The 58,738-nt window shown below is 38.6% G+C and overlaps 1 protein-coding gene and 2 long non-coding RNA genes across 3 annotated transcripts; 1 reads left to right on the top strand and 2 right to left on the bottom strand.

The window, feature by feature from the left end:
• Nucleotides 1-7,325: 7,325 nt before the first annotated feature.
• Nucleotides 7,326-35,764, top strand: LOC117813368. The gene is made up of 3 exons (XR_004631404.1): nt 7,326-7,455; nt 12,364-12,523; nt 34,613-35,764. It is a non-coding gene; the product is annotated as an uncharacterized LOC117813368 (long non-coding RNA).
• Nucleotides 11,602-16,244, bottom strand: LOC117813366 (LIM/homeobox protein Lhx1-like). Its single transcript, XM_034684545.1, has 5 exons — nt 15,576-16,244; nt 14,626-14,846; nt 13,963-14,237; nt 13,074-13,230; nt 11,602-12,754 (listed from the first exon to the last, which is right to left on the bottom strand). The coding sequence occupies exons 1-5, from the start codon at nt 15,743-15,745 to the stop codon at nt 12,366-12,368; spliced, it is 1,212 nt and encodes a 403-aa protein (XP_034540436.1). The 5' UTR covers nt 15,746-16,244; the 3' UTR covers nt 11,602-12,365.
• Nucleotides 29,309-34,557, bottom strand: LOC117813369. The gene is made up of 3 exons (XR_004631405.1): nt 34,093-34,557; nt 33,704-33,794; nt 29,309-30,950 (listed from the first exon to the last, which is right to left on the bottom strand). It is a non-coding gene; the product is annotated as an uncharacterized LOC117813369 (long non-coding RNA).
• Nucleotides 35,765-58,738: the final 22,974 nt, after the last annotated feature.

Below are 58,738 nucleotides of genomic sequence, written 5' to 3'. Positions count from 1 at the left end.
ACCTGCTGACAGAATAGACGGAGGAATAAAAATTACCGTTTTTCAGATGATAAACAGATCCACATGCAGACTCACTCATGGAATATCTGTGTTTCATCTTCATGAAGAAATCAATATCATACTGTTCCTGAGTAAATAAAAACTAGGTTGCTATTTGTCTTTATACAGCTGCTAATGACTTATACTCAGTATGAAGAATAATATGCAAAAAGCTGCTTATAGTTGTGCATTGCAGCCCGGTGTGGAAGCTGCTCCCTGTACCATGCAATCACCCCTCCTTCGCTCCCTCCCCACATTAACATTCATGGAGCCACTGGAGTGTAGCGAGCCGCATACGTAGAGCCAACGAGGAGATGCAGGGATGAAGGGGGAGAGGGAGGTTTGAGCCTCCTCTGATAAGCGCTGGTGGAAGAAGAGGGGTGGGGGGCGGGGTGTGGTGGTGAAGGTTGCCCTGTATGGGATTGTGGGAAAGGTCAGCAAGCAAGGTGCTGCGACTTTGTCCATATATCACAGTTATGACTGTAGGTCATTGACTGGTATGGAAATGATAGGGGTAGTGACAGGTCCACATGGCATGCTGGAAGAGTGAGCAAGGCCGGGCCACAAGTCACTCTTGACTCTTGCTGTATCTCTAATATTGTAGGAGATTTATAATGTCTACTTTTTGCAGTTTGAGTGCAACTTGAATAGTAAGAATACGTTGAGCTATCGTCTGCAGTGAAAATGAAAACAGTCTAGCAAATTCTAGCACTCAGATTTCAAAGGGGTACAAAAATCAGAAGGCTAGAGGATGTCTCTTTGGTGACTTTAAAATACTGACCCAGAGCATTTATGTAAACTGAACCTCATCCAAAATAAAGAAAGGAACTCTTTCAAATTCTTTCAGAGTTTCGTATACACGTATTCACACCATTAAAAAAAATGGGGCAGGTCCAGAGTGTTTAACTTGGGCACTGACTTTTGCAGGGGCGGCATGATGCTTTCACAAACACATAAACTAATAGCATTAATTTACCCTTCCTGTCTAGTCACTTCGACTACAAACATTTCACTATCTAAAATATATCATATTCCTTATTATAATGTTTAACTTTGGCAATAAATGCTAGAGTGACAACATTTAAATCTCATTAAAAGCTTGTGCAAACATCTTCATAAGTCCCAGACGATGTAAGTACCACCAATAAAAGGGCTTTATTGAAAGACTAAGAAAGAATCATGCAGCCTGTTGAAAGACAGACCAAAAAGTTGATTTTGACATCAGACGGACCGCTGACGAGTCAAAAAGTCAATCTGAAGCTGTTTTCGAAATGACCTGCTACATACTACCTACTAATGTAGTAGGCAGTAGGTATTGCCAACTACATACTGCGTTTGAATTTAGTATGTAGTATGAGTGTTCTGCTGGATCTGTGTTGTAGAACGCTGAGCCAGACATCACTGAATTTCCGGTTTTGTTATGCAGAAGTAAACAGCGGCCAAGCTGATTGCAAAACTGCTTATTTTGCATCAATTTATGATTTGAAAAGTTAGGAAGTGGTTTATATGTAATTTAATAATTTTCACAGCAAATAAAAACTGAGTGCTCCCCCCAAAAAAGAAGAGGGAAGAAAAAGAGGAAAGAAAAAGCATTGTGGGAAACATTACGCGAGGCAGACTGGTCCAATGCATGCTGTGAAATGTTCCCGAATCAGTAGACATCCAGGGAGTGTTGGCATACTGCAGATTTTGTACTTTTTCACATACTACTTACTACATACTGAATTTTGGCCAAATCAGTACGTACTGCTTGTATAGTAGGAGGCTTCAAAAACAGCCATAGTTTAGGATTCTGAGGTGGCTAATCAGATTTCAAGGAGGGACACGGCCACCACTGAATCCACCCCTGGGCAAATGTGACCCAATCAGATTTTTTACTGAAATGTTGAGCCACCTTCATACTTGGTCCTTAACCCAATATTGGCCAGATCTGTTTTTCAGTGTGACCCTGAATAGCCAGGTCAGAATGTGTCTCTCTTGAGCGACACTCAACAGTCTGCTGCGGGGCAGGCAGAAGTAAGAATCACCAGCCACTAGTAAAAAACAATCATTGACACCCTAAACATTTGGAGGGAGTCTCTGTGAAACTGGTGAAATCCTGATCCCATCACTGCAACTCTCTTTTTTCTCAGAGACTTGTTGCCGTCCACTCATTCTCACATAACATTCTTAACTACACCTTCTTTGTTGGCTGCCACCAGTGTCATGCTACCACAGTTGTACCTTTGAGGTATACCACAACATAGACGAGCGTTTGTACCCCTAAAGGTACAAAAGCAGTCTTTCTTCTCTGAGAGTGCAATGAATAATCAGGGAACTCAATCCTACCACTTCGCCGCCATGCGCTCCTCGCCACACTTAGCGCCCAGACTGTGAGCTACTTAACTAGCAAAATGTTGTTGGATGCATCCTAATTCATTGTGTGTCATGGGCTTTATACCAAGCATTTAAAATTATTTAAATAGGGTGAAGTTCAATAAAGGTTGACCCAAAGGTCCGCATTTTTTTTTAAGCAACACTTACCCACAAGCCACATGCATCAGGTCAACTGAGCCACCAGAAAAGCCCAAACATGCAGAAATAGACAGTTACGCTCGTACAGTTTGTAACAAAGATGAACACACAGTGGCGGACTGTAGGTCAATTACATATTTGGTTTGGGCAGCTGTAAGATAACAGTTGATTTGGAATGTAGGGTATAGGCACACCTTCTTCAAAGCACTGCTGTGCCAAAGGGCCGCTTTGCAAAATCACAACCATGGCCATATTGAAATCAGTCTTGTTTAATTGAACATTCTAGATTTAGCATTTTGTTATGTGCAGTTTTTTATTTGGTAGAGTGAATTATTTACATTATTCGAAGTATATTGATGCCTAGTCTTTGCTATCTTCCATTGTAATTTACAATTATTTAAGCTAAAGGGCATTTTGTTGCGGTTTTCTTGATAAAGTTCATTCCCAAGGTCCACAGAAGAAGGAATGTAGTACGAGTCCACTTCAAGATACAAACAGCACATGCCCTGTTAAGGAAGCAGTGGATACTTGTGGTACTTTGTAGTTTAATATCCTTCCACTGTCAGAATATCAAGACTGACTGATGGCTTCAGAAGAGGTCTACATAGTGGTATTGTATTCCCATACTAACAGTGACCATAGTTAGAGGCAGTATTCAGTTGAGCTGCATGCAAACACCAGTCCAGCAGTGGCCCATTTTCAGAGGTACACCGCATTAAAATGCATGCATCAGAGGCATATCAGTGAAGCGTGGAGAGCCAACTCCCCATGGAAATGTTGGTTTACTGCTTCTCAAAGGGATTGTGGACGGGTTTATTTGTGACCAGTGTCCTCTGGCTCTGAAGGACAAAGGCAGCCAACCAGGGAAATCATTGAGCTTGACAACATCGCATACAGACATGTCACCTGACACCACTGGTTTCTGACATTTAAATCAGACTGATAAAGATGTTTCAAGAAGCTCTCAAGAAGAAGCTGGTCCAGCTCACAACAGGGGGGAGGATTTACAGTAATAAAGGCTCAGAGGAAAGAAGACTATCTGAGATTTGAGTTGTAATTCAAATGAGAGATGGATAAGAATGATGAGCATCGAAGTGCTGCAATAACTATGTTTTAATGTAACAACCGGCCACAATGCAGAAAAACTAGTCCATGCATTCTTTGATTCTAGACTGAATTATTGCAATTCCAGCTTTTTTATCCTGTTTTTAGGCTGCTCTCAAGTATTTAAAGAATATTCAGGTGATCTCCAAAAAAAAATCTGTTTTCTCCCATATTAACTCCAGTGCACCTCTAAAATCTAGAGTAGGTTTTAAAATCCTCTTTCTCAACTACAAATCCCTTAATGGCCTTAATGGACATCATTAAATCAATTCTACCTTAAAGACCTAATTGTTCTCTATTACCTCCCTTGAATGCTACACTTGTGGGTTGCAGGCTTACTTGTGGTTTTGAAAGTTCTCAAAAGTAGTATGGGAGGTCGAGCCTTCAGTCATCAAGCCACTCTCCTTTGGAATCATAAGGAGGCAGACTCCATCTCTACTTTTAAGAGAGCGTTTGACCATAGACTGTATAAAATATGGACGTAGTATCCGTGACGTCACCCATCTGTTTCTGAAGCGTTGTTTTGAGGCCCATCGGCAGCGGCAGCCATATTGCTACTGTCGAGCGATTGTGACGTAAAGAGGCTGGCTTTGAGCCTCCTAGCCAACAGCTACAGTGTTCCTGCCTGTCAATCAAGTCAGCTGTGCCTCTCATTGGAAGACTCGTAATCTAAATATCTTCGAAATTGCTGCGTTAGAAAAAAATGTAACCCCCTATAGTGTGTGCCGATCGAGAGATGAGCTATCCAGACTACACTTGTCTTTTGTACCAGGCTGTAAACATGTTTATTCCTGCTGTAAAGACCGGCTTTTTTTCAATTGGTGTGTATGTGGTTCCCGGTACCTCCGGAGGCAGCCTCAAGTGGATCCTCAATGAGCTGCAGTTTTTAGCACATCTGCATTTGACTCATATTTTTAGACCGGAGGTTACCGCTTGGGTTTGACACATTCTTTTTTGATAACCTCAACCCTAACTGCTTGTATTTAGTGCACTACTGGCTGGCAAAGAAGGCTCCCTTTCTTTGGGGAATGTGCCTTTAGTGAAGCTCTTGTATGCGTTTGGATTTAATTGAGCTTCTAGAGCAATTCAATTTCCTTTAACTACAATGTTTAAGCTAATTGCTTACACATTTAACAAACTGGACATACTAGGATTCAAGGAAAGACAGCTTCTTACCTCCTGCACTTGAAACACAAAAGTAGCAGTATATATTTGGGTAGGTCAAAGAAAAGGATTGCATGAGTGCAATACAAGCAGGGTAATTGGGAAGTGTAGCTGGTCAGGCCCCGACCACACCTGCTACCACCCTATATCCAGGCCATTACACACACACATGCACAGACATTTTGTAGACCAGGTTTTTTTTTTTTGCACTTGAACATTAAACGCTTGATTGCAAAGAAGAGAAGCAACAACTTTGTGAGTCATAGCTTTGTCTCATGGTTCTAATAAACTATAACACACAAAGTGATAAATCAGAATCTAGAAAATATAAAGCACTGTTTCAAATCAGCTGGAACTAACTTCTAATTTTTCATGCATCAATAAGCACAAACTTTTCCAGATTACAGAATAAAAGAAAATACTTCAACTTTAAATGCATGATAATGTAAACATACTTTCTAAAAATGAACAGCTAGTGATTAAAATATTAACAAGCTTTATCTGCCTCAGCTTTTGTGAGTTAATGACATGTCACAGTCTATAACATCCTGAAATCTTCTCAGCACTCAGCCCTCCAGACTGAGCACTGCAGGAAAAAGAAAGTAGGAGGGGAACACTCACGATTCTGTCCTCTTCAACTTTAATCAAAAGTACACTGACGTGCCGCAGCCCCCTCCCTCTCTTTCATAATAATAGCCCGCTAAAAATTCAGGAGGCAGGCTCGACATCAATCACTCGCCAGATTTGAGTCCAATGCAATAAATATGTAAATGAGGAGAAGCCAATGTCTCGTAGCTTTGAGATCAGCACGAGGAGAAAAAAAAAGGAAAAACTGTATTAATTGCCCATGGCCAGAGGAATCCTATTACTGTGGGCATTGATTATAAAATTGTATGTGTGAATGATTTTCATGCAGAAAGTGGACTGCAGAGCCTGGAGCGAAAAAGTAAAGAAAGAGATGAATTAGGGAATTGGGCCAGATTGTACAAGCAACTTAAAGGAAAAATCAACGACAAAAAGGGCAAATCTAAGTTCAAATAAAATCCAGATTACAAAATGAAAACGATTTCTATCTCAAATAACTATTTAATATTATTCCAATTGTAAATGTATTTCCCTAAACTTGACTTACATTTTTTTCTTTCAATTTCAAGGTGTTCACATTCGCCCAGTGGTAGAGTCGGTCATCTTTAAAATCGAAAGGTGGGGGGTTCAATCCCAGCTGTCCACACACAGTGTCCTTGGGCAAGACACTTCACCCTTAACTGTCCCTGGTGGCTGTGCCAGCAGTGTGTCCAAGAGATTAGTTAATACTGATTGGCGGTTTACATAGCAGCCTCTGCCATTAGTGTATGGATGTGGTGTGAATGGGTGAATGTCACATGAAGATGACTAGAGAACACACTATATAAATACAGTCCATTAATCATTTACCTCATGGTGATCTATTGAGTTAGCACTTTTTATCATTACAGTCCATCAGTGTGTTGTCCTCAGTAACACTCCTCTATGAGATATTACAGATTTACCCTACTTTATAGAAGAGTGATGATTTTACATCCAGATGTTTGTTTTTGTTGTCTTTTTGGTAAATCATCCAAAGAACCATGCTGACTCCACCCCAGAAAAGTGTCTTGCTTTTGTCACGATGGGGACAAATTGTGGAAGGAGGACCCAAGTGCAGATTAAAAATAAAATGTTTTAATAAAGAAAAGAAAAAAATGTACGAACAAAACTTACTTAACCATCCTGTTATGTTGCGGGTCAAATTGACCCTGTTTAAAGTCTATTTTAGGCAAAATATGCCTTCCAAACCAGCTAAATGCAGCATAAAAATCTGGGCAGCATTTGACAGAAAAGGAGTCATGTTAATTTATCAACATCACTTCATAAAAATAAAAAAATACAAATTTTAAATAAAATAAACAAAAATCTATATCATGTTAAACTATTGTATTTATATTTAGGTATTTCCAGTGTACATTAAAGAAAGTTTTAACATGAATTTTAATGAAAAACGAGTGAGTTATCCTCATTGAACCATGATCTGTGAGAATTAAAGAACACCAATGGGCTAAATCTTGATTTAAATGGTTAGTAATGGAGTTTAAAATTAGATTTAAAAAAAATGTGCATTGGGATTTTTTGAGGATCTGACACTTTTGGATAATTGAATATTCCCCGGGTCAAATTGACCCAGGAACATTATTGCTGTTCCAGAGAAACAAACATAACAGGAGGGTTAAAATTTCCAAAAAATAAATCCAACTGGAAACACTGGGAAAACACAATGAAAATGAATCACACAGAGACCACAGAAGACACGTACAATGATTCAACACAGGACAGGAGAAACAGAGTAATCAACACATAGTAATCAACACAGGTGTGGAACACAGGACACAGGTGAAACTAATCAGACTAATCAAAATGGGAGGGAAAAACACAAGAGCAGGAAGTAAAACTAAACTGGAAACACAGGGAAAAAGAACTACAAAATGAAACAGGAGACACAAGAGAAGAATAAGAAAAACAAGAAAATACAACAAGAGACATGGATCACTAAACACACAAAGGACGCAAAGGATAACTAATACAGCATAAACACGGAGAGGAACCAAGGCAAGAAACAAGGTAAAAACTAAACTAAACATCAACTCAAGACAGTTTTGTGACAAGCTGCAGCTGTCGGCAAACTCAGGGGTCAGGCTGCACAACATTTGTAGTCAAAGTATCCATCTATCCACAGGTTGGGGTATGCTGATTTGCACTCAGCTATCACAACCGTGTCCTTTCACTTGAGGATGAACCATATTAGCTTCAAATTTTATCAGCTTTTAGTGTAGCCTATGTAACGTACAAAATGTGACAGAGACAGTTGAATTAGTTCAACAAAATAAAGGTGATTCGCTCCTCAAAGGGACAAATAACCATTAACGTTGTTATTTATTCAACAGTGGCAGTAAAGACTGTCAGCTAGATTTAAATTGATTTGCTGGCCTCATGTTTGACTTGCAAATCTCTCTCTTAATCACTGTGTTTTGTTCAGATAAACAGGGATTAGTTTGATTTACAGCATAACATTATCTCTAAAACATTCAAACACTGAAGGCTTTGGACATTTGGTTTTAATTAACAGATTATGACACAGTTTAAAGCACTGAGTATATATTTTTGTGTTTGTGTAAATCCTTGTTTTTGAATCTCTTTTGAAATAAACTGCAGAGTGAAAAGCTTCACTTGTTTATCCTTTGCATCCATCAATTAGATTATTGTACGATAAATATTGAATTACCATTACACAACTCTGACAGCAGTCCTCCTGCCACACTTGATATTATTTCCTCTTTGTGCACCTTAAATTTAATTATAAGAACAAATGTGTTACAACTGATGTGTTGCCTCAAATACAGAGTGTCACATGGGCCGGTTTACATAAACCATCAGGGCTTGGTTTCTGGTTCATTTAACTTGTTGTTTAGAGTCATCGTGTGTAGTTAAGTTAACTCAGGGATTTTATATGGTTACAGTAAGTTAACATGGAGCACTGAGCCTTGAGTTGTGGCTGTATTTCATATCCTGGTCTAAAGTGGGATTTTAATGCACTGAACAGAAAAGATCTCAAAACATAAATCACCTCTCTGTTGGATCTGGAGATGACTGCTACACATATACTGGATTGTTAAACAGAGTAAAAGACAAGTATTTCACTTTGTCACATTATGGCAATTTATTATGGTAGTTCACTGTTTCCCGCAAATCAGGAAATCAATAACGTTTTTTATTATTTTTCCTTAAGCCGAAAAAAGGACAGATTTTTCAGAAAAGTCATTAAATCAAATAGAGATTGAGTCAATTCTTCTCTGTAATTAATCTCATTCTGTGAAAGTCTGATCCAAACACTAATGTTGGTGTAAGTGTATGTTGCAGGAGGAGAAAGACATATGTGTTACAACCACAGAACAGTGCCTAACAACAGCCATGTAAAATGCTGAAAATGTTCTAGTTAAAGATACACTTACATCAAAATTTGGGTTTGGGTTTGACTGCTGCAGTTGATAACCTAGCTTCCTAACTGGTTCACCGCCCGGTTTCTCAACAATGAGGTCAAGCTGAGCAGCATGTCCTGTGGGTAAAACACTTATTATTGACAAATACCTCATACAACCCCTCTTAAAAAAAAAAGAGAACTATCTCTCCAAATAGGGGTGATTTGGCTTTGGGTTGAAAGCCAAAGACAACTTAGGGAAATTTGACCCTAATTTGACCAAATGTAGAGATGAATTAACTCAGTGATTTATGTCTTATAATGTGTTTAATAATGTCAGAATCTGAGAAAATCAACACCTTTGCCTGTTTATTTGAAATCTTTTGATGTTTATGAATTCTGTGAACATTATGTGACTAACTTCTGATGGGAAAAAATCCAGTATGCATATTAGAAACATCAGTAAGTCTACAGGATATATGATACTCAGTGATTTTTGATACAGTGTATAGTTCATCAGCCTTGTCTGTCCTGCCCTTCCCTCAAACAGATCCACTGACCTGCTCCCCGAGCCCCCTGCCTCACAGCTCGGAGGCTTGATATTCAGTCCTGCCCTCCTTTTTGCTGCGTTGACCTTTTCCTAACTCCAGGAGATTAACTCTATCATGAGGCTATGCTTCAGTACAAGCAGAGATGCTTTAGAGTGCAAATTAGTATATCAGACAAGCCAGTTATTGTGCATGAGTGTATGTATGCTGCAGCTATTCAGGATATATTACAAATGCTTCAAACTGTGGCAGATACATTCCATCTTTTGATAAAAAACATTCCTGGTACTGTGTGTTCTTTGCTCACAGTGAGCGCACAGCTCACTAGCATGGCAAAGTGATGAGAAAAGGATGCTGACCAACTACTCCTGGGGGTGAAACTGAATCATTCGCTGGCTGGGTGTTTTGTCTGGGTTAGTGACTTGACTTTTGTCGACTGTACCGCAGCAGGCAGATTCTTCTTGACAAGCTGTTTGCAGTGTCAGAGTTTTGGATAAGGGCTATACTCTGCAGCATCCTGTATCAATAAAAATACCAATGGCTACAGAATCTGAGCACCCATTAAAAGTATCATAACTTTGTTTGTGAGTTATGAGCTTAAGATACATTTGCCAGAGAAACCCAACCCAAAAATAACATCCATATATATTTTGAAATGATGGACGGTATGACATCATCTGTCACCTGATACAGCCAATGAAAGTCAACTATGTCCAACTACATCAAGTTGTCATAATGATATGTAGTCGGAGGCCCACCATGCAGTCACAGTATATGTCTCACTGATAGCGACTGTGGCATTCAAAAAGCCATCACTACATAAGTACAGGACGTATTGGCTTGGCAGTACCTGCACCCAAATTGACTTGAAGCACTTTGTTACTCTTACTGATCTTGTTTCCTCTTGTCTAGATCTTTGCTTGTGTTGTTCTTGTTCTCATATGTACGTCGCTTTGGATAAAAGCGTCTGCTAAATGACATTGTAACATTGTAACATTGTAACGTATAGTCATACACGCCTATAAAGACAAAAAAAGTGAAAGTTTAGTAATGTGAGTAAAATATTCCTGAGAGTTATGATATGTGGAAGGTGATTAATCATGCTGGTTTAGAAATACATTGTTGTCCCTTTAACCCTCCTGTTATGTTGTGGGTCAAATTGTGCCCTCCAAACAAACTAAATACAGCATTAAAATATGGGCAGCATGTGTCAAAAGAGGTGTCATGTTAATTTATCAACATCACTTCATAAAAAAAAATTAAAATGTAAAGTAAAATAAACAAAAATCTGTCATGTCAAATTACTGTATTTATATTTAGGGTTTTCCAATGTACATAAAATAAGTTTTAACTTTAATTTTAATGAAAAAAATGTCAGTTATCCTCATTGAACCATGATCTGTGAGAATTAAAGAACACCAATGGATTAAATCTTGATTAAAATGGTTAGAAATGGAGTTAGAAATTAGATTAAAAAAATGTAATGGGATTTTTTTGGGGTTCTGACACTTTTGGATAATTTTATATGCCTGGGTCAAATTGACCCAGGAACATTATTGCTGTTCTAGAGAAACGAACATAACAGGAGGGTTAAAGCTCAAGTGAGGTGATTTTTACTGGTCAAGGAAACGGACTGAAGTTATTACTGATCCCCTATTAAAGACCTGCGGAACCAAACAAGTAAATCAGCGACCAGATCAATCATCTCTAAATGTCATTACAAAGACCTGAAAATGCTGCTGCAGGTGTAGGTGTCACATGAAGTGATCAACAGTACACTGCCAAAACAGATTTTTTGTTTACTCACTTGATGAGTGACAAATTTGAGTCTTAATGGAACGTTTTTGTTATAACAAGAAAACAGTGCACAAGGTGTAAAATACCCCTTTCTACATAGGAGGCGCCTAAATCAACACATCTTAGTTCCTCACAGTAGCTTTAGGGGATCTTTAAATTAAGTATCACTATGTCTTTAATAGAATGTTATGTTATATCATGCAGCATGTTTGAAACCATCGATATAAGACAATTTTATGACATAAACACAGAACCATGGTGTATAAATGACTGTTTCTTCTATGAACATCTTCCAGTTAGATGAAAAGTGAACAGAAGTCAAAGTGCAAAATTCACTGTGCTTTCATTTGGCAACAGTTTATTATTAGTGTTTCGTTGTTTTCAATGAGGACAGTACAAATGAGCACAGTGAGGGACCACATAAATAAAACAGCTACAAAAGTTTGGTTTGTTTGCATTTAAATCAAGAGCTTTTTATACAACACTGATATCCAAACCCCTGAATACTGGAGCTTTAAGTAAACAGTTGACTGTACTGCTTGACTTGTGTCACATTGAAGTCAAATTGTTTGCTGTTACATATAAAATTTCCACATTATAAAGATTTCCTTTTGAAGGCAAACATGTTGAAATAATCACATTATTCAGATAACAATGAATAAATAAACAGGGAACAATGTTTAGACAGTCCTGAGAGAGGTTTTTGGTCAAATGCATTGAACATGACAATTATAATAATCTAACATGAGTGCCTGAATGGTGGATACTGCATGTATCAAATACTGAAGGGGACAAGAAATGCTTCATGCACCTTTTATATCAACATTTTAAAGAAACTAATGTCAAATATTTGTCATAGGTGGTCTCATTAACACATAAAAACACTTTCTGCTGCCTTTAAACACGTTTGTTTATTGCTTAATCACTGAGGCCCAGCATTGTCCACGTATCAATGAGTCAAATTAATGTGTACTGTTTAAAACAATCTATTGATCGACAAGTTATTAAACAATGATACCAGCATACAAATATAGAGATTTATAAATACTTAAATACAGCTTAACAGGAAAGCAAGCAAATAAATAGATACATAAATAAATAGATACATAAATAGATACATGAATAAATAAATCAGGGAGCATAAATAATGCCAACAAAGTGTTGATTTGCCTTCAAAATAAAAGTGTGTCTTGTTATTGGTTTCCTCAGGACTACCACCCGGTGCCTTCGCTCATGTCTGAGGAGGTTTGTGACAGCTGGTTGGTGTATCCATTGTCACTAAGGGACACAGAGGTAAAAGGTGTGCCGGGGCCACACATCTCACTGGAGATGCTATGCATGGAGCCTGGCATATTGGGCTCTGGACTGGGTGAGTCTGCAGGATGGTGGATAGATACTGTGTCAGAGAAACACTGCACCTCTGGAGGACAGTGGTGCCCCGGGTGGTGGTGGTGGTGGTGGTCCATGGCTCCTAATGGGGTGCCGGCAGGGACGGAGGAGGGCACGAAGCCCAGGTCTGCTGGAGTCTGAGCCTGGGATGAGGGAGGGCCCTGATAGTACTCGTAATTCCCTCCTGAGCCGTAGTATTCCCCAGGAAAATCTGTATTCAAAGATACATCAGGATTAGTGTGCAGAATATATAAGGATATCAAGAGTTTAATGAAACAATATAAAGAAGCACATTTCTTAACATTCAATAAAGTCTAAATGATATTTACATTTTTAATTAATAATTATTAAGTGAGGTGCTGCATATGCAAAGATGCAAGTGCTTGTTAAAATCAGATCAGGCACTTAAACATACAATAATGAGTAAAAAATATATATATAAACAGACAAAAGGCAAACAAACAGCCAACACAGTTTAATGTCCAAAAAAACATTCACTTTGGATATCAAGGAATTAACTGATCCCTCACCTCCATAATAAGAAAACTGTCCCAGCTCCTCTGCCTCCAGCCTCTCTCCCAGCGCCCTCATCCTCCTCGGGCCGCGGAAGAACACATGCCTCCTCCCGCCCAGTGTGCTCAGCTGCTTCATGCGTCTCTCTTTGGATCGCCGGTTTTGGAACCAGACCTTCAGGACAAAGCGATGGAGAAATGGCATAAATAACACAATCATGAAGGAAGGATGAGTAAAGACAGTATTTCCAACAGAGCTATTAGAATTCCAACAGTCTTGTTAATGCGTTAAGAGTGAACATTTTAGATTTAAGTTGCATAGGCCTAAATAGGAGAGCCACTCTTTAAGATAGCTGTCAACTTTTGTTTCTCAAATCAAATTTCACAACACAACTTAAAACGTAGATGAAGTCAGAAAGGGACTATGAAGAAGGCCGTGAGTGATTACAGATTATAATGGTGGATAAAATTCCCTTTTAATGTAGTTTGATGTGGATACGATGTGTCAATCCATCAGAATCACCCAAGGAGCTTTCTTTAAGTACCCATGGACATCCGTGCTAAGTGGGTAGAGGCGCTATGGGACTAAAGATTATGGGCAAATAAATAAGAAAATAAGCTAAGTATAAGGGACATATTCCCTAAAGTTGTACTAAAGACGCAGTATATAAAACACACACACACACACACACACACACACACACACACACACACACACACACACACACACATATATATATATATTAATGGCAATGGGAGCAATTCTAGCACATTTTGATTGGATTCTGTGTTGTATAATAATTATTTGGGTGCTGTGTAACCAGAGTGAACCCTGCTATTATCATCAGGGTGACAGATCGTAGATTAAGACGTTTCACAATGAGACTTTTTAGTGCGTAATTTTCACCTGGATGACTCTCATGCTGAGGCCGGTCTCCCTCGACAGCTGTTCCCGGATGTGTCTGGTGGGTTTCGGCGTGGCCGTGAACGCCGCCTTCAGGGTCTCCAGCTGCTTGGCTTTGATGGTGGTCCGAGGCCCGCGTCGTTTTCCGACGCCGGTCTGCTCTTCGTTCTCGTTGTTACACGCGTCTTTGTCTGACAAGTGTCCCGTTTCCGAGTCCTTCCCGTCTTCCTGCGGGTCCTGTGAGTCCGGGGACAGACTTGGGTCGCTGCACGTCGTGACTGTCAGGGGAAAAATATTATGCTGTTACTATATGACAAGGATATTTATAAGTATTGATAATGTAAATCATATACCTTCAATATAAAAGCAGGGTTTGGCTTTAAATGTATGTCAAAATCATACATAGGATTAAAAGACAAAAAACAGCTTTGTCTGGGCAAAATAATAATGATAATAATAATAATGATAATAATAATAATACTACTACTACTACTACTACTACTACTACTACTACTACTACTACTACTACTAATAATAATAATAATAATAATAATAATAACAACACTAAAACGTATTGGAACAGTTTTCCTTTATTGTTTTTAAAAGATAAACTGTATTTTACCATCCCCTAAAAAATAGCCATTGTGCTGATGAACACATCCTCACCTGAGAGTAGTATTGTGTCTTTTCCATTGTTGTTCTGATAGTCCTCTTTACAGACGAACTTGAACTCGTCCAGGATGTAGAGCTCCTCTCCGGTGGACAGCTGTTTGTTACACATCACACAGGTGAAACAGTTCAGGTGGAACACTTTGCTCTTGGCCCTGCGGACCAGATCACTAGGTAAAATGCCCTGATCACAGCCGTCACACTTGGTCCCAAATTTCCTGGAGAGAGGAAAAGAAGAATCAGGGCACAGATCTAAAATGATGATGTGAGATAAATAGCCTTTTTTTCTCCAGTGGAATTATGTTTACATTAGCATCAAGGATGGTTGTCCTAATTCCACAGGCTAAAAAACAAGAAGGCCGTAATCCATAGGCCTAAATAACATTACAATTTTAACCTAACCTTAAATCAAATATAATATAATAGATGCACTGCTGTGATTTATTCTTATTATGAGTGAAAGTCCATCACATGCCATAAGGGCATAGAGAAAAAAAAAAAAACAATCATGGCTTATGATATTTTGTTGACTTTTAAACGAAGTTTCATGTTTTTCTTTTTCTTTTAAATGTTTTATTCTTATAAAATTATAGCATACCCCCAAAACGACGCTATGATAATAAAATAATTAAATAAATAAATAAAAAATAACAACTGCATTTTTCACTCATAAACCAGCTACAACGATGTAAAAAAAAAAGAGAGTTTATTTAATCGTGTGGAGAATGTGGACCACTTCCTTTTATGCCCTGCAACCTTTGCTCATCATCCATTTTTCAACTTTTTCGGAATTTTCTTTGGACTTTCAAGTCTCTTATTGGCAATAGAATGTTTTATAAAAATGACCATGATGGTAATGTGTTTCTTCTCTTTCGCCTGATGGTAAACTAAGGGCTGCACACACAAAAACACAACAACAACAAAAAACCTTGAATGCCATAGCCTACCTGAAGAAGTCGTTTTTACAGTACAGTCTCCCCTCTCTTGAGAAACACTTCTCCGTCAAAGTGCATTTACATTCGCAGCACTGGACACATTTAATGTGCCACGGTCTGTCCAAAACTTTGAGCAGGAACCTATCCACGATAGGCTTCTCACAGCCGGCACACTGCAGCATATTTTGTCCTGGATTATTTCCAGTCCAGTGTGTGTGTGGAGTGTAAACTATCTGTTTGTATCCTTCTCAACCGGCACTGTCCTCGGTGCTGATGCACTCTCTTGAGTATAAGATCCAGAAAATCCAACGTATCCAAGTTAATCTGAATGATTAGACTACATCGCCACCCGAGACGTCAAATTCACCTCTTCTTTTCCACAGGGGAACAATCCGAATCTGGACAACAGCTCCAAAGGACAGGTCAAATGTTGCAAAAACAGCATTTCAGAAGCAAGATTATAGACTGGAGATCACAACAAGGCCATCGGGATGATCCGATGAGTGCTATTATTAGGGAAGAGAAATCAAAAAAGTCCACCCTGTAGGAGCAATCACATCATCTCACTTCTGCACGGTGGATCCTGAGTGGTGTCTAAACCGGGGAAAATAACGATGATACGCTCTCAGTGCGCTCAGTCTGTCATTTGTGTCCCATTTTGTCTGTGATGAGCTCTCAGGCTGAGAGAAACGCTGTATAATGAGCGCACCTCTTCAGGCTCAGCCTATTGCCTATCAAGACACCAGTGACGTCAGCTCCCGTAAAAACCTATGAGAAGCTTTGATTTCCCGAAAACATGTAGTTTAATACATTAAAAGAAAGTAAAATACCATATTTATCAAAGACAATACATTATTGCGCACAATATAACGTTAAACCAAGATTTTAAAAAATATTAGAAAAGAAAAAAAATTAAAATGACCAAAAATAATAATGATGACTTAATTTCGATCTAAGAGTCAAACTAAGCGTGGGGTTGATGTCATGTCAAGTTTTAAGCTTCTAAAATTTTAATAAAAAAACAACAGCGAGCGAGCTCAATAAGAAGAAAAATAGTAACCTGGATTTTCTCAGCAGAATTATATATATATTTATAAATACATTTTGGCCAAAGATTATTTAAAATGTAATTAAACAAATTTTTCTTAAAATATTTTTTGGGATAGTCCACCGAAAATTTCTATTTATCCTGAGTAACTAATACATCCTACATATTAATATATATCCACAAACGTTCTCGTCACAGTAATATTGTTTGTGTCTCATCCAGCTTCTTTTTCCATGATATCCCGCTGAGGGTCGATGATGATATCACATATGAATAAATTAATTCCTCTGCCTCATGTGGGGGAATCAGTCTGCGCAGTGGCTCATGATGAATGATCAGCGGGCCTCTGCCTGCAGTCTGCACAGAGGACAGATGAACACAAGTCCCTCACAGAGATTAGTGTTGTGCTCCAGCTTTATTCCTCATCTCGTCTGAAAGGACAAGGATCACTAATGGTTATAATGTGTCCTGATAGGCTGCCTCTGTAGATGTTATCGCAGCGTGTTGGCGCGCTGGGGAGGGAGATAGCGGGTTTCCCCAAGCGGGCTCCAGCTCTGTGAGACCCTGATATCTGAGCTGCAGACAGAATAAAACAGAACGTCAGGTTTGTGATCAGGCTGGGAATCACGTGGTCATAAGAGGCGAGGTCTGAGTGACTTTTATTGTTATTTGTTGTGGTTGAAATAATATTTTTACATGCTCATCAAGTTTATTTGAAAACACTGTTTAGCCCACAGCTCCAACATACAGTGAAGTCTTATATACATCTGAACATAAATAATTAGAACTTCCTCAGTTTCAAATTTTCCTTGGAAGTTCAAGGTTTTCCTCAACAAAAATAGAGCATGCTGCAGCCTTTCTATTTTCTTTATTAATGCTCACATTGATTTTCAAATCTCTTTACTTGGTACAAATCACCATGTAAAGTCATGACTTACTGATTTCACAATATTTTTCCCTAAAATCCGCCACAATCTTAAACCTAGTGTTGTTTGATAGTGGAAACTTTGAGATTTGTTAGCACCATGGACAGCACCTCAATGCTCTCCTGAGTGCTGTGGTTGCTCAAATGAACGCATTAGAACATCCAAAGACATTTAGATTATCTGTAAAAAGAAGACTATATGGCCTTGTATCTTTCATTAAATTATGATCCAAAGTTGGTCATAATATAAATAAAGGGAGCTAAGTTAGGGTAAAATCTTATTACATTGCTAATATAAAGAAGGATAAAATGCAGCATGCAATTTGGTCACTTATGTCAACAAAAGCAACAATGTTGTTCAACATTTACTAAGAATTGCTGCAGTAAATGATTTTTAATTTTGAATTTACTTTTTTGTATATGTAATGCAATAATCAGATGTTTGAAAAGTCTTGGTGTCAGAAAAGCAACATAACTTTTGATAAATTTAAGCTCTAGTTTTTTAAGCTGGTCAGATCCTGTAAGGCACTCAAATGAATATTGCTGCCCCTTTATGAAAGCATCAGTAGTTCAGTCTGTAGGTTCTTGGCTTGAGAACCAGATGGTTGCTGGTTTAAGTCTTGATACAGACCAAGTAAAGGAAGTTTGGACTGGTTGCTGGAAGGGTGCCAGCTGATTTCCTTATGTGCCCTTGAGAAAGGCAACATCCCAACTGTTCAGGACGCTCGTTCGTGTGCAGCCCCTCACTTCGACTTTGCTCCAATAGAGCATGTCCACAGGATCCTGTTTGTGCATATATTGAATTTTCTCTTAGAGATTAAAAAATAATGTGCTCTGTTTATTATTATGACTAACAAAAGCCAACCATACCAGCATTGAGATAGATTATGTATTTACTCATTTTAAAATATGAAGCTGCTGCCACCGGATTGGTGTCAGATAAAATGTGTAACAGTGCAATGCAGAAACAGCCTTTTTTCTTTTACATTTATGTTGAAAAAGCAAAGATAAACAGAGATTTAAGAAGAGGTCATTTCACAAGGGTCATCATATTTGACAACAATGAGCTTTAAAACACAATTCACTAAAAGAGGAGAATTAAGTAATCAGCAGGATATAATGTTTTTTTAAAAGTTAAACATAACAGATGTATCCTATTGTTTTAAAGAGATCACTTGAAGTCAGTTTAATTATTAATTTGAATTTTGTTGTCTCTTTTATTCTTTAAATGGCTGAAAAAGAAGTGCTGACCTGTCTCTGATTTGAACCATATTTTTTGCAGCAAGGTTTTAAATACTGTGGAATATTACATTAAATTACACTATTGCTCTTTTGCTCTCATGAGTGTTTGTGCAATATTCTAAAACATATTTACACAATTTGCATTGAATCTCTTCAAAATATAGCCTATAGAAAAAAAGCATCTGCTGAGTGGGGAAAAGTTTAAATGAGAACCAATGATGGGGCACAGATTAATGGGCCTAAACGGAAATTAAACTGCATAAAAGTCTAGAAAAATGAGTAATTCCCGTAAATAACAAGATTACACACTTAAAACTTCTCTTACATTTATTCTGTTTCTTAATCCTGAACTCATTTGCAGAAATGTAACAGTGGCTGACAATAAAAGTCCAGAGGGCGGACCAGAGGAAGTGTAAGCTGTAGGATGAGTGTCTCCTTCTGGTTTTCTCCATTGGAGGAGTTGATTAGAAGCCTTAGCCTGCTGAGCTGCTCCCCCTGCACCTCTCAAACACACCAGAGGTCTCTGTGCAGCTCTGGTGTGTTTGAGAGGAATCTGGCGGGGTGCTCTCTGTTTGTTTTGGATTGAAAAAAGCGTGTCATTAGTGTTTGTTAATTGCAGCTAATTGGCCCTAACGAGATGAACAGGCCACCCACTGGGAGCGCTCATACAAATAATTTGTAGAAAACAAAATTAATTACTAGATGCTAATTAAAGTCAATTAAAGCTGACTAGGCAATGGAAGGGGAAAGTTACAGACAAGAGGAAAATACCTGCAGCACACAGTGTGACATGACAAATACATCTGTCAGTGCAGGGGACTCCCTGCTGTGAGACAGGAGGGTCTTCACCTATTTCCTCTCTGCACTGTGTATACTTAATGCAGAAGTCTAAGAAGAAGCCTGCTTAGTTCAGTGGCGATACAACATGGGGAAAGTGATTACATGATAACCAGGATTGGGATTACACTAGACCAAGTCTCCTTCTGTAATCCCATCTTTTTAAAATTAGAAAGAGTTTTGCAAGAGGAGATCCAAAGTTTCCTTCTTCAGTGGAATCTTTAAAAAGAGGTTATGGGCTGAACAGTTCCAAAACATTTCTTCTTTTGAAATGAATGATTCTTTATTAAAGAGCTTTAAGGACAGGATAATGCAAACAATACTATACATATAAAATGTATGTGTATACAGATAATGCATCTTTATAAGGTTTCTTGTTTGTTACCAATAAAGTACACACGAGCATGTCGTAATAAATCCACAAATATGGCAATACATTTATTTGTGACAAAATGTATTAATTCCAATGCGTTTCTTTGTATGAGCAATGGTTTATCATCTTAAGGTTGAGTAAAAGAAAACATCTAATATCATTTTTCCTGCCAGCTTCCTGGTAAAAAAATTCCATGTTAAGTCAGGCTGAGCTGATGTGAGAGTGCAGCAGGAGAATATTTAGGAAAATTGTAGTTTATATCATGTGACTGTTTGAAACCAGAAGAGCGACACATAACGGGATGATGAAAAACATCAGGGGTTGAAGGAGAATCCCTTTTAAGATGAGAACAGCAAAGTCGTCTTCACATCCACCTGTTTGCATCTATATCTGATAGAAATGAAAAAAATGTCATCATAGGTGTCTGTTGCTTCTGTCATAAGTAATAAACATTACACTGTGGCTTCTGCAGTGCACTTTTGATGGCATGACCTGATTCCCCCAATCCAAACCACCCTCATCCATCGGGGAAGACATCACGCTGTGAGAGACATGTGTGGATAAGAAACTTTGAAAAATGACACAGGCAAAGCTCCTGAAAATGTCATTTTCTTAAATTTATTTTTGGGGGGTTTTGCTTTTGTTTGGTAGGACAGCTGAAGACAGACACAACAATGTTGGTAGTTGTTACTTGTTTGGCTTTAAAAACAAAAGGTGACTATGGCTGTTAAATGAACTATAAACAAAATATACATAAATGCATGGCTTACAGCCACAAAGTTAAAAGTAAGTCACATTTTTCATCTTCACACTGCCTGCCAAACCATATCGGGGATCTGACTTCACATTTGATGTTCTAGATCAGGCATGTCCAAAGTACAGCCCGGGGGCCAATCGCGGCCCAAGATCCATTTATTTATGGCCCCAAGCTTCCATCTTTAAATGTGTTATTTATAGCACAGAAATGAATCACATTCTGAATCATCTGTACATTTTTAGTTTCTTTCAAGCGCACAAACAAAACTCAAGTCAATCCAGAAACGTCTCAAAAAGCTTAATATAGACTACTTGTATAAAGCCAAAGCACTGGGAATTCTGCAATACAGCAATATAGAAGAAACAGAAGAACTCTTAAAGTTGACAGGTTTTTGAAATTAATGTTTTTGTCATGATGTGAAAATGGTCTTGATGAACACTAAAAGTTCAGAAGACACGGAAGACATGATCAAAATTATGAAATTGTGCAGAAAAGGCAAAATTTGATGCATATTGTTCAGAACTCAGGAAAATAATGATTTAGTTCTAAAAATGTTGTCTGCTGGTCAGAAAAGTCTTAAAAACAACATGAGAAGTGAGAAAAGAAGTGTGATGAAATCCAGATTGGAATCCTGCCATAGAAAAATAATGATGCAATATTTTTCCCACATTGCCCGACCCTAATGAAAAAAAAATTCTTACAGAAGAAGATAGTTAGCTAATGTGTACGTGGCTTGTGGAGAACTAAGGACTCCCTAGTTACTGATTTATTGATAAATTATTGAAAATAATTGTTATTAAATAAAGATTTCATATATAACTTTTATGATTACTAAGTCTCATTAGGAGCCACTGGCCCTGAGGTATTCTGACAACATGAAATGTGGCCCTCTTTGAAAAAAGTTTGGACACCACTGTTCTAGATGGTTTTTCTGACAATTTCATCATTATAGTCCAACCAATAGTTACAAAGAGGGATACAGTAGGGATAATTCTTCCTGAGTACACCCTTCAGTCTGCCAGAGAAATAAGTCTTTATTAACTTAATGTAAAAACTCCCTGGCGTACAATCAAACAGCAATGGCAAAAATCAATCAGGAAATCCATCCTGCTGATCGTGGGTTATTTTAAGGGTTAGTAAGCCATCAAAAATCACTCTTAACTAAAGCTGTACTGAAGCCGTGGTATTGTCATTTGATGCAACATACTTGATATTAGATGCTCGTAAAAAGATAGGTTTCAAGCGCACCTAATTGATGGGTTCAAGCAGTACAACAGAGTGTACATGAGGGTGATAGGAAGAGCAGAATACAGAAGAACAAGGGGAAATGCACAGAAGGGAAATCCTTATACATATGAGGGAACAGAGGGTGATCCGCCTAAGGGGGCCATTCCCTGAGAGGACCCCGGGGAACGGTGTGCCCGCGGCCCTGCTGATGATGGTGATTGATGCAGCCACAATTCACACACCGCAGACGCTGCAGCAAATTAAAAGGCTATTTTGTAAAGTTGTAAAGGAGCAGAATGGCAAATGGGGGAGCCATGAGCCCCCCTCCACCCTGCAACCAACCCCATCTCTGACTCCCCTCCTCTGCTCTGGCACACCATCAGCCTCTGTTTGGTTTCCTCGGTGTCATCGGTCCCTGAGGGAGGAAAGCTATTACAAGCCTTTCACTCTCACTCATACTGGATATACCGCCGCTGCTGCTTGTGCACATATGGGGAGTGTGTGTGCATGAGTGTGTGTGGAGAGAGGGTAAACATGGATCCGTGCACAAGGGAAAGACTGTAAGGTTTTCTATGAGTCAGTAGATGAAAGTAAACAAGCAAATATTGATGAAGGAAAACTTGGTGGGAATATTCCTGACTAGCATCAGCGCCCCCTCCTTCCTCTGTGCATCCTTATCTGTACATCATTTACAAATCATTTATCCTCAATTTGAATTTAATTGACCCAGCTGACCCAAGGATGCACCCGTTGCTGGGAGCGATATGTGTGTGGAGAGGAGATAGAGGGAGGCAGACTGTGTCAGAGCAGCCTTTGGGGAGGACGACTCGCATGCCAGAGGTCAAACTGGTGTCAAGTGGGGAGTGAGGCCAGCTGATCCGCCTTCGGCCCACTCATTGTGCTCATCAATGCAGCTGCTGTCAGCTATCAGGAGGGCTTGCAAAGGGGAGGCACAGTGGGAGGGGGTGGGGGGGCGTAGGGACAGGCTGTGTTGATAGAAAGGAGCGTGCTTGTGTGTAAGTTTGGAGGGGACAGGAGGGTGGGGGATTGTGGGAGCATGGGGGCATATGGTCCCATTACAAGAAGACAAGAGCTCTTTGCCATGCAGCACATGCCAAGTCTCTCACAAGCAGCTCACCTGCCTCACATCTAAAGAGAAATGAGAAATGACTTTAAATGTGGTCTTCTGCTACTTACCTTTAACATTTCAAAATTAAGCTTCTGTTTGTAGTTGATGGTTAACTTGTTATTGTTGCACTGACACTTTCTAATAAAAAGAAGAAAAAAAATCTCAGCTGATAAGAAAAATATTTTAATCTTTTATTCTATATAATAAAGAATAGACGTGTTCTCAAATGTAAGAAACACAGCTTTTAGGTTAAGCTTAATATTTATAAAATAACATAAAAATACCTTCCTATCTTTAATGTTGTATTTTTTTTTTTAGAAATTACATCTGTTTTCTTTTGGGCTGTGGAGAACTAATACAACAGGACACTGATTATGGTCATATTCTCTACATGTATGCATCTTCATCTTGATTGAGTTCAAGTTTTGTTTTTGATTTTCGTTTCGACACTATGGTAGCTTGCATGAGAGAGTTGGTTATCTTCCTTAAATGAAAAACAGATACATTTTTCCTTATGAGATCATACTACATAAACTGCCTTCTTCTTCCTGTTTTGTACTAACTATGCAAACTTTCAACTGCAAGTTTTAGTCCTGTGCATAAATTTTGAATGCTACTTCTCAAATCTGATCAGGCTTTGTTAAAAGAACATTTTGATCCCTTGATTTCACTCTATCGAGTCTCTGTAAACCATGTTATGTTATTAGCAAAGGCTACAAAGACAGAATAAGGGAATATTTGACCAGTGATAGCACACTAAGCACGGCTTATTAGGGATGTGGGCTTTTAGCTGACTCAAAGATGAAATGTCTCCCTCTCTAGCAGGTACCAGAAGTACTAGTCAGTTAAACATTCATGATATTTTTATTGATAGGCCTGAAATGCCAGTCACATATTGTGTGTAAGCTGTAGCGCAGCCACCCACCATTAGTATAATGTTCTACTACCTGAATGTAAACAAGCACAGATAACAAATGGCATCTGTAGTGTAGCACTGTAGAAAATGGAGATAAAGTCAAGTCAAGTCAACTTAATTCATATAGCACATTTAAAAAACAACCGCAATTGGCCAAAGTGCTGTACAAGCTTAAAAAACACAATCAATAAAAACAAATAGCAATTTAAAAATAACCGATATTAAAAACACAATAGATAACACAAGAAAAGGCCACAATAAACAAAAACAAAAATAAAATGTAGGATGTCTGGCTCAATAGGTATTAAAAATTGTTTTAAAAAAAGTCCTGTATAGGTTGCATCTTGTTAGACTGGCATACACAAGATTCAAGATGAGAATTTGTTTTGAACAAAAGGCTGCCGCAAAAAATACACATAATACAAACATAATACATTTACATAAGACATATAACCACCAATACTATGCACAATGTGTAACCAGCACAAGAATGTGGATGTTAAGCCGCAGGGAGGAATGGAGGTTGGTGGTGCTAGCTCAAGCGGCAACCTTCGGTCTCAAACTATGAAGCCCATGAGGAAGTGTAATAAACTGCAATTCATCAAGGATCCGCTTGAGGCTGGCTGCAGAAACACCGGAAACCACAATGGGAAAAAGACGATCTTTGCAGCATTAATAAACATGTTTACAACCTGGTTCATAAAACGGCTTGGCTCTACGTAGCTAATTTCTCTATCGGCACACACTGTACGGGGGTGAATTTTTTTCTAACGCAACGGTTCAGAAGATACTAAGATTACGAGTTTTTGCCCAAATAAGGACATGACTGACTTGACTCCCAGACGGGAACAGATAGCTTTTGGCTAGGAGGCTCAAACTCCTCCCCTTTACGTCACACTCTGCCTGGTTGAGTTCCACATTTCCAATATGGCTGCCACCGTCGATTGGCTTCAAAACAGCACTCAGGAACAGATGGGTGACGCCACGGATACTACGTCCATATTTTATACAGTCTATGTGCTAGCTCTGCTAGTGTTAGCCACACATAACAAGCTAGTCTGACATAATTTACCTGCACCTAACTCTGATCCCATATTTAGCTGTGATGAACAAATTGCGTCTAGATCACAAAATTTTAATTTCCATTAGATTATTTGCTTAGTAATATCCCAGTACTTCTTATTATCTATTGTTTAATTTTATTTTGTGTATTTCAATCTGATTTTGTATTTTCATTAGATTTTTTATGTTGTTGTCTCGGCTAGGATTCCCAAGGGAAAGAGTCACAGTGATTTGACTGTAACTCTATTTATAAGGATAAAAAGAGAGTAAAATAGTAGAAGTGAAAATAAAACAAAGTAACATGGTTAATGCAGATTTTCAACACACAAGACCCATATCAGAAACTACAATAATTGAGTTCCCATGTTTGCCATCCAGGTCATTATCATCTCTTGTGATCTCAGTCAGGGGTGGTGTGTTTCTGGCTGCAGTGGAGTGTCTTGATTCTCAGACCCAGCAGCTGAGGGTGAGCTATAATCAGCCCTGCTGCAGTAGGGTCACGACTCGCTCTGGAATGGGGTGACTAGCCTGTAGCAGCTTATCACTCGCTCCCACTCTGCCTGGGCTGTCCTCTGAATACTGACAACAAAGGTAGGGGGGCACCCACTGTATGAATCGATCTGCTCTTACACAGATATGTCCCGCTAAGAGGTCACCAAGGCTGGGTAATATGTACACTGCCGAGTCAATAGGAAAATATTGGCCAAACAGCTTAACAGAGAGAGGGACACAGACGCTGCATGCATGAAAGGACATCCTAGTCTGCTTCCCCCCCGGGTGCATCTGTCAGTCTCTGATCTCTGAGTTGTATGCAGGCAGGGGAGTCATAGATGCTGCATTAGAATAAGAGTGGACTGCAGGAGTGCTGCAGACAGACTGTGCCCTGATGCTGCCGCCCACCCTTGTCTCCTCAGCTGGGCCTTCTCATACTCATCCTTTCATTCCTGCAGCTCTCTGGGACCGGCCTCGTCCCAATGCACTAAACAGATGGGTGTCTCACAAAGGGCCGCGGTTCTTGGCAAGCTGGTGTCCTACATGGCTGATTACACTTAAATACCAAACCAGGAATTGATACAGTGGCTCATGGTCACGTTGTGCAGTGAAGCCGCAGAGCAGACGGGGAGAAAAATACATGATAATGTAAGATAAAAACAGTCTGTACTGCCAGACTTTGGGAGAGAAATGACGGGTTTAGGAGGTCCTGAAAATCATGCAGAGTTTAGTACATTGTCTGCAAAATAGAAAACAGCATCAACATTAACAATATAGAGCAACACTTACAATGTTCCTATTTCATATTAGAAAAGCCAATGGGACTTTCCTTTTGTGTGAGTTTTTTAATGGCCATGTTCACACTGTATATTCACACTATATATAGTCATATGTAGGTCATATGAAGGTGTGTGTCTTTGGTTGGGACTGATTTGTATCCAGTTTCAAAATACAGTAAATGTCTTTTCTTGGTTACGACAAGGAAATAGTAGTGTTAAATTATGCATAGGTTGTATAGAGCAGGGGTTCCCAAAGTGTCGTGACCTCCTGGGGGGTCGTGAGACAAAAATGGGGGGTTGTGAGATGTCTTCCAGGATGTTTTTTTTAAGTTATCTAAAAATAGTAAATTTTACCCATTTTAGTAAAGAATATCAACAAAAATATTAGCTAAACTTGAAATAAAACCTTGAAATAGAAAATGTAATGAGTTTTCTGCCTTTCTTTTTGCCAGATGACTCCTAAGTTTAGGGTTAGTGAACAGTTGATTATCAAAAGCATCAGTAGCACTAGGTTAATTGCTAATGGCACAGGAAACACAGACACATGCTCATATAGGTAGGCTAATTTTCTGCAGACCAGCTAAATGAAGCCACATTAAATCACTTTGAGGGACAGTGGGAGTCACAAGTCTTTGGCACCAATATTATGGGGGTCGCCGGCTGAATAGTTTGGGAACCCCTGTGCTAGAGGGTTGATAGAAACACAGCAAGTCTTTGCTCTGCATTTGTACTTGTAGGTTGTTTCAGGGTTGGATGAACTGAGTCATTGATAGTAAACCAAAGGGACCAAAAATAAACAAATATATAAAGGCATTGATTTCATTAAGACGTTTTTGGCAAAATACAGGAATTAGGACAGTTTCTTAGTGTCCCGATAGTTAAATCAGAAATTACTACATCACAGCATCTAGAGCCAATGGAGAAGTGCCCTAAACCTGCATCTTTTCGTATGGCTAATGTGGGGCAACTCCCTCAGGTTGAAAAAAAGAGAGCACATGGTTTATAAACTAATAAGAAAACTCCTCATCCTCATAGATGGTGTAATACTCCTACACTGTTGACGTTTTCCTTCACCTTTGACCATGAAAACAAATCAGTTTATCCAACAGGTGATTTCTTTAGCTAACAAAAAATATTTTCTCTATGAGTATATTAGCTTACCAGCATTAAGTTGATGTGATAGGCATAAAGATGTGATTAGATACTGACATCAGTGTATGGCACATTATTTGCAGATGGGCCACTGTCAACAAACAAATATCAGCTAATACCAATAGTCAACCAATACATACATGTATCCCTTCCCTTCTCCTCAGTTAATTTATTACTGTAGGAATGTTTTCCCTGCTTGAGCTTTATTTTGCAAATTATGTTCCCATATAGAGGAAAAGAGAATACATAGAATGTTGTGTTTTAGCATGTGACCGACAAACCTACGGCTACCCCCTTGTCAGGATCCAGTTGTAATCATACATAAAAACTTGACATTCAAATATGGTCACCTAGTTCCAAAACACCAAGATGGCAGTGGGCAAAATGCAGCTCTAGAGGCTCCAAAAGTATTCACAAACCACTTCACTTTTGGGATATGTCATGTCGTCAATCTTTTTATAAGTCTATGAAATTGACACAAAGACACAGTGGCCACGTCCCCTACTTTTATATTCACTCTTCGGTGTTCAACCATGTTTTATATTATAGCTGACGTATTATGGGATGAATATGACTCCTTCTACTTATATCTAATTGCTTTGTTTTAAATTCAAATGTTGTCCTATAAATAAGTTATCTGGAATGAAGAATGTGTTGTACATAAATGCACAAATGTACACAGAAGTGTCTCTTTTCCAGTGAGCTATGAGCTCTGTTTATTTCCCAGCCCAGTGTTTCCCCTCTTGATTGTTTCCCTCTTCTCCATGGGAGTGTTGTCCGCGTGTGTGTGAGTGTGTGTGTGTGGGTGTGTGAGTGAGTGCATCCACACGTCCATTCTCATCAGAGTCTGTGTGTGTGCACAGAAGATAGAGAGGAACAGAGAGGGGAGTGAGTACATGCCTGTAGCAAGACTATCCCCATTTTCAATCGACATAAAACACACACACCGACACACACACACCAACAAACTGGGCTCCTTATCAGCAGCTGTGTCCTTTCCTTCCTCTCAGACTGCCCTCCCTTCACTGTCTGGCCTCCCAGATATGCTAATCGCTATGTAAGAATATCCTGTTGGATAATTACCATACATTACCCTATGCTCATCTCCGGATTAATCCTTCATGTGCATAATCGCGTTTGGGCTTTTTTCCCAGCCCTGTGTTAAAGGTGAAACACGGGTAAATACATTTTGTATCGGCTGAACGTTACAGTCAGGAATGTGTTGGCAGCTTGCACCTCCAGGATATTGTCTGCGGACTGAGATGGCTGAAAGAGGAGGATTATCTTTTCACACATAAACTGTCCACACTGCTGGATCTCAGAGTTGTAATACCACCACCAGAGGCTGTTTGCTGCGGTGGATATCCTGGAATTAGCCTTTGTTATTTGATGGTGTTACATTCATTTGTGTATTCATGTGTTTGTATTGATCCGTTACAGTGACGCAGTAAACACAGACCACCTCATTACTGCAGGAATTAAGCTGCTTTGTTTATTTGTTTCTATGTCAGTCGTCCTATTCACACATTTGAATAGATATATTTGAACTATCAATGTTTTTAGGATTTTCATAGGAGCTTTGAGTGTAGAGGATCCTGAGACCTTAAAAATCAATCAGCTTAGAAATATAAGATTTGATGCATAGTCAGCTGAAGTTTATGAGAAACAGAATCACGACAGGGTGAGACTCCACCCTGTCAGTTTTTTTTTTCACATAACCACCTGCATTATCCCATATATTATGCAGCTACCACCTAAATATACTAACACGTTGACACTAAGTATTGATTTAAAGGTGACTTTATTGATAAAGGGTCCGCTGAAAATGGCATTCTTAACAGATACAGAAAATAACAAAAGCACCTGTACAAGGTCCTCTTCCCCTTCCCCTTGTTTGTGTTGTCTTTTCTCAGCCTGTCCAGTAACACTACCAAAATCTGTACTGTGTTGCTGTTTTCTTTAATTTCTTTTTTTTATTTCATCCCTTGCTGAATTTAACTCTGTTTTGCTTACTAATGCAGACAGAAAGTAACAATTTTATCAGATTGTCAACAGGAGGCGATGAAATGAAACTCAGTGGATGTGCTTCTTTTCGTACATTGATTTGACATGTGTGATGGTGATCAAGTTGTCACTGGCGTCCCCTCTACTATTCAGAATTGATAACTGCTGTTAAGGGGTTTCAACCAATCAGAACCAAGTATCTAACACAGCCAGGTGATTAGTAAGATAGATGAGTAATAATCTTTGATGCAATACTCTATTTCTAAGACTGATACAAATGAAAATGCTGACAGTAAGTGCCATCCCAACATTAGAACCTTTTAGCAATTCTAGATCTGACTATTAATTTAATCTAGTTGTAAAGGGTTAAAAAAAAGCTTTCAATTACACTTACTGACACACATCATCTTTGAAAATATTCCACATCAAAAATTGTGTCCAGTTAGTAGACGGATTAATGCATACTCCACTTACAATGAACACAATACATTTCACACTGACAATATACAAAACTTTTTTGCATGTTTTATAACTCCTTTCAAATATTAGCTTAAGGTCATTATTAGTTTAAATTGACATCAGGAAAAATACTTATCTACGTTAATAACCCATCCAGTGTTGCAGTTGATAAATTCAAGAATTTCATTCTGATTACTTGCTAACATTTCTCAAATATAAAAAAGATTCAACCATAAACATGATTCAAAAAGTACTTCCTATGTAGAAAAACAAACAATTGTCATCTATCAGAGCAAGAAAAGTGTTGTCAGTTTCATTGCATCTGTCAACAAGAACCATCCCTCTAATAAAAGCCCGTCGTCTATTTTCATAACTCATTTGAATATATTGAGTGAGCCATCTGTAAGCCATTTATCTGCATCAAAAAGCCGTTAGAAACACCGGCTCCTCCCCCCAGCCCTGCCTCCAGCCTAGTCTGCACAGACAAATCAACACATGCATGCATATGTTGCTGCATGTAAACAAATGTGCAGATGCACATGCAGAGAAAATGCATGTAGATAAGGTTTATCTGAAAAGCCTAGATTTAATGATATTTTCTCATATTAGTTATCCATGTAAATCCTCAGTATTTCAACCTCAATGTTCCCTGTGTTCTTTAAAATGTTGTGGATCTCTAACAGGATCTATATTACACCTGGAATGACTGTTCTTCATAGTGGCAGTTTTAATACAATCCTCCTGAAAAGCGATACTACCTATATCTATGTCTGCAAACTTTTCAAACAAAGCCCTGTTGTGGCAGTCCCACACATGACCCCTTTGCGAAGGAAACACAGAAGCACTATTACAAGAGTAATGACCAAATTTAACACTTTGCCTCAGCACACCTGGGTTCCAGACAAGGACCGTATATTTCCTCTGACAGTCCCAACATCTCTGCAGAGCGCAGCCAAGCAGAACTGAACTGGCATGGTCAATATCCCTGAGGGAGGGAGGGAGGGAGAAGGGGAGGGAGAGAAAGAGTGTGTGAAAAGGAGTTTTATAAGAAATAGGAAAGGCAAGTTGAATACCCAAAGCTTAGTTTTTTTATGCATAAGGTAAACATGGTCAACTTATCTAGACCTTTGTGGATTTTCTGCCTTTAATTTGTTATTCTTTATTAACATGCATTAATCCAGAGAGTGAGATCTTGATACTGAATCGTTCTATTTCAGGAAGAAAAAAAAAAAGCTGAATAATTGTCTGCTGATGTCAGTAGCAGCATTTGCTTTATCAGCAAGAAGGGCCTGAGGCAGAGCCAGAGGTCTTCATTCAACCCCTTCAATTCGAATGTGCTAATCTGTTTTCTCCCAGCATGCCCTGGGGCTTTACATAACGTTATGGCTGCAAAATGGTCTTTCTCTGAAATAAGTTAATTGGTCACACTGTAGGGAGGGGCAAGACAGGTAAAATAGGGTTTTTTTTTGGACATCTTCAATAATCAATCAGTTCAATTATAGACATAAAAATCCTGCTTTATAAAAAGTCATTGCTCTCTTTTGTATTTCCTGACAAAGTCAACTTGAGTAATCCAAGTGAAGAAGGTATACCAGGTCATCAGAACTAGTATTTCAGATAATGTTTATTTTTCAAGCTACATTTGGTCTCCCCGTGAGCTGACAGAGCCAGAGTCAGCAGGGTAGTGTGTGGTGAGAGTCAGGGGAGTACTCACAGTAAAAGTGTTAATGGATTGACACAGTACTAGTAGAAGAGTTGATCACAGTTCTGTGTCTCTGCCAAGTCCATACCTCTTTACTGTGACATATGCTCATAACAAAACACATCTCACACACCCTCTCTCTGCTGTGATCGAACCTCCTACAGTCTTTTGGCTCAGCTCTACACCCACTACCGAACTCTGCTTAAGGACTACACCAGTTGAATAAGAAGATGGGAACACTGGGATTAATTAAACTCATTGGGACTGCCTTGAGTAATATAATCTAGATTACATTCATCCCCCAATGTGTAAAAACGGGGAAAAATAAGGTATTCATTTAAAAATTCAGTCACTATTCCAGGCAAATTGTCAAAACTTGATTTCATCAATTATACAATCAAGGTTTACACATTGCCTTACATGTATAACATCATTTATTTTATTTACTGCTAGACTTCTTTAACATCCAAAACAAAGCCAGATATCCTACAATAGTAATCCAAACCACTTCCTGAAAACCCTTAGGCAACTGGTTCCCTTCCAATAAACCTGCTGTAAAAGCCGGATTGTCATTTTCACACTACGCTCCTTGAATGATTCAAGCTATTTCATATGTGCTGCTTGCTGAGTTTTTTGAGGAGCAGGTCGATAGATTCTTCAGGCTGAGGGCCAGGCTAGCAGCTTGATGCTAAGCTAACCATCTGCTGGTTCTTGCTACATATTTACCCTACAGATAGAGGTATTGTTTTTCTCACAGCCCTTTTGCTAACAATGTAAAACATTATGAGAGTTATGTGCAGGAACTATTCCTTTAGCATTTCAATAAGTTCAATTGTTTCATCAACAGTGTGCGAAAGTTCACGGACTCTTGTGTTTCTCGCTGTTTCTCCTCTTCTCTGCTAAACCGGTGCTCACAGCACCCACATGTGTCAACAGAGCTGTCAATCATGGCATTAAACCCCACTTTTTAGAAAATAATAACTGATTAAAAACTCCTTAAAACAAGGAATATTTGGGGCATCAAACTTACTATAAAGACTGATACCATGTTTACAAAATAAAGTTGATGTGTATATTGATTTTATAGTTTGATTAATGTCCCATCTGTTACTATAGAGGAGGCAGCAAGTAAGGGGCAAGCAAGGGGTTTTGGCTTCATTTTTTGGGATATGGCATGCCATCCATCTTTTTATACCTCCTGTGAAATTGAAACAAAGCTCATAGGGTGGCTGTCCTGTTCAAATATTTTATCTCAAGAGCTTTTAAAGTCAGATGTACTTTAAGTTGGTTGTGCAATTGTTCAATTTACTTAACCTTCCTGTTACGTTGCGGGTCAAAATGACTCACAACATAACAGGAGGGTCTATTTTAGGCAATATATGCCTTCCAAACCAGCAAATGCAGCAAAAAAATCTGGGCAGCATGTGACAGAAGAGGTGTCGTGATAATTTTATCAACATTACCTCATAAAAATAAAATTTCAAAATCTAAAATAAAAAAATAAAAAATGTCATGTAAAACTATTATATTTATATTTAGGGCTTTCCAATGTACATTAAAACAAGTTTTAACAATGAAAAACGAGTGAGTTATCCTCATTGAACCATGATCTGTGAGAATTAAAGAACACCAATGGACTAAATCTGGATTTAAATGGTTAGTAATGGATTAAGGATTAGATTAAAAAATGTGCATTGGTATTCTTTGGGGTTTTGACACTTTTGGATAATCAAATATATATATTGACCCAGGAACATTATTGCTGTTCCAGAGAAACGAACATAACAGGAGGGTTAAAGTAAATCATTTCTCCAAACATAAAAGAACATTTGATGCTTCAATTCATTTGGTCATTTTAATGAGCTAATCCAAAAAAAAAAAAAAGCGTCACCTCCAACAGATGCCAATGTTTCATTCGTCATGTCAATAAAGCTATTTGCAAGTTGCAAGCAATTGATCAGTTGCCACCTCTTGGGTCTCATGAGAATGGAGTGAGAATTAAAGAGAGAGAGACAGGAAAAAGGAGGGAGACTCACTGGTTCTTCACTTCTGACCCCAGATAATATCACTGGACCTGCGATCAGCTCCTCCCACTGGGCCTGCAGCTGCTCACCTATTGGCTCCTCTCTGTGGAGGTAGAAAGAGATAAAAAAAAAAGGCATGACACTGTGCTCTCTCATCAAGACTTGTCAAAGATCAGCACTGACACTCTGGGGAGAAGGAAGGGTTTCTGTAGAGGAACCAGTCTCTGATTACTGCAGGGATTTGTTCCCAAAAAATAGTACTGTGTCTTTTCTTTCCTAGTTCTGCTCAAGCTCAAAGTAGTCAATCAGGCATATCAGTACATTTCTTCTTACCCACAATGCTTTGGGGTATCCAGTAAAAGTAGAAGAGGAAGACGTATCCGCCAGTGAACAAAGCTTACCTGTTTTTTGAAAAGAAGAGGGAAAATCAATGGCTATCTCCAGTTTGTGAAGACTGAATCAATTCAGTGTTGGTCTTATCCCCTCAATGGAGATGAAGGAACAATAACTGACTATGGTCATCTCAGGGTCACAGCAGTCTCGGAGAGATTGTCTTTAGTAGTAGTGTTTGTGTTTGATGCTGAGTGTTGTGCTGTCTATTGATTTCTTTCATCCTCCATGTCTCCAAGAACCTGTTCTGTGCTTCTTCACACATAGGAGGCAAATCAGCCTTTCATGGACGCTTCTGCCTCTTGACACCAATGAAAACAGATGGTACTAGAAAAGAAGAAGTTGCACAGACACTGCAAGTTGTGGAGTTTTCTGAACACGGTGGAAATAATCCTACAGGAAGACATTGAGGAATGGCTTTGTTACTGTTCTGGACCAAGTTGGAAAGCCAAGACATGATACAGTTTGTGTCACAATTCTGTTTCTCAGTATTTGTTCAAACACCTCTCCTCTGCTCCTCTCTGCTTGTAGGCCACGCCCACCTCATCAAGCAACTCTGCACCTGGGCACACAGCTGCAGCTCATCTGCAATCAAGCCAGTATTTAAACCCTGTCCACCAGCTCTTTGCCACACTATCTCAGCTTCATACAAGACTTTCCAGCACTCTTCTTTGTTGTTACGGACTGATACCTAGTTCTGATCCTGCTGCCTCCTTGTCGACATCCTCTGTCTTTTGCCTCATGGTACTGTTGCCCAGATGTGAACTTTTGTGAGCTCCTCATATTTATATACACAAGACAATGATCACAGAGTATAAACCTCTCTTCACTTTCAAGGCATGTTCACCTGTGAGCAGGTTATGGCTGATACAAGGTTTCATTCTAATCTCTATTAATCCCCTAAAATAATTCTTAATTCTGTTTCTTACCCAGAGATTAGGCTGCTTCATTCCACTGCATTTGCTCCTAACCTCCTATGATTTGATACACCTCTACGCCTGCCTGCAACTAAAAACTATTGTACATATCATTCAGTTTCTTTCTTTTTAGAAAGAGATAATCCATGATTGGCATGCTGTGATTCTCCAAGTTCTTACAGCATTTGAATGAAGCTTCAAAATGATCTCCTTTAAGAGGATTAGTCCCTGTCTTTTTCTTCTTTGTTTCAATACCTTGAATAACAATCTGTGTCATTCCACTGATTTTTTCAGTTATCCAGGGAGAAGCAAACGTATTTACAGGGCATCACACAGGGCATCAGCCACATTGCTACCCTATGACATTGCCTTCATATCAGAGACCTTATTCTGTGCTTTGGCATATGACTACCACTGGTCCAGAATGAGATACAACTGATGTGAACACCATGGCAAGAATGTCTATTAGAGGGAAAATACATTTTCACACATCTCCCAAAAATGACATACCAAATATTAGATACTATACTACTATTATACTAGTAGCGTAGCTCTGTGATGAATAGCTGTGTGCGTAAGTATGAAACGTAGAGTGAGTGAGAGTGAAAGAGGATGGGATGTCTGCGTGTGAGGTGACAGTGAGCGTGTGGACAGACGCAGAGAAAAGAGAATAAGAGAGAGTTAGCAGCGAGTACTATCGTGTGTTTATGACATTTATAAGTGCAGTTTGTAGACCATCAATAAAGCCATGACTCCTTGAGACCAAGCCAGACTCGTGTCTACTGTTTACCACTGGCTGCATAGAAGTTGAAGTGTAGAGGGTTAGCCCTGATGTTAGACCAACTTTGACCCTGGAGAAAGACCCGCAAGTCCCCCCTGTAATCCCCGACTACGTCTGGAAGCTGAAGCAGCGAAAGGTTAACACTATATAATTTGGTCAGTGTCTCGTGATATGTCTGAAGTTGTAATTATCTAAATAGATAAAGCATTTAAAAGATAGGCTATCAACACATCCAGGAAGGTTGAAGGTAAAAAGAATCGCACCCCATTTATAATAAAAATCATCTGAAACACGTTTCACTTTCCCTGATAACACTTTTACTAAAAAGAGTATGTTCCACAGCAGTGCAAAGTAAAACAGGCTAAAAAAAATGTGAATTCTCTATAAATTCAAATTATGCACACAACACTGCTACGGGTTCAGCTGTGACCTTAAGCAGGGGCTCCAGACGCACGATAAAACAACTTTTCTTCTTTCTTCTTTCTCCTAATATGTTACCTTAATACACTCTTGACATGTTATCAGCAAAATGTTATTGTATTAAACAACAACTCACCAGAAATATGGGGAGAAATCATCACGTGACATATAGAGTAGCCTAAATTTTCCTCACAACATCTGTGGCCTAGATTCCAATCATAAACTGTATAAAATATGGACGTATTATCCGTGACGTCACCCATCTGTTCCTGAGCGCTGTTTTGAAGCCAATAGACGGCAGCAGCCATATTGGAAATGCGGAACTCAACCAGGCAGAGTGTGACGTAAGGAGGCGGAGTTTGAGCCTCCTAGCCAACAGCTATATGTGATCCCGACCGGGAGTCAAGTCAGTCATGTCCTTATTTGGGCGAAAACTTGTAATCTTAATATCTTCTGAATCGTCGCGTTAGAAAAAAATTCACCCCTCATAGTTTGAGACCGGAGGTTGCCGCTTGATTCCAATACAGTAAATACAGCAACTTCCTGGGGCATGCGACGTGGGCGGAGACAAAATCAATTGATCAATCAGATTTAAGACCTTTAAGAAGATCACAGATCAAATCCAATGCAGGTTAAATAAAACATAAATGATGAGAAAAACTAAGAAAAGAAACTCTCATCTAGCAGTTTGATCATGTTAAAGAAAAAACAGAAACAATTCTAACATTTTGATAAATATTTTATTTTTCTAATCAGTCCTTTTCAACAGCCTATCCCCATTACCTTGTTGTTTGGCCTAGCTAATTTTTCTCTGCTACTATGATTTCACTTTACGGTCTGTGAATTGTGTCTTGCACTGTCTTCTAAAGGAGAAAAGAAGCACTGCCATTAAACATTACATTTAAATGTTTATTCCACATTTCATATATTTAATCAGTGGTTTCAGTGTTAAATGCAGTGAAAAAAGGCTCATTTGATTTCTCCACATTTGTTATTAACATGTTAAAGCCCTTGCCTTTGAAATTCCTCAATGTATTTCCAACACACAAGCTTTTATTTCAACTGGTAAGCACTGACCTCACATAGAGTACACACCAAACTGTAGAGGATGTAGAGCATATATGAGCTGAGGGAGATAGCATAGAAAGATTGAAATTGAGGAGTGGGACCACCTGTCAGTACTTGAGTGATGAATGGAAATAGACCTCTCCTCTCCATCCTCAGTGCTGGTGCATTCTCCACCTCCTTGGATGACATTTCTCTGATCAGTCATGTTTTGCACATTCGTGGCAAATTACTTCATCAGACATTGCCAGCACCTGTCCGTCAAAGAAAGCGAGGGTCTGATGGCTCACTGACGGATGAGTGACAAGGACAAAGCAGACACAGCGCTGGGAAAGCTGTGAGGGGAGAGGAAAAGTCAGGGACTCCTTTGAGTCTGAATTCCCAGGGGAGGAGCGGTATCAGTCAATCTGGGGCTAATTCATGTCAGGATGGGTATGTGATATCTCCTTAAGGGGCCAGCAGAAGGTGACAAATTCAAGTGGAATGGAAGTAAGTTGCACAAGAGGACAGATAACACCTATCTCTGGTACTTATCTAACCTTTAAAACTCTTTGTCCTGATTAGAAAGTTAAAATATTATAAAATCATGAGTCATGATTAATGCAGCTGACCTACAAGAAAATATCTGCTTTCAATGATGTTACTCTCAGGTAACAAGATCGATGAATGATGTGATAAATGTTATATTCTGTTTTGTTTTTTGGGAGACTCTCTCTTAATGAAGGTAGTTCCATTTATGATATTTCAATCTGATGCTTTATGGCTACTTTCTTAAAGTGGAAATCAACCAATTTTACATTTTGTATTTAGAGGTGCCAGTGTACACAAAGCGTATGAGAAAACAGTTGTATTAGGCCCCCTGGCTTCAGAGGAGTGTCTCCAAAGTTTGATGTATTACCCCAAGTGACCTTACTTGAGTCAGCATCAGCATCAATTTAGATTCTAAAATTCTCTGAATATCTGATAACACTTTATTCATAAGTCATAATGAACTTAACTGCTCAACATGTTTACCCTCCAACTTGCAGTTCAGAAAATGTTACCTTTTGCAGGCTTTTTGGAATCCTTTATCCCTGCCTCTACAAAGTCCTCTGTCAATTTAAAAAAAAGTATAATAACCTAACAATATATTGTCCTGTCCTAATATAACTGATCTACTCTTGTCAGTCTCATTGGTCAATGTAAGGTTTTCTCTCACCATGTCTTTTGAAATGTCTCCTTTTCTTTTTTAGAATTTGGAAAGATACAAATAACAGAGTGGAGGTACATTAGTTTTTCAGTCAGAGGCAGGTGAGAGAGTGGAGCAGATGGTGAGGTCGGGGCTCTCTGTAGAGTGCATAATGTGCCCTCGGGCCGGGGGAAGCAATGTCTAAATTAATATGATTTGTCCACCTTTGATATTTAAGAGGATTATACCTTATGTTCAAACACGGGTGGGTGAATGGCTTTGGATGAAAAGTGACACAGAGCAGAATAGAATTAGCAGCTCTTGAAGGACTTCTCCATTCATTGTTAACTTCTTGCCTAATCCTTATTAGGATGTTCAGGTCTGAGGGAGCTGGTCCTGGCTGTGGGGGCCATGGGCCCCTATTGTGCGTCTGATGGTTAATCATGCTGTCATGGCAGGGGGAGGGGGGAGAAAATGAGAAGAGAGTGAGAGTGCATAAAGGCCCCCTGCTCTTATGGGTGTTACCCAGTCTGGCTGAGCTCTGATCCTCCTCAACGGCGTTAAGTATAAGCTGCAAAGCAGAGGCGCTGGCAGCCAGCAGGAGCACATGAGTTTTACCTCATACTGGTTCACACATAGAAACCTGCAAATTACAACCTGATCTTTATACAGGAAAAATAAGTGCAAGAAAAAATGAAGCAAAATCCGAATCACAAAACTGATTTTACACATTTGTTTCAAACCTTTAATTATGGCCCAGTCAATACAAAACATCAGCTCCCACTGGCTTCGTATGCTGATAAAGAAATTAGTACTTACATATTATTTACACTAGTGCACATTCAAATTACTGGTCAATTGCTGCTAGTTGCAAGTGGAGAACCTGTGTTGTTCAATCAATATGGTATCTTATAAATGTTACATTTTCACTCCTTTTCCGAATAGTAAGGATAAGTTATACTCTATATGATATACTATTTCCCTGTGTGGATCATTTTCCTGTATCTACGCAAATCCAAGTTAATGCATTCTAAAGACAGTCTGCTCCAGACATGGAAACAATTTTACAGAAATTGATAATCTAGCACATACTTCTGTCAACATTACCTCATAGAACATCCATGCACACACAGTGGGACAGATATTACACAGTTGTTATGTATTGTAATGTCCTGATAGGGGTGCAAATCACCAGACTCATCACAGTATGATATTATGTTGATTATTTACACAGTGATACAATATGTATTGATGTCACAAAGCCAGCCTTGATATGATATCAATTTGATTTGTGTGTCCATGACTGATTTCAGACTGTAACATGTACCCATTTAAAGCTAGGGTTGGTAGTCACAGAAAACTAGAATGAATTTGAATCTAGCATTTCCTCAGGACTCCGTCTAACCCCTCCCCCCCTCCCCTCGGAGCTCCTCCAAAACGAAGCCCCCGCTCACATGCACAGGCGCCGCTGATTCGCGACCATATGATTGTGACAGATTCAAAACCGGTCCTCAGCACATCATTTGTGTTTTGCACCATGTCAACTCATGTCTCACTCAGCGGTAAGAAAACACATAACATTATCATAATGAAAGTTAAAAACACAAACAAACATGGCTATTGTTAGTATTCACAACCGTCATGCTAGCATTATACAGTTGTACCAGTGACACAATATCAGGAGAAAAGCTATAAAACATATAATACATCTACATTTTCTGTAGGACTTACTAAATGTCACTCATTCTTTTGCTTGTCAGAGCCCCCATGGTGAGAGCTTTTTAGACTCTGATCCGGACTACAGTCCTGAGCAAAGCACCTCATCGGGTCAGAGGGGACAGGCCCGTGGTCGAGCGAGAGCGGCAGTAAATATAGGCGGGGAGCAGAGGAAGAGGGCGGGGAGTACACGCCGGGGAAATGTACGCGCAGGAGGCGGGCAGAACGGCAGGACGGGATTTGATTGGTTTCATATTTTTGCTCCTGATGGCGGGGATTGGTTGGTGTTTTCCCAGGTTTACTCCGGCTGTAGATAGCAGCTTTTTTCACTATTTTTTATGAACACTTTATGTTTTGATTGCCATCGAGACATAAAGATCACTTTCATGAGTATAACAAACAAGTGTTTCTAAATCTGACTAGTTAGAGGTGTCGAGCAGGCTGCGGCATCTACGATAATGTTAACGTCAGCATGGGGGTCAATACAGTGTTTCTTTTTTCTTCCAGGTTTGTCGTGTTTCCTTTGTGTTTCATCTTGTGAGGACATTAAAATACTGCATGTGTTTTTTCTATTGACCCATCTTTCATCTGAAATCCAAAACATTTCCACACAGCTATTTTATTCCAAAAAGGGGAAATGAATATCTTTGACATACTAAGCTGAAATGTTGATTAATGTTTAGACTTTCCTTTAGTCTGATTGGATCAATTCAGCATAGATGGATTGTTACACCCCTTATCTGCACAGGTTATGGCCTAATATTGCACAGATGTCATGTATTGCCTTGTCCTAACATACTGCACTTTATGATATACTGTATAATGAGTTGTTAAGAAGTTTAATAAGCATCAGCATGAATGAACGTTTGTAATGGTTCAGACTGCTCCCATAGGGACCCTCAATCTCCTGCCGGAAGGTGAAAGTTGGAAATCTTGATGAAGGATGTGAGTTGGGTCGGATACATTTTTACGTGACTGTTTGATGACAGACTGCTCATAAAGTATCTGGAGGGACAGGTGACCCCCGTGATCTTTATAGCAGTTTGCACTGGGCGAGCAATCTGCAACCTCAACTTCACTGTCAAGTTACCATAGCAGACCATAATGCATATCGTACGGTACATTTCAAGAAGGCCCAGTTGAGGAGTAACATAATCTTCTGCTCCACTCCATAGTCTTTTTGGTGTGTGTGTGTGTGTGTGTGTGTGTGTGTGTGTGTGTGTGTGTGTGTGTGTGTGTGTGTGTGTGTGTGTGTGTGTGTGTGTGTGTGTGTGTGTGTGTGTGTGTGTGTGTGTGTGTGTGTGTGTGTGTGTGTGTGTGTGTGACCTGTTTATGGTCTTGCAGCAATGATAATACCATGGAAACACCACAAAACATTGTGTCTGTCCAATTTATTTACAAATGAACCACCACATATTTTCTGAATGTGACAATCTTTTTGGTTGTTTGGTTTTTATTCACAAAAGAATGGTTTCGTGCCAAACAAGTAGCACATCACATGTATCAGTATCTTGTTGATGCTTGTTTTGACATGACTACTGACAGCTTTTGTGTTGCTCATTATTCAAAATTCCAGTCTGCCCGCCCTCCGTCAGTTCATCAGCACCCCTGATGACAGGAAGCTTAATTTCACTTGCACAGACCTAATCCCAATTAATCTTTGCCCTAAACATAGACAGAAGAGGCATATGAACCCTGAATAGGTAGCTAGAAATTAATTTGAATCCGCTATTGATGCTTGATGACACTGTATTGTCATTTGTAATTTGTTTTAGTAGAAGAGGGAAACAGTTTCACCTGCAATGTATCTGAGGCAACAGCTATATGTGTGTGCTCTGACTCCAATAGCTCACATGAGAATAATTTGTTTTAAGAAAATAAAATAAATATTATGTTGAAGGGTAAAAGATCAGAGTGACATTTTCAGTAACCAAACTCCCCCCAAAAATGTGGATGTAAACATTAGACTTTGTTGATAGGCCTCTGTCCATGGTGCTGAACCTGTTACTGATTTATCTACCAACATATTCCTGATGTCAGGTCATACTTTAACATCCATGACATGTGTATAACAGCATCAGCATCATAATGTCCATATGAAGAGTCTCTTATCACATCATCGGTAGAGTGTCATGCATGAGGTGTGTGTGAAATGGCACATTGTGCAGTTAGATCTTAAGAAATGTGTTTTTTCAATAACAGAGTTAATGTAATACTCCAGTGTGAAAATGAATTAGAAAGTCTGTACATTCACATATAACATTTCTGTCCTTTGTGTCCCTTTTTGTGCAGTACCTTGCATCATGTGTTCTCTGCTCAGATAAGGAACTGGGTATTTGTATTCCTTAGGGTATGCACCTTCCCCTCACTCTTCCTCTCCCAAACCCCAGCATGCTTCCCTCTAATGCCACAGTGCACTGGTCTGACCCCTGCATGCTCACAAAGACGCTGAGGTAATAATATCATGTAAATGAAGTCAGGCTTATTTTAAGTGCCTTTGGGACATTGCGGGTTTATCAGGAACATGAATGCCACGAAAGCAACGAGGTGTTTTCCTTTCACATCAACGCAAAGAAAGGGTGGGAGTCATACTCCCAGTCAAAAGGTCAAACTCAACATATTATCAAATGTTGCTGTTATGATCACATAGTGTAGCTCTCCAATCCTTAATAAAGAGAAGGGGCGACTTTACATATTAAATCGTAAATGTTTCTTTTTTTTTCTCTGTATTAACAGAAGAAAATTGTAGTTGGTGTTGGACCCTGACCCCAGAGTTAGTGGGGATCACAATTACCATATTCATTCACACAAAAATTCAATCAGGTTATCTTGATATATGAGATCATCTACTAGCAAAACTCTTGGTCTATGGGCTGGATCAAAGGATCATGTGGTATGTCAATCTCTCAGCACAATTAAGACCACCATAAACCACCCTATACCAAGGGACTGTTGCTGGGTATTTATATCGCTGTATGTTTTCCATTGCTTTTACTCCTTTTTGTGGTGATTTTCATTGGAATACTTTCATGCATTTTGTCCTTCTCTTCCCTGCCTCATCCTTCTACTGTCCCTTCCTCCTCCTTTTTTCACTTTCCATGCCTCAACCTTCTACTTTCTCTACACTGAACTTGAACACAGAACCATCAGACTGAAAGGGATCTGCAGTAGCTCACGAATCCACCTTAACCTTATTGTAATTCTCTCTTTAAATGTCTTAGCAATGCATCCTTGAACTGCCTACAAGTGGTCCAAAATGCTGCTGCTAAACTGTTCACCAAATCACCTAGGTGATCTCATGTTACACCGATCCTTGTATCTTTGCATTGGCTTCCAGTTAAATGTAGGATCCAGTTTAAATTTTTTGTTGTTTTGTACAGAGCACTCAATGGTCAGGCTCCAGTCTACATAAGGGAGCGGCTGAAGCCTTATAACTCCAGCAGGACTCTGAGGTCCTCTGATCAGGGTTTACTGGTTGTGCCTCGTACCAGGTTAAAAACTAAAGGAGACTGTGCTTTCCAGGTTGTTGGTCCTAAAATCTGGAACAGTCTCCCCCCTGGAACTGAGAACTGTGGACACTGTTGATGGGTTCAAAAAGCAGTTGAAGACATATCTGTTTAGACATGCCTTTGTTTAATCAGTCTGTTTTCATGTCATGTTTTTGTATGTATTTGCAATTGCTGTTTAGCCTTTTAATGTTTTTCTATTGTTGTTGTTGTTGTTGTTGTTGTTGTTGTTGTTAAGCACCTTGTGACCTCTGTTCTTGAGAGGTGCTCTATAAATAAATCTTACTTACTTACTTAAGAGCCCTAGTCATAGTAGGGCTCTTACTATAGTAGTAAAGGAAGAAATATACATGACTTAATTTAATAACAATTAAAACATCAACAATATGACCTTAAATGAAGTACATGGAAACAGCTGTTGTGCCCCTTTTCAAACAAGAAATCTAGACTCACTGAAGGTCCCTTTTTTTTAAAAAAATGACACTTTCCCAAAACTGCTGACATCGCTTGTGCAACAATCCTTTTCCCTGTAGCTGGCTTTTGTTCGCCTGCTTGTCTTTTGCTTTTGTCTGGAGTGACACATTTGCCCTACTTTTGCTTTACGCACACAAAATTGGGGACACATTATTCTTTGAGAGTGAAGTTTAATGCTTGTAGAGCAACAATTCAGCAGCATCCTTTCTTAAGCTACTAACACCACTTAAAATGAAAGATGTTGTAGTTCCCATTAAACACACTGTATCTCTAAAAACATAAATGGCATAATTGTAGTTGTTAGAGCAAATTATGACACTTGTGGGTAAATGTTCTGTAAACTGCCATTAGAGGTGAGGAGGCTCTGTGTGACAGCACAGAGAGCAGGTGGAGAGGCAACACGTTTTAGCCCCACAATGTGCCATAATAACCCCACATAACACCTCCTACCGACCATTCTTCTGTGAGATTGAAGTACTCTGACAGTTTCAGCACTGAGATGGTCCACTTATCTTATCATCTATATCAGGCAAATCTTTTCTGTTTAAACATTGCTTTACTTTATATCAAATGTTCCTTTCAACACTTTTCTATCATGAAAAAAATTTGACTCTGTTGTTACACTCAGGTAAATCCAATGATTGGGCTCCTGAGTATTAAACATGTATTAAGCTTTTGAAAAAGGTTTCTAGGTTTCATATTCTTTTGATAATAAATCATGTAGTATTCTTCATCAATTAGCCATCCTGATATTTCTTAAGTAAGACATTTTTCAATCAAATATATCTACTTGCACGTATTGTGCCAACAAAGAAACACTGGCATTCTAAAGGAAATGTGCAATAGAGGAGCTGGTGGAAACAAGAAAGCAAAAACACAAGAAAGTAGGATATAAAGAAGGTATAATGTTAGACACACTCAGACCAATTCATCCATCGAGTTAAAAAAAATAGACTGTATGAAATAAAATCAGTGATGTCACCCATTGGTTTCTGAAGAGGGGTAATGAAATACAACCAAGGTGGGTTGCTATATTAGAAATACTGACCCCAGTTACCTTTTAACGACTGTAGGCACTGACAAAGAGGTGGACATCATTCCTCTAACTCTGGCTATGTTTTTCAAATGGTAAAAAGCAGAAGAAGAGACAGATTTGATGTGAGTCTTGACTCCAAGATTTCATGCTTGTCTCTTAGCTACCAGGGAGAGAGACTGAAGGTGAGAGCTGACACTCTGTCTTTCTTTACGTGGCCCAAAGACAATAATGTCTTATTTTTGTTCAGCTGGAGAAAATTATGTTGTATCCAGTCATTCATTTGCTCAATGCAGTGAGAAAGAGATTTAACAGGTCCATGATCTCCTGATGTTAGTGAGATGTATATTTGGGTAACATCAGCATAGCTATGATAGGCTACTTTATTACTTTGTATGATTTGGCCCAGAGGGAGCATATAGATATTAAACAGCAAGGGTCCCAAAATGGAGCCCTGTGGAACCCCACGTTATGGCCATTTGATCTGACGCACCAATGGAGACAAAGTACTTCCTGTCATGAAGATATGATTTAAACCACTTGAGGACATTCCCTGAGTCCTACCCAGTTTTCTAACCTATCTAGCAATGTTGTGTGATCCACTGTATGTTAATATAATAAAAACAAATGAGTTATAAAAAATATAACCCAAGACAATTACAAATAAAAAACTGAGAAAGAGACCCACAATTTTTTTTTGTATTAGGTCACACATCCAGGACCGCCCTGTTTTCAAACTTCCGGTCAGTGTGTTGGGCACGAAGCTACAGCTAGCAGTTAGCTAACTTCCAACAAGACTTGAAATAGGGGTAGCAGCTGGATTGTTCTTTGGAAGATGAGAAAATTCACCCACTAAACACTGTTTTTTTATTTGTTTAATTTTAAATCTGAAGAAGAAAAAAATCTCTGTTTTATAAATGTGTGTGTGACTGTGTGTACACTAAGGGCAGCTATACACTTAAACAGTTGTTATCTAATGCCAAAGACTCAAGACAAATTAAGTTTGTTACCTTAATGATCATTGGTGAGTAATAGCAAATGAGCTGTTGTGTTAATAAGTGTTTTAAATTATTTAGTCTCTTTCTAGTCCATGCTAGCTGCTATAGGTTTCATATTATGATAGTGGGTCGTCCCTTGATTCTATCTTTTAACTCCAAAAAAGAGGGAGAGAGAAAAAAGACACCCATTAAGTGGACAGTTCTATGCACATGTAAGCCCACAGTAAAAAGTAAGAGGATGTAACTCGTGCTGTTGAAGTTCTCCTTAATTAACAGTAAGAGCTCTTCATTTAAAGTGTCCTCCATTTCCGTGGTCACTCATCTCAGATTTGCTTCAATTAGAACAATTACACAAGCAAAGAGGTACTCGTCCTCAGTGAGTATCAGCGTGTCATGCCACCCTCTGGCTCATTTCTGTCTCACTTCAAACCACAGCTGTAATAAAGGTGGAGTGGATGGCTTACCGGGGTTATGAACTCGACTGGACTTGTTATGCTCTGGTATTCATTACTTGGTTGATGCTCTCTCTCATATGATAATGATCCACTTTAGTCTGCCACGGAAAAGTTTCTCGTAGATCATCACACAAAATGAATACACTTGAGGACCATTTTCTTTTAACATTGGTCCTTCTACTTTCACTGTTGGAATAATGTAAGTAATAAGAGGAGAACTATAATCAATAAAATAAAGTACTAGAAACACATATGCTGTATTCATTAGATTCAGTGTCTTTTATCTACAGGACCTTTTAACAAAGTGCAAAAATTCTCCTGACATGTTTTCTCTGTGCAAAGACAAAAGTATAACATTAAATCTTCCTGTAGCCACCATATATGTCAATACCTGTGGTTTTTCTTTTAGCATCACACTCTCAATCATCCTCAGCCTGGACCTTGACCCTTTTGCTCACACTATATCCAGCCCAGACTACATGATTTACAAGCATCACATGCCTGTTTTGTTATATCTCTTATTTCTTATCTTGTGACATTTTGGATTAAGGTAATCAGAGTACATACCCACACTGCATTTAATATTTCTGAATAGGGACCAAATGTAATCTCCTGCACAGAGAAAAAGAAGGCAGTGGGATAAAAGAGATATTACTAAAAGAGTTTGATTTCCTAATGACTTATCTCAACTGACTTTTATCTATCATCATTCAGATATGAGACAGAAGGCTGCTGACAGAGGTCTTTGCTTGTACACTTAAGCAGCACACTTCTGAACAGTAGTGACAGTGACAGATGGCATTAAAACATGAGTTTGAAGGGTATGTTCGGTATATCTTACATCAGGGATTTTGCTGCCTAAAGGAGCCGCTCTTCCTTTGTGACATTATTCATTCGAGTAGTCCAATAATTCGAGTAATTATCAAGCTGAAGAGAAACCTATTTGGGTCATAATTAGGTTACTTTGGAGAGAGCTGTGGCAGCCAGAAGAGGTCAGGGCAGGGATCTAAAGGCCACAGAGACACTTTGAGGGATCTAGGGAGATCCTAATGTTTATCATTCGGGAAATACAGTCCATTAGAAAAAGTCAAGCACACTGCAATTAACCCTCTTTTCATTTATGTGGACTTCATCTGTAGCGGCCTACGGTGCTTAATTCTTATATTTGTAACTAGACTGGGCATCATTAACTAGGCTCCTCATGAATCTTCTTCATCGTTTCATCCCCCACTACTTCACACTCTCTTATTACAGTCATCAATGTATTACACTCGGGCGGTCACATGATTCATTTTTTCAATCACAATTGATCACAGTTGCCAAACTTTAATAGTAATTGATAATTTATCACATTTTTCATTACATTTTAAAATTATATTGTTTTCAATAAAAAAATGTTGTTATGTCCCCATGAACAATGTGAAGCAATTTTGACCAGTGTCTTGATTTGGAAATCAAATTAATACAATCAAATGCAGTTCCATTCTTTCTCTGTTTCATAGAGGTCCTGTGACAGTAAGGCATGTTACTGGTCACAAAATGCCAACCTAATGCCATCCCTTAGACCTGAGTCCTCTCCAGTGTTGACTGGCCTACAGTCAGTTTTTCACCCATATAGAAAGTGTTGTACTTATCTTCTTCTATATAGTTTCATCCCCAGTTCTGTGGGGATCCCAAGCGGCAACCTCCGGTCTCAAACTATGAAGCCCATGCGGAAGTGTTATAAACTGCAATTCATCAAGAATCCGCTTGAGGCTGGCTGCAGAAACACCGGAAATCACATAGACACCAATTCAAAAAAGAAGATCTTTGCAGCATTAATAAACATGTTTACAACCTGGTTCAAAAAACGGCTTGGCTCTTCGTAGCTAATTTCTCTATTGGCACACACTGTACGGGGGTGAATTATCTAACGTGACGGTTCAGAAGATATTGAAATTACGAGTTATTGCCCAAATAAGGACATGCCTGACTGGACTCCTGGATGGGAACACATAGCTGTTGGCTAAGAGGCTCAAACTCCACCTCTTTACATCACACTATGCCTGGTTGAGTTCCGCATTTCCAATATGGCTGCCGCCGTTGATTGGCTTCAAAACAGTGCTCAGGAACAGATGGGCGACGTCACGGATACTACGTCCATATTTTATACAGTCTATGGGTTATCCGCACACTTAAAAATTGTGCTCTGCAGAATTTTACATACCTGTGTGTTTCACTCGTAGGTGGTAGCTCAAACTTGAAGTACTTCGGTGAAACTTCTGACTTGTTGACGGAGCTGTCTGGGAGTTTTTTTATATTGATATCTGTCATTTAAAAGTGCAGGGTTGATTTTTTTACCATCAAGGTAGCAGCAAGAAGTAGAAAACGTGGTGGTGGTTTAACTACAGTGTGCCAAAAGGGACAAAATAACATGCTAATGAAAAAAATGTATTAATACTGACAGCACTGTATACCACAGCAGAATGAAGCCAATTTGGGTCATACAAGTAATCAACAATCTATCAATGTGACCATGAAACCTTTTGTGCACACCCCATTCAATGTTATAGAGGAGTGAAGCTGGAGAAAGACAGTCACCAAATTACTGTAGGGATAAAACCTTTTTTGAGAGATCTAAAGGGTATTTTGTTGGAAGTAAAACTAAATGTTGAACCTCTACTGTCCTTGGGTGATGTCACAAAAGGAAAAAAAGGACAGATTCTCAATTTTAATACAACTACTTTACATCATTGTTCCCAAAGAAGTCAAAACTTATTTTCTTATTGTATTGAATATGATGCAAAAATGTATTGGGTGTTTTTTTGCTGATGTAAAAAATAAAATTTAAGAAAGCAGAATCAGGTAGATTTAAGGAAATATGTGTATGAAAGTAAATAACCCTACAGTTTAACATTAAAACAACATAGAAAAAAGTAAAAAACAACAGACAAAGTTCAGTTTTAAGACATCCCTCTCTAATTGACTCCTGCTTGCTTCTGCGTATAATAAACTGACATCCTCACATTAAGTGCTTTTTTAGAAAATTACTTTAAAATTCCTAATGTGAATGCAAGTGTGAGGAATCATCTTCAGCCATTATGAATGTTTCACAAACAGAATGCAAAACCCTTTAAAGCAGGAAATATCCATAAATTGACTAATTTTAGATATGTACGTACAAAAAAGAAACAAAGAGGAATATAGCACATGAAATATCTACACTTCCAGTATATGGCAGATCTGTGAGATATTTATGAATTTTTAATTAAACATTTTTGTTGAATAAAGACCCATATGGAAAATTCCTTCATTTCTGCCTCATATATCTTCAGCACCAATTGAGTCATAAAATGAGTAATTATAGTGTAATTCGAAAATGCATTTGCTGGTGAGTGATTAATCAAGACACTTGTAAAATGTAGTCCTGCATAGTGCCTCCTGGTTAGCATATTAAAGAACACATTAAACTTTTATGTTTAATTATAAAAGGATCTCAAATTAAATATTAATGACTTTAAATGAACCAGGTACTGATTTTGATCCTTATTTGTAGTGTGAGTGCTGCTTTTACGGCTGCATTTGGAAAACAAAGATGTTAGTTGACAATTACAGCCTTTAATATGTGAGTAATGTTTCTGTAATTTAAATTGTTTCATTAAACTGTATATATATTTTTCTGTTTTGATGAGCCTTGACTTAAACTGGCAGCAGAACAGGTGCAAGGCAGTGTGTAAGCCGCCCTATTTTTAAATGCAGAGCACTGGATGCATAAACTTTAACGCTAAACTAACATTGGAGTTATTCGTGCAAAGACTGTTCAGAGCAGCCAGAGAAAAAACAATTTGTGCTCTTTGTTCTTTTCTTTTCTCCTCGTCACTGTTATAGTTTTTGATTTTTAGAAACTTACAAGCATATATTCATATGTCTTTGGTTTTGGAAGGAGAGATGTTTTTAAGTGCTTGCTTTCTTCCCATCTTTTCTAACTACCTTTCACAAATAAAATATTTCATTCCATGCACTCTGCAAGCTCAGAATTGTCTGAGTACTCTTCTATGCATCTCATGCATCCATATTAAGCCGGGGATAAACAAACTTTATCTGGTGTCCCGCATATTCCACATCAGTAATATTTGGTAATGATTATGCATCACTGTACTGAGCCAAAACGCAGAAAGGAGGAGCAAGGAGAGAATGAAATCAATATGAGCGCCACATTCTTCCCTTTTGTGCAGGAAAAAGGATCTATTATGGAGAAATCATGATTTATGTCAGTGGTTGGAGAGATGTCAGGTTGAGCAAGGGATGAAGGTATGAGCCAATAATGATAAATGCCCCCCTGTTCACAGGCCCACCCAGCCCCCCAGTGCACTCCTTTGTGGCCAGAGGTGAAACCCTTCAGCTCAACACTTCTTTACATCCCTCAGTGTTTTGGTTCACAGTTTACAACACCCACACACATCCAGTGTTGTGGTTTAACTCTCTCTTCTAGTATTTTCTTGTCAGATATAGTCCCATCTTCTTCCTCTTCTGTTGTTGTCTCTTCCATGTGATCTGTCTATGTGAAGACCAGTGCTCCATCTCATGATGGATTCCAATGATCCAACGCTTTAGGGAACAAGGAGGGAGGCAGTCACCTTTAAGCTGTGGCTGCACAATCTGTCTCTGTCACACATCCCTCCCCATACATGCAACATGGGCCTGACAGGGAACAAGAGGAAGAGGAGGGGATGAGGAAGAGGAATAACCAAGAAAGTGTACAGGAAAGAACAAATATACTAGATAGACATAAAAGACACAGAGGGAAAGACAACGAAAAAAATTGCCCATCTGGTTGCATAATAATCACTGTTTTCTAAGGGAGGATATATCATGAGGTGGATATGTGGATAAGAATCCAGACAAGGTGAGGAAGGACCCCAAAGAAAATTAGAGGGGTCTTGACTCAGTTCTTTTCCAAGTTTTTTAACAATACCAAAGCTCATAATATGTTTGTTGTGTTTTTTTTTCATTTCTGCTTTCAGTGGTGTTCGTGAATGAACAAAAATGAACACATTCATTGAACGTACTCATATTTTGGTAAACAATGAACTGAACCTGTCAATTTGCAACTCATGAACGGGAACCTGAGCTTACTCTGGAGAGGGGAATGACTGTTTACATCATGGGAGGATCTGAGAGGTATAAGATAAGATAAGATAAGATATACTTTATTTGTCCCCTGTTGGGGGAAATTTCTTTTGTTACAACACGGGACAGGGGAATACAACAATGTATTAACATGGTTAAAAAATATAATAACAGTAATAATAGCAATGACAAGGGTAAAATAAAATAAAATAAAATAAAATAAAGTAAAATAAAATATAATATAATAAAATAAAATAAAGTAAAAATAAAATCAAGAAATGCGGAGTTACAGAGTGCTGTGTCTACTGAAGCCGCAGTCATATTTATGCCACCCAACAGACATTCGGCATGGCGTATACGTCTTACAATCCAGATGTAGTGAGTGGTACCTGCGAGGCCAGCTGTTGTGAACATTTGAAGGATTTTTAAGAACAGTTTGCGACACATCCTAATGGTCTAAAATCTGGGATGGTTTTAAAGAAGTGTAGCTTTATGGGAAGAGGAATAGTTAACTTGTTAGTCCAGTGTTTCTTTACCCTTAGCCATTTTATTTTAGGGGATTATAGATGATATGATTATTATATGGGTGTTTATACGTAATCAAAGCTGCAGATTTTTCCCTTTTTAATTGGGATTTTCTTCACTTTACATGTAATATCTGTCCATGATTCTAGTAGAATACAGTAGTTCATGTAGTTTAGGAAATGTCAGTGATTGAGGGCTGGGGACTAAAGCATAGGAGATTACTGAAAAATAATTAAGGCGCAGCTAAAAAAAAAAGGAAGGTGAAATAGTTCATTTTAGTTTGTATGAACTGAACTTTGAGCTAGTTCATTTTTAGTGTGAACTGGCACAACACTGTCTGGTTTAAATTTGTCGAAGTCTCTTTTATTCAGCTCTTCGTGTCTTTTAACCTCTCTTACTGTTTCAGCACTGTTTCCCTCTCTTTTCTTTGCTGAAGACTGTTTAGCCTTTAATCACAAATCTTAAGTTTCTGTCTAAATAATTTCAAAGTAACACTAAAAATACCCTCCTGGTTGATTACTGAATTAAAGAGCAAACAGAAGGTAATATTTTAGCCACAGTGTCAACAGGCAGAGGTAAAACAACACAACTGCTTTCCCCCATATTTGTTTGGGATTGATATTTGGCTCTGTTGTTGATTTTTAATTACTGTTTTCATGGGGTGCCAACCAATCGTATTCAGGTATTTAACACAACTGGGTAATACATATTTTTTAAAATATACTACTTAAAATTGTAAAAAGCACCCATACATTTTTGAAAATATATCTGTCTTCTCAATATAAATATTTTAAATAATGCATATTTATAATGTATATGTACAGCACTATAAAATTCCAAACAAAATAAACTGTATTGTAACTTTGATCTATTTTTCTTCAACACTAAAATACTAGTTATCAAGCTGATTACATTGGACAATCTGTATATTTAGTAATTAACTAATTGATGACCTGACAATACATTACATAGATGTTAACATTCAGTCGGTTTGACACTTCTGTGGGTATTGGCTTCATTTGACTTTAAGCAGTATTTAATTCTGCATCAATAAAATCTCATACAGGCAGCTTCATTTGTGACAGAAGTATGCTGAATTGATCAAGGATTTTCTTTTGTGAGTGCCATTCAGTGTGTGTGGAAAAGGATTCTCTTTGGTAACATGACAACCCTGTTCTGTGCTTGCATGTTCTCTTGATTAGTTCTATCTGTCCGATATCTGTAAGACTGAATGTAAGTGTGAGTGAGTGATTGTCTATCTGTGTTAGTCCTGTGATCGACCACCAAATATCTAATGCCATAAACCTCACCGCCCCTCCTGTCTACGCACCCTAAGTTATAATGACACTCAATACAAAATAAATAAATTAACAGGTGAAGTCAATGAATAGATGAATGGATGGATGGATGGATGAATGAATAGGAAAAACCTGTGTTTTGCCAAAACAATTATTCTGCACACATTCAGCAGGTGTGTGTTGTATATATGTGGTATTGGATCATTTACATATGGTGTTCAAAGGGGGCATAAGGTACATAGTGTGTAATTGATAGTGACGGATAGCAGTCAAATGTGATTAGTTCCGGCTAAGCAAGCAGTCCATCAGTGGCCACGCTAACAGAAGAAAAAAGACAGAAGTGCAAAGGCAGCAGAGGAAATAAACCAGCCATTTGGACACGGGGCAAACAGACATGATCAAATACAGCGGAGCTATACAACTTCAACAAGAGGGCCACACAGGTGGAGGAGAACTCTAAAGTCAACATCTCCCTGCAAGTAATGCTGTTCTCTAAATATTGAATACTCTGGATGCTTTGATTAGCTCGCATAATATGATTTTTTTGATGAATCAGAGCTAGGGATGTTAATTAATTGAGTAATGCTTAATTGATTGTTAAAACCATTGACTGTATAAAATATTGACATAGGATCCGTGACGTCACCCATCTGTTTCTGAATCGCTGTTTTGAAGCCAATGGTCAGCGGCAGCCATATTGCTGCTGTCAAGCGATTGTGACGTAAAGAGGCGGGCTTTGAGCCTCCTTGCCAACAGCTACAGCGTTCCCGCCTGTCAATCAAGTCAGCTGTGCCTCTCATTGGAAGACTCGTAATCTCAATATCTTTCCAGCTATCCAGACTACACTCGTCTTTTGTACCAGGCGGTAAACATGTTTATTTCTGCTGTAAAGATCGTCTTTTTTGAATTGGTGTGTGGGTGGTTTCCCTTATTTCCAGAGACAGCCTCAAGCGGATCCTCAATGAACTGCAGTTTTTAGCACTTCGTATTGGACGCAATTCATAAGCAAAAGTAGTGAGTAACTAGAGCATTCATAGAAATGTAGTGGAGTAAAAGTAATAAGTTCCCCAAAAAAATAATACTCAAGTAAAGTACAGATACTCAAAAAATGTACTTAAGTACAGTACTCAAGCAAATTTACTGTTACTGTCCACCACGGCTTCTACTGTGTTGCATTTATATTAATCGTGTTACTCGTTAAAATATGCATTGCTACAGGTGAAATTACCAATTATCGGCTGAGATATTAAAATAAAATGTAAGGAAAATTCTTGTGAGCAGATGTCAACTCAAGTCATACCACTTTCTCTTCACTTGAAACTTGGATTGTAAAAGCACTAGATACGGCATAGTAGCTCTTAGGACTGATATGAGAAGCAAAATTAATTGTAGAAATAGTTAAGACTTTTAACCTGTATTCTTTTTTAATGGCCAGAAGGGGTCTATATATGATTTAAAAAAGTGACTGAAAAATTCATACAATGTTTTTAAGACATTTTAGAGCTAAATGTGGAGAAATGTTGCTTTTATTTTTTGAATAAAAATGAAAGAAAAATGTCTGCAGGTTAAAGATTGGAAAAGGTTTTAACTTGTATTCTAGAGCTGCATAGAAACTGTAAACATTGGAGTTGTACGTTTCATGCAGACTGCATAAACTAAACAATGAGACGGTGTGGTTCAACAACTGGCAAAATGTCTCTGACCAGCAGGAACATGATCTTAATACTAATCAAACATCATTTACAGCTGGCTTTATTTGAGGCCCCTGGGAGACTGTCCCATCCTGCTCCTTCACCATGGTAACCAGGGATTCATTTCAGAGGTGTCATGCTGCATTATCATCTCAGCGGCTCATCCACTCCCCTCCGCCCTCTGGCTCGCTCGCTTTTGTCCTCTCTCTGTTCAGACCCTTCAATCTCAAACCTGCCCAGCATCCTGGAAGGAAAACATCTCCTATCTCACTCTGGCTCAGATAATAAACCAGTGTGATCTGTCTGCCTAACACACACATAGCCTCACACACACACACGTACACACACCCACACCCACACCGGCACATACTGCATACAAAGTAGTTAACCCATGTTGAGGCTGTTTCCATGCATAAAACCATACCTGCTTAAGGACCTGCAAGGATGCAAACACACATAAGGGAACTGACGGACCAGTTCAACACATGTAGGTGAGAGGGGGCGTGTCTTAAAGTAAAGTCAAAGGAAATTTACAAAATGCTCTCACATACGTGCTTTGCATGTACATAACACAGCATATGGAAATAAACATGAATGGTCAGGTGATTAGCTGAGCCAGGCAATCAAATCGTACAGAACTGACAACACGATAATCGTGTACCTGTTAGGAACAGTGTTGGGAGTAACGCTCTACAAAGGTAACGCAATTACAGTAATGTATTACATTTTGCTGTAAGGCAGTAATATAACACATTTTAGTTAAGTTTATATATTTACGATATCTTTATCATAACTTACCAGACTTTGACTTTGTCTTGTTTGTTATTTATTGTATTGCACCATGAGCCTTCACTGTGCCTATTATATTAAGTTGTTAGTAGCTTTAGGGCCTACACAGTCTTCATGGTATACCACATCACCCTTCACTGGATTTATAATCAGCTGCAATAAACTATATTTTAGCATTTTAGAATGCTAGTCATACTTCTGCAGCTATTTTGGTGAAAGTAACTCAAAAGTAGTCTAACACATTACAATTCAGAGACAGTAATATTGTAATGTAACTAATTACTTTAAAATTACATTAACTACTAATATATAATGTATTGTATTTTAGAAGTAACTTGCCCAACACTGGTTAGGAACCAAGCAATTTGGCAAAGGAGGAAAAAGTCTACAACAGAAAATTGCTCAAAATCAAAAAGTGAAAAATCCCTATCCTAAAACAGAACTAGGTCAGTTATAAATATGGCAAAACAAAGTCTACACTAAGCAATGAATATCTAATGCTACACAATAACAAAACATGAACAAACATACCTAACTTTAAATGTGGGGTTATATACAACAAAAACTAGTCCATCACAGATCAAACAGAGAAACTTAAGTTACAACAAAAATAAAATCTCACCAACTCAAAAATGAACCACATAACACTATGAGATTTGGTCACTTGTATAAGTTATCAATCTATCAGCCCTAGAGACAGGGATCAAAATCAAGTATAGTACAACCATAACTTAATGTGTATGTGTGTATTTGTAAAGGTTTTATGGAGGGTGGGTCAGCAAGGGTGCTGTGTGATCCATGAGCAACGTAAGTCCGTCATCACACTGACAAGCAAGGCTGTAGTGTGATTCATCCCCATTTTTTGGACATTAATCATAAGGCATATATGTAGGCCTTAACATGCCTTTTAGCCCCACAATGCACTTGTTTCCATGCTGACAAACAAAGGCAGTTTGCTAGAATGATGTGAAACAGATCACTTGGCATCTTTCTCAGAGAGGACAGTCTTATTTCTGTTTTTTTCACAATGTCTTCTGATGGTTATGGTGAGCCTTGTGTTAATACAAAAACTGCATACATCTGTTTAATCTTTAAATAAGACAAAACAAATATAAAATAATTTCATATTTTAAGCAGTAAATCAATTGTATTAATCTGAAAGTCGTTTTCCTACTACTATTTAAAAATAGATTACACTAACAACTTATTGCCAATATTTGATACCAAACCTTCATTTTTATATGAAAGTGTTCTCCCATATGTTTTACCAAGCATATAATGCTTCTAATTTTCCCAAACTGCTAAAATTCAGTGCATACAGGAGAAGTCTTTGAATGGGTCATTACATTAAACTATCTCTCATAATGTGCATCCCAGAGCCCCCAGGCTGCAGACACACAGAGGGAGGTCTAATGGTCTGCTGTATTAGTGGGTTAATTGCCATGTCCTGGTCTCTCTTGGATTGTGAGTACAGCTTTTTAGTTTAATTGTGAACTATCCTGGCCTGTAAACCCTGACACCAAGTGGCCTAGAACTACTGCATGCTGAGAATATTAAGCAGTGTGGATGGTCTTTTTACTGCACTTGGGGCAGCTGATCCCTCCCAAGTAGACAGGTTTGGTAGCAGACTGCCATCTACTGGCAAGATAAAAGAACTAAAATAAATACTAGTCCCAAAAACTATATTTATCAAATTCATTAACACAAAAAGATGTAACTCATAAGCCAGCCTTGCAACAATCTATGTTTATTTTGTCTACTATGCCTCCTATTTTCTAGATTCTCTCAGTGGCTATAATCATTCTGTGGCAGAAGACAATAGATCAGTGTCCCAGTGATAACAAGAAGAAAGAAAAAGTACAAACATATATGAAGACATTTGTTTGCAGGCCTTTTTGTTAATGTGTACTGGCTGCACAGGAAATGTATTTTTTAATGGTTTACTCTTTTTGCTGCTGCCTGCGCATAGTGAAAGGTCAGCAGAAACCATGTGTTACTCCCCCCATAGACCCACTGAGACAAACAGGCTCTCACATATACACAGACAGAAAAGAACAAACCAAAACATGGTCATCAAACGTTTAGGCTGCTGTCCACAATCAGTCACTTTATTAGATATAAATAGGCCCAAGATAGATTTTGGATTTTTCTGATGTATTAACCATTTCAAGCTAAGTCCTGTGGCATAATATTACCAGCCAATCCAATCCCATGATTTCCTTTTAATTTGGGTTTGGAGTCTTTCTTTGTTTCAAGACAAAAAACATCTTTGGATATCCTGAGCAGAGATTAGTCTATACTTACCAACCATTTAAGGGCCTCCTACGATAGTGGTTTAACCTCCACTGTTATTTTTGTGTGAATTTGCATAAAAGAGAAATACACATCGTTTGCCAAGTACTTAAGAGTACAGGGACAGCTTACAGGATAGAGAAACTATACCTACAAACAATATGATGTTCTATTTGTTATGATGATGCCATCTAGAGGCTCATGGTTGTTTAAGAAATTTAGTTGGGCTTCCCTTTAAAACCGTTCATAATACATTGTACCATAGTCTTCCACATTCAAACCCTGATACATGTACCATGGTAGTACAATGTACATTGATACAAGAACCACAGTATTTTCACAGTAGTGCTTGTACAACTATTCCTGTAATCACCTCTGTGGTAAGTATTTTTGTACCACTTTGATAAGAGTACAATAGGC

This window comes from Notolabrus celidotus, chromosome 5 (assembly GCF_009762535.1).
Source record: "Notolabrus celidotus isolate fNotCel1 chromosome 5, fNotCel1.pri, whole genome shotgun sequence".
Taxonomy (NCBI): Eukaryota; Metazoa; Chordata; class Actinopteri; order Labriformes; family Labridae; genus Notolabrus; species Notolabrus celidotus.
The sequence above is the reverse complement of the archived record's forward strand: the minus strand, read 5'-3'. Positions and strand labels throughout refer to the sequence as shown.

Excerpts from the sequence above, each read along its gene's own strand:
- LOC117813366 (XM_034684545.1), bottom strand. The coding sequence starts at position 15,745 with ATGCTGCAGTGTGCCGGCTGTGAGAAGCCTATCGTGGATAGGTTCCTG. Across the intron at positions 14,847-15,575 it reads TGTAAAAACGACTTCTTCAG|GAAATTTGGGACCAAGTGTG; the intron begins GTAGGCTATGGC and ends TCCTCTCTCCAG. Across the intron at positions 13,231-13,962 it reads TCAGCATGAGAGTCATCCAG|GTCTGGTTCCAAAACCGGCG; the intron begins GTGAAAATTACG and ends TTTGTCCTGAAG.